Source organism: Lepidochelys kempii, chromosome 2, assembly GCF_965140265.1.
Source record: "Lepidochelys kempii isolate rLepKem1 chromosome 2, rLepKem1.hap2, whole genome shotgun sequence".
Taxonomy (NCBI): domain Eukaryota; kingdom Metazoa; phylum Chordata; order Testudines; family Cheloniidae; genus Lepidochelys; species Lepidochelys kempii.
In genome coordinates this window covers 13,945,103-14,017,191 of record NC_133257.1, presented here as the reverse complement: position 1 = coordinate 14,017,191, position 72,089 = coordinate 13,945,103, and positions in this window count along the sequence as shown.

The window sequence follows — 72,089 nt, the reverse complement described above, 5'->3', positions numbered from 1 at the left end:
TCACTGCTATTTTTCAATCAGTACAATGAATATAAATCAGTTCAGTAAATTTGGGGTTCTTTGGTGCTATCAATCTCTTTAAATGATCCAGGACAGATTTTCTCCCTGTCACACTGCAGAAAATTGACATCTCAATGGGACAACTCGAGCTAAAAGATAAGCATGTGCTTAGGCACTCTGCTGAATTAAAACCTCTAGGAATAATGGTCACATAACACCCAAGTGGACTCATTGTGTTTGTTGCTCATTTTTGTCTAAGCTGACCATCGCCAATGCATGCACGTACACACTGATATAAGTATCACATTTTCAGTAACTTTCAAGAAATGTGAGAATGAAAAATGTTCCCTAAAAGGCTATAAAAGAAATATTAGCGACGGCTTAAACCACAAGGGATAAACAAAATGATGTACTGTGACTGACATACATCATATATAACAATCAGGGCTTATGTTGGCTACTGAGTTAAATTTACAGTGAAAGTAATACAGTACATAATTTTATAGATACTGTTCAATCATGTAAAATGTTACAATTAATGTCACTGTAACAGGCACTGTACAAAGAACTCCTATAAATCAGTGGTCAAATTATTAACAGTTAATAATTCTGCTAAAATCAGTGGGTAAGATGAGGGATTGTTATACCTGTGCATGCTCTCCTGAATTCATTAGGGGCATTGCCTGAACACAGCTGTGAAAAATTTTGCCCGATATTGGCAAATTAACTTTCTTTGTTGTAATTGCTTGGGAAGCATTTCCTAAATTAGGAGAGGTGCAGGGATTTCCCTGTCCATGTAGTGCCTCCCATAATAGGGCACTGATCACGGGTTCCTATATAAGTAATAATAATGGCATATTACGGACCTGGTTCAGAGCCATTCCCTGGCTACAACTAACTGCTGTTTATGTTTTCCCTTTTTTGTGAGCTAGTTCATTTACATAAAACTATTTTAAACAGCAGCAACGAAATTATTTCTTAATGGTAAAGAATGAATGGAAATGACCCAGTTTACCTGAAATGTGATTTTCCCCAAGCAATAGCTGACACCAGCAAGTCTTGCTTCAGACTGGGGCTAAACAACAGCACTTTACACAAATGAAAGCAATTCAAAATTAATGGCTGCGAATGTAAAAGTGAAATAATGTAAGAAGTGGGAAGCCTCACTTTGACTTTTTTTTAAAATCAACGTTCAGAACCCGAGTTTTGCTGTATTCCTGGGGTAATTTAGATTTAGATAGTTCTACTTTTTCAGCATTCATTGATGGTACTTCTGATGGCCAAGATTCACAGCATTTCGTAATATGTGGCTGTTTCAACTTGTGTTTTAACTGAATTATCAGAACAAAGTAAGGGCCAGATTATGATACTATTACTGACTTATTCTTTAATAGTAGCTTATATTACAAACAGTCCCATTGAAGTCAATGAGGGGAAGCAACTCTGAAGTAAAGTGCTAATAATTGTGAGTAAGGATCTCGAACTCTCCCTGCTGAATTATAACAACACTGAGCACTTCAATTGTTCTTTACAAAGATTTAGCTACTACATTCCTGTGTAAACCATGGTCTGAATGAGTTCTCCCTTGCCATCTATTAATGAACAAAGGGAAAGACCATATAAGGTGAGTATATTTGCATAAACACACCTACTTTTCCTAGATGATCAGCAGAGAATGATTAAATTTGGCTATTTGGGGTTAAGATTCCCTTTAGTTTTGAACACAGGCGTCATGAAATGTTGTTATCCCTATTGTATGACTAAAAGGCAGCAGAATTATATTTAACATGCCCTAATTGAGGGGGGTCACCCTAACTTGAACCATGAGTGGGGTGCAGCAGAGGGAAAGGGGAGTGCTGTGATTAAGGGACATCCATCCATCGGACTCTCACACTGCAAGGTGGGACACTGTGGCAAAGGACTCCTACCCAAGATACTGTGGGTTGGTGTTCACTGGAACCAGTTTGCCTGTCTATAATTTTAATTATGAGAAATAGAAGCATTTCTGTATGTAATATGCTGACTTAGGGAGTGTGATCTTCTCTTCCTCTATCAAATATAGCAGATTGCTCCCTTCTCACTGCTAATGGAATTGCTCCTTTAGCTCAAATGGTAGCGGGTTGTGCTTTTGGTAGGTTAAAACACCCCTAATTTCTGTCCCTACTGACTACTGTGGGGGTTATATATACCTGTTCATGGTGTATTACATGTACACAGTAGATCACCTTATTTTGATAAGTGATGGAACATTGCTGCTTTGAGTGAGGCATTTCACACTCTGAAACCAATTCTGGTGCTAAACTGGGTACAAAAAAGAATAGAAACTGATGACATTTCTTTCTGTCATCACAAAAAATAAATATAGACATGGAGATCTTAAAATTAAGCATGATTCAGTTTCTCCTGGATGCTGTGAAAGAAAGTGTGGAAGATTAAATGAAATAATACTATACCCTCTAGAGAAGGCAGCTTTTACCCAGACAGGAAACAATGTGAAAATCTAGCCAGAGGATGACAACTAACTGGATATAAGATGTTACGGGTAAATTGAGTTTAGATGGTCTCGGAGATCCATTTCAATTGTGTATAAGTGCAGATAACACACCACTCAACTGGCAGGTCTGGGAGTCCCCAGGCTTTATAATGAATAGTATGGGATGTGAATTTCCACTAATGTGTGATATTAAGAAATGGCGAGACCACAGCATGATGGAGTCTCCTGGAGCTATCTCAACCTCAAGATAACCTTTGGCAAAACTCTGAATTGGTGGGAGACAAGAGCAAAGCATTTTTGTATATCAGTGGTGTTTCATACAGTGACTTAGTTACATCTGGAATACCTTATTTATTTGAACTTTTACCATGAAGAAATTACGGGGATGGGGAAGAGGGATGAAATGAGGGATGCTCTTAAATTGGCCACCTTTAGTTTTTCATTTTTATTTTTGAAAGGGAAAAGCTGTGTTGATGCCTCTTAATGTGCCCCAACCTCTAAAAATATTCTTACTCTGCAGAAATGATCCATAATTGTCTAGTTCACAAGAGTTCCAGCGATGTCTTGGATTGCTGCTGTAAAATACTGCAGCGTGTTTTAAAGCCAGTCTTCGGTTTCAATAACTCTTTTATCACAGCAAGGTTTGATGAGATAGCCAAAGATGAAAGAGTAAAAATCTGTCCAGGGCAGGTTTTGGGGGGTCTGAGGGTATTTTATGGAGTATGTATTTTCCATCATAATTATGGTGTAATTAATCTGTATATACTATAGCTTCCAAAACAAACACATTAAAAGGGACTTAAAGTTGAGTTGCAGATAAAAGATCCCACAAGGATTCTGTAGAATCCTTTATTTTTATTTATTAATGTTATTTTTACAAATAAAATAAAACATACTGAGATATTTATAGATAAGCCACCCAAACCACCATATCCTGCCCTGTAGTGCCATTCTGTCTTTACTCCTTTCATACCTAAGATGCCATTGTGAAAACCTTTCCTTATACTATTAAAAGATGACAGGATCAGACCCCTTCATTATGAGGTGTGTTTATTTTGGGATCAAGAACTTCTGCAGAGGAATTTAAGAAGTTCACTGACCATGGCTTCTCCCATCTTCCCATCATTCTTCTCTTCAAATAAGGGCTTTAAGAAGCCTTCAGTTCATGGAAACTGAAATCTCAAATTTTGAGAAGAGCCATCACTTGTCACAAATCCGTTCATGTACGACTTCACAGGTGTTTCTATGCTGCATGCCATGGTCTCCTCAGAAGTTCATGGGGATGGTGGGCATAAAGCTCTGATGCTACTGCTTTAGAATAGAGTTTATAGCTAATGTACCTCTCAGTAAATTACAATATAGCCAGAGAATGGTCCAAGACATGCAAATTTCAAGGAAGGCAGATTAGGATTAGAATCAGTATCCAAACTCGCCCTGTGTCTCTGGTTCCACAAGGGGCCTATTTCATTAAGCCAGTCTGGATGGAGATGAGGTCAGTAAAAATGGTGTCAAGTATCAGAAGGTACCGTGTTAGTCTGTATCCACAAAAACAACAAGGAGCCTGGTGGTACCTTAAAGACAAACAGATTTATTTGGACATAAACTTTTGTGGAAGACATGGTTTTTTACCCCCGAAAGCTTATGTCTAGCTGTAGCTCACGAACGCTCATGCTCAAATAAATTGGTTAGTCTCTAAGGTGCCACAAGTACTCCTTTTCTTTTAGTCTTTAAGGTGCCACTGGGCTCCTTGTTGTTTCAATAAAAATGGTGCAAGAAAAGCTCCTGAGATTTTTGGCACTCTCAGATCTGAACCTAAAGCCTATCCATTCTTCCCAGTCAAACAAAAGCTCCAGACTTCAGTGTAACTCAAATCTGGGTCTGAATGTTGCCTCCTTGATCCATTTGTAGCTTAATTAGATTATTTCCTATTTGCTTCTCTAGATGTGACCATGGCTATCATAGTGTAAGGCTTGTGTAATACATACATACCCAGTTAGTCTGGGTGTAATAAACTACTGACAGTTGAATCCTTTGCTTATTTTGATCATTAGGTTCCATGGGAGGCTTTTTCCCCAGACTCCTGTGTAAACCAAGTCAGCCACTTAAAAAAACAAAAGCAAAACGAACCTCCATTCAGGGACACAGTTACAACTCAACATAAGAGGTAAATGAGAAGCCAAGTTACTTTGATGCCTCTTTTCATCTTCTGGAATCTATTGCCCCTACTTTTATGTATCTTTCCATCTTCCCTGTGCCCCATCTCCAGCTGGGTGCTTTGTAACCTCTACAGCACTGCCATGCATAGCAGCATAAACTTGTGTTATGCTTCCCCTGTCTTCTCTCACGCCACCACATCTTGGAAAAAAAACCCTAGGCGGTAGGAAAAAAAAAGGAAAAACATGCCTTATTTTAGGCTTTTTGACAGACAAATCAAATTCTGAGTAAATGTTGAAAGCTCTGACAAAAATACTCAATTTGAGAAATTTTGCAGTGAAAGACATATTTAGAATCAGCTGACTAAGAGCACAAGGCATTTAGGTTTAGACTTTAATTGTCTGGAAACAGCCTTCTTTCAGATGCTTTTCTGTTTCTGTTCATCCCATTGTTGCTGAGTGACTTCTTGGGTTTCTCTCTTGATCTCCAGTCTCTCAGGGCAAAGATACTCAAAAAATGGTGCTTGAAGTTAGTCTTTTAAATAAGTGGTCTCTTTTTTGAATTGCTGAGCACTCATGAACTTGGGTAGGAGCTGCCGGGTGCTCAACACTTGGACTCAAATCTCAAAATAATGGATTAACTTCAGGCACCCAGTTTTAAAACTCTTGGCACTTGCTCACTAGAGAGCCTCCTTTAGCCTAATGTAATACAACACGAGCTCTTAGAATCTGAGGGCCTGATCCTGTGAGGGACAGAACTCCCTCAGCACCTTGTACAAATGGCTGCTTCGCTGTAAAAGTGGAGGTTGGTGGGACAGATCTCAAAACACACACACACTACAGTAAAGCATGGACTATAATGTATTCTGCCTCTGTGTCTGTTACAGAGTGAATGTATGTGTGTACAGAGGGGGGAGAGGATGAGATGGCTTTTTGGAGGGAGCAGGCGTTTACAAAAACTTTCATGTCTGTCGGCTTTTTTCTCCTTTTTCCTTCTTCTTTACATCTTCCCCAGCTCTTTCTGGAAAAAGTCAGGGGGCGGGGGGAAGAGCACACTTTGTTTTATGGATGAAGAAACTAAACTTTGTACCAGAAACTTCTATTGAAAACAATAAAAAACAGAACAAATTCAGATGGGGAAAGCTACCTTTTCTGACCAGCCCTCCTGCCTACCTTCTGTTATCTGTATTCTGCTTTCTCTACATTGGGGCCCAGTTATTTGTCTTTAATTTTTCTACAAATGAAGCATTAAGTTGTTTTATTTAGAAACTGTATCTACTGACACAATGCAATGGTGCCACACAGACTCTATCAGTGAGAGTGAGGAGAGACCAAAAGATAGATACAGGTAAGAGAAGAAATGGCGAGGATGAACATTTCCCCCTTCCATTCAGAGAACTGATAACTAAATAAAATGTGTCACTCTTCATATCTTACTCACCCTAAAGAGTGTCTGGCTTGACTAGTACAGAGACCTCCCTTTAACCTGAAACAGGAAGAAAAATCAGCATCTCAGTAATTCATTTTCAATTGCTTATTTATATCAATAAAAAGCTACTGTAAACACAATGCAAATTTCATTAGTTATACACCAGAATAGCTGAGGATGTCTTCATGAATATACAGAAAGGATCCCCCTGATACATACCATTTATGCTCTTTTGGTTTCATAAGGAGCATTGCAAGAAGCCTGATTGGATTCCTCTACATTAGTTTCAGTGGAGAAAATATCTTCATATTGGGATTTTTGTTTTGTTTTTAAAGCAAAATATGATGTGCAAGGATAAAGTCACTCTGGCTGCAATATGCAATGGAAATACATTATACCACACATCATGCTTCCAGATTTCCAGCCATATTTAACAAGCTCCGCACTGACAAACATGTAATAGTATGAGATGAAGAGCTGACAGGAAAGGAACTGTGGAACCAAATGGCTTGTGAATATTTTTTTCCACCGCTGTTGCTCTTGTTCTCAGAGATTAAATTTTTAATCTGAAGTCATCTCCTCTTATCTCTTTAGATAAATTTATTCTACAATAAAATCTTCATAAATTATGAAACAGAATATTCCTCTTCCTTGCAAGGCAATTGTACTAGACTGAAAAACAGAAAGAGAAGGTAAACTTTTGTTTAATGAAGAGTAACTAGTGATTTTTCTGGAAGAAATTTAGAAGACATTAATGACTTAATCACTCGATTCTGTGTGCACTGAGGGTAGGATAAATAAACTAATTAAAGGTTAACAGCCCAATTGTGCTGCTAATAGAGTCAATGGTAAAACTCCCATTGGCTTCAATGGGCACTGGGTATTTTCAGTGTTTTGCACATATCACAAAACCTGTTTAATACCAAATCAGTATCTTGATGACACCAAACATTAAATTCAGTGATGTGTTAATATAGGGCTCAATCATTTCATTCTTCATTCTCTGTTAGGACCTGAGCCAAAGTCCCACTGCAATATAGAGGAGTCTTTCCACTGACTTCCATAAGCTTTGGATCAGGCAGCTGGAGTCTATCAGCAAGGTTTGTGAATTGGGTAAGGCCAGGGAATGGAGTGTTCTATTCTTAAACAAGACTGCAGAAGGCAGCAGTGAGAACTTTCCAGGGTGGCCCGATGGGTCTGTTTTGATTCAAATGCCTCCTAGATTGATACAAGAACAGCCAGTCAAATATTTTTTCCATAGGTTTGCTTAAAATTGTTGGTGTTTTTGTGTGTTGTATTCAGACTTCCTGGGTGTGCACCCCTCTTGCTGCCAGACCCTGGGCCTTCTCTTCTTGCAAGGGGCAACCCCATACTTCTGCTGCTCTGAGATGGCTCCCTGGCTTCAACATCTCCGATTCTCAGGGTGGCTCTTTCAGCAGGTGCAAAGCAGCCTGAACTCTTCTTGGAGACATACTTTCTTGGGAGCTAGGCAGCTAGGAGATGTTTGCAGCGACCCAAGACAGCCTTTACAAAACAAGCTGGCATTTGTTAGTCAACTGGAATATCGTATTTAGGGATGCCACATTAGAGTGGTAAAGCAAAGCCTACATGCCTCTGCTGGCTTGCAGTACTGCCTGCCTCACCCAAATGTCCAGCATTCAGTAGCCCCTGCCTTTGTACAGCTGGCTCTTACAGAAGCCTGCTCCAGTCATGCTGTTTTCACATATCCGGCCCCCTTGGCTATCAGTCATTAAAAGTTAAGGGACTGGTCAGTGGTTTTCCATTGCAGCTCTACGGTTAGTCCATTCGTACATGGACAGTTCTTGATAAAACCATTCAGATCCCCCAACCCCTGTTGACACTCAGCCCCTGTCGCTTCACTGTTTACCCTCTGACCCAGGTAAGAATTTATCCCCTGTGGAGAACAATTAGAGCTGGACACATTTTTTGGACATTTGCTGAAAAATGTAGGTTTGGGTTGACCAAAACTATTTGTGAACTTGACTCTAATTCTCCAAAGAGTTTTGGACAGTTTTTTTTTAAAGTTAGAGTCACAAGGGGATTTAGATGCCATGCACAAAACAACTAGAGGAAGTGATGCCATGTCCCCTTTTTCTTCAGTAGCCCAGTGATTTCATCACTCACTGGGATGCAGGAGATCGAGGTTCAAAGCCCCTGGAGCAAGGACTTGAACTCAAATCTCCAAACGTGTGCCCTAACTGCTGGGTTGTTGGATATAAGGAGGTACCAGCACTTGCCCTCTGTTAACTTAGTTTTCATTTCCTTTGCTTTTATTTAAAAAGATGGTTTAAAATACCCAGAAATGAAACATTTCATTTTGAGTCAAACAAAAACGTTTGACCCTAAATTAATTTGTTGACATTTTCAATTTACTGAAAAAAATCAGTTCAGGTTGAACCAAATTGTTTGGTTTTGTTTTTGGAACTGACAGCAAACCCAATAATCCGTTATTCATCCAGGTCTCATAATAATACAAAAGTGAGTGGGGAAACTGAGTCACACAAGCTTTTCATAAAATACAGAAGTTTCCCATGTTCTCCACAAAACCATATTAAACAATAGCGTAGGGCATGTGTCCCTCTTCATACTCTCCCAAACTTCCTCTCCTTTTGAAAAAGGGGCTTTATTCTTTACTCCATCCTCTGGAGGCCAAATCTACAACAGCAGCAAACCTGATGTCACACATTTCCCATCTCACTTCAGTTTCTGCAGTGAGACAACATGACACTGAGCTGGTGATCATAAAGGCAGTGTCAGCAGAGCAGAGGTAAAAAATTACTCGAGCTCATAGCTATCATATGACGATGGTATAGAATCACAGAAAGTCACTTTCTTTCAACACTGAACAAGGAGCTTAATTAGAATAAGTAAATCAGAGGAGATACTGATTTTGAAATTTCATAGTCTCTCTCGCTCCGCTTCACTGTGGAACTTCTGCCTACAAGTCCCACCTGTCCCCCACACACTGCTTAGTTTCCAGCTCCACAGAGCCTCACAGTAGCCACTACAGAACAGTGAGCTGACAAATACACCTGGATGCGGAGTTTTAATTTTCCTACAAATGCAAGGAGCTGAGAATCTTCCACATCAGCTGGAATATCCTGTTAATGTTCAAATCCCCTCACAAGCAGCATCTCCACTATTACATAAGAGCACATTGTGGTGTAACTCACTACTGTTGCTTTGAATGGTACATTTTTCCGTATGCAAAGTGCCAGTACGAATGCCTTGTTAGGGATAATGGGAAATGTAACCATGGCACCTCCTGCTGGTTACCTCAGGAATTCACTCATCCCAGCCTCAGAGCACCTCCAGCTGGCCAGTGTCTTCCTACCAGTACCTATTTCCTAGTCTATCTCCACCACAGTACTTCAGGCCCCATATCCCTCACCAACCCACGGTGCCCTTTCTCTTGGGTACTGCCCAACAGCAGTCCCCTCACACTTGGGGTCCTCCCCTCCCTGGAGAACCCTAATCCCACCTCACCTCAGTGACCCACTGCCAGTCTTCATCTAGCCCCTTCCCTCAGGGGCAAACTGCAGTCCAAAGTGGCCACTCGTCATCTGCCAGGGGCTGGACATGTTGCATCTTCCTCACCTAGCTGCCTCCCCACAGCCCTAATATCTCTTCCAGCCCTGACAGCAAGGCCTCTGCCTGGGGGTTTGCCAGGCTGGAGCTCTCCCTGCTCCTCCTGCCCTTCCCCAGCACTGCTCTGTCCCAGGTACTCTTTCAGGCAGCCAGGTCCATCTCTCTCCCCAAGACTGGAGAGAGACTGACTATGCCTTCTGGTCTGCCCTCTTTTATACCAGCTTGGCCAGCTCTGATTGGCTGCCTCCTGCCTCTTCCTGATTGTCTCTCAGCCCCAGCCCTCTCCAAGGGCTGGCTTTTAATCCTTTCAGAGTTGGAGCGGGGTGACTGCTCCATTACAGGAAACATTTGAACCAAAGAAAGCAAAAATGAAGTCTTTGTCTTATCTATGCATCAGTGCTGCCTATCAAATTACCTCTTTGAACAGGCAAATTCCATAGAATATAAATTCTACAGAAATGTAAAGTTACATTACAGAACAAAACAATGTCATAAAAAGCACATAGCTACACACACTACATCCCCCATTGCCTTAAAGTGACCACTCCAGGATATTTATTTTGATTTTGACTCTCAGGTGATGAGCAGGTTGGTAGGATATATGGACATTCTAAACAACACATACCAAAACTTACTAGTTTGGGGCCAGCTCCAAGGAGTGTGAAATTTTGTAACCCTTGCAAACTACTTTGTGGGTTTGCTGTGTTCACGAAATGCAGGTTTACAAGCCTCTTTCCCCTATTAGTATTGGGATAGCACCTAGGAGCTTTTCTAGCTTATGCAAATCCTATCCTATGTGCAATGGTCACCGTGGATAAAAGGTTTCAGAGTAACAGCCATGTTAGTCTGTATTCGCAAAAAGAAAGGGAGTACTTGTGGCACCTTAGAGACTAACCAATTTATTTGAGCATAAGTTTTCGTGAGCTGAAGTGAGCTGTAGCTCACAAAAGCTTATGCTCAAATAAATTGGTTAGTCTCTAAGGTGCCACAAGTACTCCTTTTCATGAATAAAAGGAAACATTTGCCAACGGTTACCTCATGATGGTATCTAAGATACTCCAGTATATCACTTTATATTTAGAAAAGGAGAACTGTATTTCAGATGCAGTGTTGGTAGGGTCAGAGTTTTACCTGTAACTACGGTGTTAGGGACAGAAGAATGATAAACTAGACTGTCACAAATGGGTTGCATGTTATGGGGCCAGAGCCTGAGCTGGTATAAACCAATATCGCTTCAATGATGTCAATGATGCTACAGTGATTGACACTAGCTGAAGATCTGGCCTATAGAAATTACTTTTAAAAAATATTATTAGAATATTTCAGTTGGTTCCTCTCCCATCTGTACACACCCCTCCTTTGTGGAAAGTCAGCGTGATAACATTCTAGTCAGTCAAATTTCAAGTGTTCAGCTGGTTTAGAAATTAAGCAAAACACATTCACCCACCCCTGCTTGTGAGATTCTCCAGAGTCTTCCTGCCCGTTCCCCGCTTCAGCAGCTCATTCCAGATTACAAAGCAGCTGGATTGCTACCTTCTGTGACAGTGAATGTATTCTTGATCAGAAAGTAGCAATCATTGAATACATCTTGCACAATGACATCTGGGAGGGCATTGTTCTGCATTCTGCCCAATGAAGCATGTTGGAACACCTGTTTCCTATCTTGAAACTGTTTACAATTGCTGCCGGAGAAGTCAGTGCCGAAACAGCATCATTAAGCCAAGTTATCCTGCTCAGCCACCTGTTGAAAAAGAGAGAGGAATCTATTAAGGCAATCGCAGACCTCAGTTGTGCCCAGAATGACATTAAACACATGTGTCTATAGGCTTTTATGGATGACAATCTCTGTTAAAGTTAGGAAACACGACAGTATACACGAAAAGAAAAGGAGGACTTGTGGCACCTTAGAGACTAACCAATTTATTTGAGCATAAGCTTTTGTGAGCTACAGCTCACTTCATCAGATGCATGAAGTGAGCTGTAGCTTTGAGCATAAGCTTTCATGAGTTGTAGCTCACGAAAGCTTATGCTCAAATAAATTTGTTAGTCTCTAAGGTGCCACAAGTCCTCCTTTTCTTTTTGCGGATACAGACTAACATGGCTGCTACTCTGATACAGTACACACAGGATCTCTGTTATAAGAAAGAGGTTTCCTTGCTGAGAATAGCACTATAGCTATGGAAAAGGGAATGAAGCAAAAATGTCTTGGGAGTAGTGAAGTTGGTCATGGATGTTACTCAAAGTATTGGCTTGAGCCTGAGAGATGCTTTTTGCTATGTTGTCATCAGCATGTTGCTTATGCATTCAGCTGCTGTTGTACTAAGAGGAACTACTTGGGTGGTGCTGATGGGGAGGAGGAAGGTTCAGAGAGGGACAGTGAAAAGGGAGAGGAACAGGGCATCATTTGAGAGCAGACTGAGATGTGTATGAATCCGTTGCCAGGTGCTCTTAGGAAAGGGCAGGGGTATAAATATTTAAAGCTCCATCTAGCAGAATTGCTGCCTTTCAAGCCAGGCAGAACGTGCCTCAGTGTATTGGACAACAGCTTCCTGCATGTCAAAGTCTGGCTTCTTTAGATCCAGCTGATGCCTTGGTTTTCTCCTTCTCTGCCTCCATCTGCTACCGAATGTCCTGGAAGCACCTTTTGCAATTCCTCCTAAGAAAGTGCACCTCCTGAAGTGACAGTAAAATAACACACAGCTCAAGTAGCAAAACATGTTCAAAAGCTACACAGGTAGATGAGTGGGAGGAATCTGCCTCTGGGCCACCGATGGCTACTAGCTGGGAACTGAGTTCTGAGCATTAGAGGAAATGAGGCCAGGAGATGGGTAGGATTCGTATAATCTGAAAGGAGGAAATGCCATGCCAAGCAAATGTTTCATATTCCCTGTGTGACTGCACATGAGGGGGAAGCCCAGCCAATGGCAGCCTGGGTGTACAAGGAGTGGGAGGAGGAGGCAATACTATGGACCCAGTGAGATACCCTGCAGATCTGCAGGGGCTGCCATTTCTTTTGCGTCTTTGTCTTTGCTAGGAACCATGGCAACACTCTCAGCTCTTCCACTGTGTTGCTTTCCCAATGAAGGATATGAAGGGCTGGCAGCTTTCTAAAGGCCTGGAGGGTATGTGCTGCAATTTGGCTTGATTTCAGGGGAATAAGAGCTCAGTCACTTTGTCTTGGGGCTGCAGTTGTGCTAGGGGCTGTACATACACATGGTAAGAGACAGTGCCCGCCCGAAAAGCTTGCAGTCTAGATGAGAAATCAGACTGCAGCATGTGGAGTGTCTGTGATGGGGTTGTTACCTGGGGTTCTTCCAACCCAAAGCTCTTGGTAACTTTTACTCTGTGCGAGGTGGCATCAGGAAATAAATCAGGGGAGACACGGCCGTCCGACCGATAGATAGCTGGTACAAACAGGACAACACAAGAATGTTTTCACTTAAAGCTAAACTTTACTTAGTCTCAAGCACCGATACACATGTCCGCAACAGGTTAGTAAAACACCCCCAACCCTCGATAATTACCAAAGCTGAGTGTGGCTCTCGAGTGGCATAGCAGCAGCTCGTCTGCCGGCGGGAAACACAAGATGCATCCAGAGGGAGAGTCCAGTCCTGAAGAGTCCCCCTACCTCAAACTTTTTCCCCTTATTTATACATTAGTAATAGAATGACATGTCCCTTAAAGCAAACTTGGTAAATGAGCAGTTTCAATGATCAAACGAGAGGTTCCCTCTGATTATCGATTAACCAGGTGTGGGTTTTTCCAGCGTTTGCAGCCTTGAGGCCCCAATAGACATTCCTGGGGCACATCCTGCTCTTCTAAAATGTATGTATCAGCAACTTCGACACAATTCTTATCAGGAAGGACATGGGGTCAAGCTGCCCTCTCTGTGGCACCCAACCCCCCCTCCTGCCTTGGTTAAACTGAGACTGCTGAATGGCCAATTTACAGCCTGCTGACTTGGCTGCTTTTAGCAATAAGCCATAGTGGTTTCAGGCACTTTACTGGTTTGCCAAAGTCTCCCTGTACAGGGTCACATGGAATAGTCACTCTCCGTGGTGTGATGGTCACCTCAGCCACGCAGGATTTCTGCTTCCAGGCTGCCATAGGTATGAACATGGCCGAACACTGTTCTTGAAGAATTCCTCTAGCTCTAGTGTTGACATCAGACCCCTGATATGTGTGTATATAGCCAGAGACATTGATTTACCAAGACAGCAAATCAACTGAATGCCTTCCCTAGCGGGTGACTAAGGGAGTATGTGATACCTGGGTCTATAAATAGAGACCTGTGTACCTTTCAAATACTATGGTCTGCTTTTGCCAATAGACACCGCACATTATTTCTATTCTAATTGTAGTGGATATTCGTGATCTTGGATACCGCTCTCTGTTGGAATGTGCTAATGTTGTCCAGGGGACCACTTTAGAAAGAAAGAGATTAATTGTGTAGGGTTGCACAAGGGGTGTGCCTAGAAATTTGAGATAGAAATAAGAAATATTATGCTATCACTTGCTGTATTTATAAAACAACAAAATTAGGATGTCAGAAGCATCATAAAAAAACACAAGAAACCAACCCCACCCCTCCAAAATATTTTGGCTCTGAATTCTATAATCCAGTAGTTCTTCCACCAGAAGACTCCAATATTGCAGATGAAATAGCAGTAATAGATAAGACTTAACACTGATCGTGGCCCCATTTTCTACAAACACACCAAGAAAAAGTTTCTGCTCTGAAAAGTTTCCAGTTTAAATAGACCAAACAGACATGGGAAGGATTATTTCTGTTTTACAGGAGAGAAACAGAAGAGGTTACATCTCACTTGCTCAAGGTTACACAGGAAGCGTATGACAGAGTTGGGCCTAGAAACTAGATCTGTAGAATCTCCAGCCTGTGTCTTAACCCCAAGTCCATCCTTCTTCAACACTGATTAGGAAATACGAACCTCTAAAGATAGTTAATGGGCCATGTAAATGTGATATAGCTGCTACTGTTAATTTTGCTGTCTAGATTATTGTGGCAGAGGAGCCCATGAATAAAAGTACAGTAAAGGGAATGAAAGAGACAAAGAAACAATAAATAAAATAAAGATGGGAAGTGAAGAATAACAGGAAATAAAATAGAAGAATGGCAATAATACATAGAACCCCCTCCCTCAGTAGGTATGTACTAACCCAGCAACTTGATATAGTCTATCACTTTACACAAACAGTGCATGTGAGAAGTTTCTACAAATCATCAGGAAACAAGTAAATTTCATCTGGATAGCAGGATGAAGTTTCTATCATCAAGATCTATTGCAATGTGGAATGATCTTACAAGGGAGGTGGTGGAAAAGTTATTGCTTGAGACATTTCAAGAGGAGAGTGGACAACACACTAGGAAAACATTCTGTAGAGAGCAATGTTCCCTTGCCAGGTAGATAGACTGGCTGACCTACAAGGGCTCTCCTAATCTCTGTCCTCTGTGATTGTATTTACAGCTTTCCTGTCTTGTTTTTCCTCACACATATATTTGAAGGATATAAATATGTCACTATTTAATGGATATAGCAAAAATTCCACTGCCACTCAGTAGAAAACCAGTCATATATCAGAGTTGTGCTGTGACATATGCACTCAGCTGAGACACAAGAGGGGTAAAAAGTGTTTGCAAAATGGGGAAGGTACAAAAACTATGACAAAAAACGTTGGTGGGAGAAGAGGGAAGGTCAGAGCCTGACTGACAGTTTCAAAGGGGCTCAGGTTCCTTTTGGCCACCCCCCTAATCTATTTACCTCTTTGTGAATACCTGAAGAAGGGAGAGAGAATAAAATCAGTTCAGTGGGATCCCAAAGGAAAGGGAAAGGGCCAAATGGGAGCAGAGCAGTGGTGTAACCTAACCTCCACCCCACACTTCAGAATGTATATACCTTAATAACTACCATTTGGTACATCCCAAAGTCAGACCAGAGAACCCTGCTGTGCACAAGTGTCTCTGAAATTCAAAGTTCAATGTCATCCCTAAAAGGCTAGTTGGTAGCAGCCACCAGTGGTGGAAGGACTGAAGTCCAGCGGAGGTGATTAAATCTCTCCATCCTTTTTCAATACCAAATCTATGGACTAGACTCACAAAAGGCCTAGGTGCCTAATTGCCACTTTAGGCACCTAGATCACAGAATCAGGCCCCACTGGGATTCACAAAACCCCTGCTCAGCCTCCCGCAAACCCTGTTGGCACCGAAAACGGCCTGGCACCTAAGTGTGTGCCGTGGAAGTTCCCTAGGTGCCTATGGCTCTGCCTCTGAGCATGCGCAGCACAGCCCCAGGCAGCAGGTATCCAGCTGCCGAAGCTCCAGAGCAGTGCAGAAGCTGGGGGAAGATGGATGTTCCTCTGCCCAAGGCTATGTCTACACCACGGCTGGCAGTCGACCTGCGCTACGCAACTCCAGCTACATGAATAACATAGCTGGAGTCGACGTACCTTCGGTCGAGTTACCGCGTGGTCTACTCTCCCGTCAACTTACCTTACTCTTCTCGTCTGGGGTAGAGCACAGGGGTCGACTGGAGAGTGATCTGCTGTTGATTTGGCGGGTCTCCACTAGACTTGCTAAATCAACCCTGGTGGATTGATCTCAGAGCATCGATCCCGGCCGTAGTGTGGACATAGCCTAAGTTGCATGCGAAGCCCAATGTGTTAAGGGTGTGCAGACCTTGCCTCCTGGCTAAGGACTCTGTAGGCGAGTTCACAGAAAACAAGGGGGTTTGGGGCACTAATGGGACAGGTGGCAGATCTCACTTCAAATCCCTTCTCCCTCTCAGGTGTGGGGCAGACTTGAACCAAAGCTCTCCCACCTCCCAACCGCTGGCTAGAATGTATGAAGGAGGGCTGCTGCCATTGCCACCTCCTTGCAGAAATGGCTCAGGCACCGAATGCCAAGCAAGAGTTTACAGCTGAGAAGCCCAAGCAGAGGGAGGCGCCTTATTGCAGTCCAGACTTAGGCGCCTATCTTGGAGATAAGGGTGCGGCTTAGTCCGCACACTGCTCCCTGGCACCTCCCACTGGGTGGCTAAAGCGAGGAGCCACCTAGAATTCCAGCTTTTGTGAATCCCATTCTAAGGCCCCTATCTCTCCCTATTCACTGTGTGGGGAGCCAGGGAACTCAACTCAGGCCTTGTGAATCCCAGTGGGTTTCTAGGTGCCTAGAAGGTAGGCATGGGGATGCTTGTCTAAATTCCTTTGTGAATCTAGCTCTTGTGATTTAAATATATCTTATGTATTTATGCACGTAGTTGAGTGTTATGTATCAACTAGAGCTGCAGAAATTATTTGCAAAAATCCATTCATGTTCTGCATGGGAATTCAGTCTGAGCCTGATTTTGCCTCTTTCTGGCCATAAACATCCCCAAATATAGGTGTTTGGTCACCTACAAGCAATGTATGACCAGCTGTGTTCCCATATGCATTTATAACACAGTGCTACAGGGTTTAAGGGGTTTGAACTTGGATCTAAAAGCATGACCCACTACTGCTTTAGTTTAGTAACTCACAGCCCTTAACTCAAAGTCTGACTCATAAGCCTCAGTACCTGTGAACTAGCCACATGAGTTTTCCCTAGTCACCAGTTTAAGAATCATCAAACCAGGCAGCAAAAACAATGCCATATGATTGAGGTGCCAATCTTGCACTGTGGGTAATAAAGCAAATAATGGAAGTGAACAGTTTGACAGCAACCCACATGTGGAAAAAATATTTGTCCCATCTACTTAGTAAATCATTGTCATAGAATCATAGAATCATAACAGAATCATAGGACTGGAAGGGACCTCGAGAGATCATCTAGTCCAGTCCCCTGCACTCGTGGCAGGACTAAGTATTATCTGGACCATCCCTGACAAGTGTTTGTCTAACCTGCTCTTAAAATCTGCAATGATGGAGATTCCACAACCTCCCTAGGCAATTTATTCCAGTACTTAACCACCCTGACAGTTAGGAAGTTTTGTCTAATGTCCAACCTAAGCTGCCCTTGCTGCAATTTAAGCCCATTGTCCTATCTTCAGAAGTTAAGGAGAACAATTTTTCTCCCTCCTCCTTGTACCAACCTTTTATGTACTTTTTATGTAAATCTTAGACCTGGTCAAAAATGTAAAATCTCAAATTTAAACAAATGGGATTAAAATGTCACAATTTGTTCCCCTGTTTCCTTCACTAACTCTGATACTCTCGATATGAGTGGCAGAAAAGGAGGATTTCAGGAATGTTAAACGAGCATGTTCTATTGCAGAGAGCATTGTGTAGCTTGTGAGCAAGCTATTGCACTGATGCGGGCTCAGTACTTCATCTGTCTGCTACACAGTACAGATTCAGGGTCTATGTGTATGCATCGCCCAGCACAAGGAGGTCCTGACACTGGTTGGGACCCTTCGGTGCTATTGTAATGTCAGTAATAATCTGCATACTTATACTGTACTGCTCACCATGTTATGTGAAAGCCCAGGTCTGTCTCTGAAATATTTTCCAGATTGCTGCATAAGTGAATTTAATAAATTGCTTTCTGTGCAGTTGATTTTCTAAATCTGACCTTGTTTCTTTTATTTCGGGGTTGGACTAAATTTGGGGAGGGAGGGAACAGGTCAGAATTCTGTATCCTAGCCTATAAAGACATGCAAATACGCCACATTAAACACACCAAACCACAAATCATTGTGACTCTGGCAATACTGCAGAAGTTGTCTAATTATTTTGGCCTGGCTTATTAAGCACATTTGAAAATTGGCTGAATTGCTTGATTTGGTAAAAAATTACATGCTACATTTAATCAGCCCTCCTTTAAGGAACAAATGTCATTAAACACCACTTAATTAGCTGTTCCTACATTCCCACTGTGTGAAAAATTGTATCCTTGATGACTACAAAACATTTTTAAGGTCAAATGTGGTGAATAAAAATATCATTGAATGCCCTCTGGTAATAGACTACATAAAAGCGCAGCTCATTTCCATTAATTGAAAAGATTAGTTCTGTATCACAGTTAATCAGAATTTGATGGCTGCACTGTAAAGATTGAGCAGACCCAGTGTGGCTAAGTTTACAATTTTTTTTAGTTGTTTATAAGCATGCTGATTTGTTATGGTGCATAGAAATAAAAATGTCCTCTTGTGCTATTAACTTAGAATGCTGCCATATATTACACTGGTGGGGAGGAGGGGGGGGTTGAGAGACAGGCTTGGAGGAGGAGGGACAGACCCTGGAAAGAGGGAATTTGATAAACTCGCCGAAATCAATAAAATAATCCTCCCTCTTCTTCAATTTTTTTTTTTTTTTGCTCATGTGGTTACCCCCTTCTGCTGTCCACACACTGAATGACATCAGAGATCCATCCTTCCCCCTCCCATCACTGTTTCCCCACTATCTCCCCTCATTCCACCTCATGTAATCTATGTGTCTGGTATTCTCGCCTGATTATTTTACATAGATCTCTGGCACCTGTTTTATTCCTGTTCAAAAAGTACATCACGAGCCAGATTTTTGGCAAGCTGCAGCGTAACAGTCCATTAATCTCCATCACTGGCTCCATCCTCTCATGCCATGGTGGGCAACCTGCAGTCCACGGGCCCATCAGGGTAATCCACTGGTGGGCCCCAAGACCGTTTGTTTACACTGATCGTCCACAGGCACGGCTGCCTGCAGATCCCAGTGGCTGCGGTTCGCTGTTCCCAGCACTGCTGTAACGCATAAATCAAAGAGGAAAGAAGGGATAGCTCATTAGAATCTGATAACGCATCCAGATGTTATTTTTAGGTAGGAAGCTAAGGCAGGTGCTGTAGCCTGTGACAAAACTATCATTGTGCTCTAGGCAAGCTGTAAGATGGATGCCAGGCTAGCTCCTGGCAGAGAATCTCAACATAGATCATAGCGGCTTTGCAAGGAAACAATTTTCCTTGGCTCATCTGGCTGAACTGATACTACCTGGGGACCACAGCGATACCAGATCTAACCTTGGTGTGGACATAGACATTCGTGCACACACAGCAAGCCAATTTCTGATCTTCGACACATCCCCAGAACTCCCGTTGAAATCAGTGAGTTCATTATAGATACCTTGGTGCAGAATTTGTCCTGAAAGGCCTGATATTCAGTTGCTATGTTCCTGTGCTTGCAGCAAAGATGCAGCTGGAGATGGTGGTGGTGGTGGTGGGATGGTGGGGAAGATGGTTTAGCACTCCATATATTTGGGGGACCATGCAGGGGCCTACCTGGACAGTGGTATACAACAGAGCAGTCATAGGGCTGTTCTAACGTACACTGTGCTTCTCCTGCCTCCAGGGAATTAGAGAATATCCATAGTTCACCTGCTCCAAGCCATCACTGTGGTGGAGGCTGGAAGCAGGGCTGGGGTACCAGCTCTCACAGAAGTTGGAGAGGCTGTCTGCCCAAGAGGGATTCTCATGGGACTGTTTCTACTTACTTTACAGCCCTTAACAGATAAATCTATCAAGACTGTTCCTGTTTTTAGATTCCTCTTGAAGCCAGGCTCAGTTTGACTAGTAATGGCAAGAACAGCAGATGCAGACCTGCAGACATCTCTCCACTCCTACAATGATCAATACCCGCCACAGCATATCTTTCAAGATCCATGGGCCCTACCCATGCCTATCACAACATGTGGTGTACCTCATTTAGTGCACCAAATGCCTCAACACCAACTATGTGGGTGAAACCAGACAAGCGCAATGCTCTTGAATGAACTTACCCAGAAAAATAATAAAGGACAAAAACATATTGCCCACATGTGAACACTTTTCACAAAACGATCACTCAATATCTGACTGCTCCATCCTTATTCTCAAAGCACAACACCTTTGTCATAAAAATAAAGGGAAGGGTAAAATCCCTTTAAAAATCCCTCCTGGCCAGAGGAAAAGTCCTCTTACCTGTAAAGGGTTAAGAAGCTAAAGGTAACCTCACTGGCACCTGACCAAAATGACCAAAGAGGAGACAAGATACTTTCAAAAGCTGGGAGGAGGGAGAAAAACAAAGGGTCTGTGTCTGTCTCTGTGATGCTTTTGATGGAGATAGAACAGGAATGGAGTCTTAGAACTTAGTAAGTAATCTAGCTAGGTATGTGTTAGATTATGATTTCTTTAAATGGCTGAGAAAATAGCTGTGCTGAATAGAATGAATATTCCTGTCTGTGTGTCTTTTTTGTAACTTAAGGTTTTGCCTAGAGGGATTCTCTATGTTTCTAATCTAATTACCTTGTAAGGTATTTAACATCCTGATTTTACAGAGGTGATTCTTTTTTTTTACTTCTATTAAAAGTCTTCTTGTAAGGATACTGAATGCTTTTTCATTGTTCTAAGATCCAAGGGTTTGGGTCTGTGGTCACCTATGCAAATTGGTGAGGATTTTTACCAAACCTTCTCCGGGAAGTGGGGTGCAAGGGGTGGGAGGATTTTGGGGGGAAAGACGTGTCCAAACTCCGTTTTTTCAGGAACCCAGATAAAGTTTGGTGGTGGCACTGGAAATCCAAGGGCAAAGGGTAACATAATTTGTACCTTGAGGAAGTTTTAACCTCAGCTGGTAAAAGTAAGCTTAGGAGGTTTTCATGCAGGTCCCCACATCTGTACCCTAGAGTTCAGAGTGGGGAAGGAACCTTGACAACCTTCAAAAGAGGAGCCTGGGAGCTTAAATTTATACCTTTGCTAGACACTAAAAATTCTGGTCTTAATAAAGACACTGGATTTATGGCTTATTACAAGAATCTGGTTTCAGAGTAACAGCCGTGTTAGTCTGTATTCGCAAAAAGAAAAGGAGTACTTGTGGCACCTTAGAGACTAACCAATTTATTTGAGCATCTTTTAAACTTTCCACAGCATGCATCCGATGAAGTGAGCTGTAGCTCACGAAAGCTTATCCTCAAATAAATTGGTTAGTCTCTAAGGTGCCACAAGTCCTCCTTTTCTTTTCACAAGAATCTGTAACCTATCACCCCCCTTTTTCTGTCCTAAGACTGCAGAAGCATTAACAGGCCACTTCATATAGAACGGTCACTTAGAATATGTGTTAACTACTTGTACTAAATAACTTGTTCCACCTTGTATTTAGCTGTGACACTCTGGGTGCTTGCCTATACTTATCTTCCGTGATTCTATGACTCCATGATTCCATGATTAGGGCATGTTTACGCATACAGCACTGTATTGGCACAGCTGCCCGCTGAAGGGTGTCTGGTGAAGACTCTATGCAGACAGGAGTGAACTCTCCCATCCCCATAGTGCTGTCCACACTGGCACTTATGTTGGTGTAACTTATGTTGCTTGGAGGGTGGTTAATTCACACCCCTGAGCGACATACCTTCTGCTGATATAAGCGGTAATGTAGACATAGCCTTAAATTGCTGCAGCTGCATGGCTCTTGAGCATCAGTGAAGACACTACCTTCGTTGATGGGAGGGCTTCTCCCATAGGCATAGATAATCCACCTCCCCAAGAGGCAGTAGCTATGTCAATGGGAGAATTTTCCCATTGACCTAGTGCTGTCTACACTGGGGGTCATGTCTATTTAACTGTGTTGTTCTGCAGTGTGGATTTTTCACATCCCTCAGCAATGTAGTTATACCAACCTAATTTCCTAGTGTAGACCAGGCCTGAGTACCTTTCCCAGACCTAAAGAAGAGCTCTGTGTAGCTCGAAAGCTTAGTCTTTTTCACCAACAGAAGTTGGTCCAATAAAAGATATTATCTCACCGACTTTGTCTCTCTAATATCCTGGGATCAACAACGTACAACAACACTGCAAACAATTATTTTGGATGCTTGGGTTCAGCAATACCAGCTCCTTGAAATCTCACATCTGTGGTATCATTTTTTACACATAATCAAAATAGAACACTATAAAAATCAAATTTGCTTTTAAATATTTATGTTTTTTTTAACCTCCTGCATTTTCTTCAGGTTGGACTACATAACTTGGTATAACTCTGTTGCAGTCACTTTCACTTTCTTGTTCTCGTACACTAGCACCAGGGTGTTTTGTTTGGGTTCCAAACAAATCCAAACAGTCCAAAGCAGACTGTGAAGAGTTACAAAGTGATCTCACAAAACTGGGTGACTGGGTAGGTGAAATGCAAGGTTGATAAATGCACATTGGAGAACATAATCCTAACTATACATATAAAATGATGGGATCTAAGTTAGCTGTTGTCACTCAAGAAAGAGATCTTGGAGTCATTGTGGATAGTTCTCTGAAATTATCCACTCAATACGCAGTGGCAGTCAAAATTGTTAACAGAATGTTGGGAGTCATTAGGAAAGGGATAGATTATAGGACTGAAAATGTTATATTGCCTCTATATAAATCCTTGGTACACCCATATCTTGAATAAAGCGTAAAGATCTGGTTGCCCCATCTCAAAAAATATATATTGGAATTGGAAAAGGTACAGAAAAGGGCAACAAAAATGATTAGGGGAATGGAACAGCTTCCATATGAGGACCGGGACTTTTCAGCTTGGAAAAGAGATGACTAAGGGGGGATATGACAGAGGTCTATAAAATCATGATCAGGGTGGAGAAAGCAAATAAGGAAGTGTTATTTACTCCTTCTCATAACAGAAGAATTAGGGGTCACCAAATGAAATTAATAGGTAGCAGGTTTAAAACAAACACCAGGAAGTATTTCTTTACATAATGCACAGTCAACCTGTGGAACTCTTTGCCAGAGGATGTTGTGAATGTCAAGACTATAACAGGGTTCAAAAAAGAACTAGAAAAGTTCATGGAAGCTAGGTCCATCAATGGCTATTAGCCAGGATGGGCCGGGATGCAAAATAATGCTCTGAAATATCCTGGGCCTCTGCTTGCCAGAAGCTGGGAATGGGCGAGAGGGGATGTACCACTTGAAAATTACTGGTCTGTTCATTCCCTCTGAAGCACCTGGCATTGACCACTGTTGGAAGACAGGATACTGCACTAGATGGAGCATTCTTGGTCTGACCCAGTATGGCCATTCTTATGTTATGTTCCCAGAGCTGCAGAGAAAAGTTAAAGTCTAAAAATTAATTTAATGAAATAATAAAGCTTTGCTGTTCACATTGTACATTGTGACCTCATGAGAGGTGTTTTTTTTTTTTTTTTTTGGTAATGCATATAGAGTACTATTCACTATCAAAGTACTGAAGAAGCATCATTGTGTTTTGTATGGTGCATAACAAAGTTAAAATATTGTACAAATGCTAACTATTATATGAAAAAAATAAAACCTAACTTGTGGGTCTTAACCATGTGGCAGCATTCCATTAATGGAGATCTTCTAGACTCTTCTAATCTTCCTTTCAACAATCTCATCTCAAAAGAAGTTCTCATTAGTAAACGTATTTCTTTAACTTAAATTAAATGGGAGTATTTTGAAGACCCTGTCCTTACCCGTCACTTTAATCTGAAGACCTTGTATTTTTTTTCAGTCTCCATCAGGAGATCACGTAATGAAATGGAGTTTAGCTTAAAAGAAACGGATTTTTTTCCTACTTGGATATTTCTTTTAAAAAAAATAAAAGGGGTGTTTATCCTAATTTGCTTGCACTGCTGCTTTTCTGACTATTTCTCCTGGGAAATTCACAGAAGGGTTTCCCCATACTTTGCTGGATGCAAGCATAGAGTTTAGGCTTAGAGTGATGAAGTCTCTGTGGCTTCCTTAGATTAAAAATGGTCTATTTAATTAATTTATCCAAATAGTTTTATTAGCACTAGAGATATGGGCAATTATGAAGGCTACCTAGTTAGGTTAAAATAGGAGCCTTAGGAGACTTTCACCACCTTTTTTGGTTGTTTGGGAAAATTTGGTTAAAGACTCTCCTACCTCCCTAAAAATGAGAACACGCCACAAGAAGGGTGAAATAGGTTACAGGGTTTTGCTTCAAGAAGGTTTGATACCCATGGTTACTGGAAGAGTCCAATGGCCTGGTGGGAATCTTACAGGTTTGGACAGTTCATGTAAACTTCCAAATGCTCACTGGATACTTGTCCCATTGGGTAACCTGAAAATAGGCACCAAGGTTCCGAGTTGCCTAAATTTTCACAATCGTATTTCTAAGTAGGTGCTATTACATTGAAATAAAAGACTTAAATTCACTGATGATTCTGACAAATGGGACATGCTGACCATGGAAGCTGAGATGGTATTTCTCATAAGTAATTTTTTTTAAAGAATGACGGTTCATAGGTAATGTCCCAAAGTATATACAATCAGCTCTGTGAAATGAGCTGCTGGCCACACTTCAGTTTCTAGGGGAGAAGAACTAGATATTATTATTTACTTGTATTGCAGTAGTGGTTAGAAGCCTCAGTCATAGACCAGGACCCTGTTGTCCTAGGTGCTGTACAAACACATAACAAAAAGATGACTGGCACCCTTGACTGGCGCTCAGCCTCAGCAGAGAGGCCAAAGACTGAATGGACATGAAGAATGAATTACCCCAAGTAGTCATCCCTCCAGGTCATGGTGAAGGCATGTTGATGTACTGTGAGGAAAGCTTACACTGGTATTATTCATGCTGTTCCTGTTCTATGGTTAAATACTTGCACTCTTCACTTTTCAGAGATGTCAATCCAGCACCTTCCACTAGAGCTAAATTAGAATTAAAAATAAAACAGGCCAGAACTTGTTATTGAATTAATTTTCACACACAATTTAAAGAAAAAAAATCCTTGATGTTTGTATCTCTTTACATATTTGACATACAGATAGATAGATTTGACACACAGAACTCTGCCAATGTGATTTGATTTAGTGGATGAAAAGTCCAGGCATTTGGTCAAGTAACTGAAATTAAAGGCCAGCCCCTTGATCAGCACCTAGGTGAGATTCTCCAATCTGACCCAGATGTGGCTGGTATGCGACCAGAGGAGAGCAGACAGGCTTTTTTTGGCACCAGTTCTAGCTCATTCTCACATCATAAGAGACAGTACCTGTCTTATAAGCTAATTTTTAAACCAGATTCAACAAGTTCATGCAATAATTATGGCCACCTTTTTACACAGACTATGTGTGGACATAATTTGTAGGGACCAAGGTTTGGGGTGACTTTTAGATAAATGAACATACCAACAGCAGGTCTCCAGATTGCCTGCCTCAGATGTGATTCATCCCTAGGAAAGGGCAAAGTGTTTCCACTGCTGTCTACACTCAAGGAGGCCAGGCACAGTCATCATTCCCTTTGGTAGCTCCATAGTAGCTTCATCAGAGGGGCCTGCTAAGGGGATGCATCGAGGGGGGCATTCACATTCACCCCTATGCAAATGGCCCATCTGCCACTCAAAACAGCACTTGAGTGGTACGTTGGCCTTGTGCAGGCCCTCTGCATGAGATGTATTTAAATACAAGTCAACAAATTACCCTGCTGCCTTAATCGAGCAGCCTTCCTGGTGGCCTGTGGGGTATGTGTCTGCATGCCTGGGCATCAGGCAGCATGTAGCTTCTTTAGTCTAGCCTGGCACTTAAGGCCCTGTATCCTGCTTTATCTAGCCCATTAACAAGAATGTTTAATGGAACTGTACAGCTTAGAAGACAGTGCTTTATCACTTGAGCCTCAAAGGCATTTGTTATGGAAAAATATAAGCAAAATGTGATCTTTGGATCACTCTGGGGTCTAATGGGCATTATGAAACCCCGTGAAACATATTTGCCTTGTGATAAGCAAACTAACACTCCTTTTCAATATTATTACTGGGTTACTTCCCGAGAGCAATTATTTCTTACTAATTCTGTACAACGGACAGATTTTTCAGTGGCAAGCATAGCTGATTTATCTTTATTTTATGTTAAGGATTGCAGTAGGTTTGAAGACTGGTTTATTTTGGCTGCATTAATATGGGCAGCATCACTTGGTCTCATGATTAAGTATTCATTACTGGCTATAAATTACTCTTTCTTTGCTCTGGATAATAACAGATTTTTTTCACCCCGCTATATGTGAATTATGAAAGATAGTTATTTCTTTAATCTCCAGCATATCTTGCTATGAAAGGGTTTATGCGTTTAATTCTCCTGGTTCAGGGAAGAAGTGATCTTTTTAAGACAAACTAGGATGAATGAATAACTGCTGTCAGAAATCTCTTTTTTAACATACCTTTATAAGAAAAAAATCAAATCAGAGATCTATATTTTGCCTTATTGTCTTAAAAGTAAAATTCAAATGGATGTACAAATATATTTGAAAGAGACAATGAAAACAATAATATATATATAAATTCAGTATCTTCTGAAAAGAGCAGATAGACGTTACCCTTTCACATTGTTTTTGTAAGGATAGCCTTCATGTTAAGGCATTAGACTAGGCTGCAGAAGACCCTGGGTTCAGTTCCTGGTTGCCAGTGTGATGTTGGGCAAGTCATATATTCTCTGTGCCTCAATTTTCCATAATTAAAATTGAGATAATAATACTTCCATACCTCACAGGGATGTCATCAGTTTGAATTCATTAACATTTGTGAGGTGTTTAGTTATTGCCTAGATGAGTGGTTGGATAGATATTGTCAACAAATTCAGGATGACATTTTGGCAATGTTTTTTTTTTATTATAGCAGATTAAATGTTCAGGTTTTTTTGTGCTATGACTTGATGTATATCCAGAAATGTGTCCTGATGCTGCTTGCTGGCTTGTGCCCCATGATAGTGTCCATTCTTTTTCTTACCTGAAAAATGAATTTGTCCATTTTAGAATCACACATGTTCACCCCTGGGCAGAATCCCTCAGTGACAAGGCATCACTCACAGTCTTTTCCCCAGGACTCTAATGTCTGGGAAAATGAGGGGCCTTTGCCAGAACAGCCCTGATGTTCAAAAAACATGTAGGTTTTACCTATGAACATGGTTTACCTATGTTCCTCCAGTTTGATGCTACCTTTGAATCACAGGCTCACACCAGCCAATAATTTTCAAAATAAAATAATATATAAGAGATTGTTACAGAATACATAAGAACAGCTATACTGCATCAGACCAATGGTCCACCTAGCTAAGTATCCTGTTTTCTGACGGTGGCCAATGCCAGTGGCTTCAGAGGGAATGAACAGAACGTAACAACCACTGTGAATTCACTACTTTAGCTGCACACCAAGGACTTTCCCTCGAACATGGAGGTTAATTGATACAGCTAGTCTTAACATGACATGCCCATTCCAGAATTCAAAGAAGACCATTATGCAAATACTGTAGGTAACATACTGTTCTATTAAAATTCCAGATGTCAGCTTTGCTAAAGGAAGCCATCGACACGTCACGATTTTGTTAAGAACATTTTTCTTGCAGATCCATTTAAGATGCAACATTACATTGCCCTTTGTGACAGGTAATGCAATATTACATTAAGTATAAAATAAATCAAAACTAGATGTACTTGCTTGGATTACTAGGATCCCTAATGGCATTTCAGGGGAAAATATGCCAAAATCTATGGCTACCTAATGTCTCTGGTTACTCCAGCATTGCATCTCTGCTGTCCTCTTCTATCCAGGGTAAATGAGTAAAACTTTAAGAAATGTAAAGTTTGTGTGTGTTGGGTAGCTCACAAAGAGTTTCCCCTCCCCACTTGCTCATCCCATGAGAAGGCCGGTCACAATTTCACTTCCTGTGCTAGGGTGAAATGGAACCCCGAGTGGGTCAAGGCCAATGCACCACTTCCCTGTACCGACCTGCCGAATGGGACCAGCCTGTAGCATGTGAGGATGCTCAGAGACATTCTACCTCCCTGAGGTAGTACAGAGCTCTCCCTGAGGCAACACAGTCCCATATCAAACCAGACACAAGCTGGTGACTCTCACCTGTGATTCAGCCAAGAAAGGTTTTAGTATACATTCTGCTGGCTTAAAACCTTATCAACTACTTTCTGTCCAAAACGGATTTTCTCTCTCAGTGAAAAGGAGAGCACGAGTTAGATAAATATAGCTGTCTTTAAGCCAATGATAACCTGACAAAATGAATTTGCTAATAGATAACCAGTATGCTTGGTTTGCTACTTGCCGTTGGGTGGATACCTGTAATTAGTAGGAAGATATCTGTTTTGGGACTAATGTATACCCCTAGGAAATAAGAAAAATGCCATTAAAAATGATGGATCTCTTTTAGGATTGGTGCAAGTGGTTTGAACTGTAATACTTAAACTTGATGATTTATACTAGCAGAATACTGAAGCTGCATAAAATGAACCCCATTTTGAACCTGCTGTTTTGTTAGCAACTGAAATGATAAATATGAAAGTCTTTATGATCGACTAGTTTATTATGGTCTCTTCTCAGAGTTTTGGAAGTACTCTTGTTTTTCCATCAACTTTATTAGTAATAATTAATTAATTAATTAATATTTTATTATTATTATTATTTGCAGTGTGGTAACAGAGAATATTCTGCTTCTTTGTTGATCCATTAGCTCTTGAAAAGTAATAGATGAAGGAGAAGAAATAATAGATGGGGAATAAGTTATGGACATTCAAAATATATGGAACATAAGACCAGGTGTGTACGTTGGCATAGCCCCATTTAAGCCAATTGAATTACATCTGTTTACATCCACTGAGGATCTGGCTCTCCCGATTTAGCTTTGGGTGTGCCTGGATGTACTTAAATGTGGGGATGTAATCTGAAATTGAGGCAAGTCAAATACTTACATTACTAGCTGCACAGTAGGATCCAATATTTGTGTTTGTGCAAAATGTGCCCTAACACCTTGTGACGTGACAGGGCAGAGCGGCCCCATACTGGTACCGCAGGGGTTAACCCCTCCTTCCTGGCAGAGGAAGCCCCGCCCCGGAAGCCCTGCTGGGCATGCTCCAACTGGAGGCTAGGTATAAAAGCCTGCAAAGCTGCTCAGTCTGAGCTGACCACCGGAGAAGGACGCGCGCCTCCAGCTCCCGAGGAGGGACAGCCAACGATCCAGGGGCCAGCCAAGCCGAGAAGCACCCTGCGTCCCAGACGGAGGTCTCGACAGGAGGGAATGGACTGGAGGACACCCCTCCCCTTCCCTCCCCTCCCCCCCAGAGAGGAGAACATGACGTTGAGGGTAGGAAGTGACCCAGGGGAACTTTAGAGACAAGCAGGGTTAAAACCGCACTGACACTCGGCGTGTTGTGGGGAGAATCCCGCCGAGCTAAGCGCAAGGGGAAACCCTGCCGATAGGCGAGCCCTGGGTCAGGACTCGGTGGAGAGGGCGGGCCCGGTTCCCCTACCAATCCAGCCACTAGGTTGCACTTCCCTGCCTGAGGGGGGCAAGGCTATGGACTCTGGCCGTTGGGCTACACTGCCCTCAATGGGTGAGTTATATAGACTCTGGCCATTGGGCCACACTACTCTGATATGTGGGGCGAGTTGTATGGACTCTGGTCGCTGGGCCACACTGCCCTGATACTCGGGGCGAGTTGTATGGACTCTGGCCGCTGGGCCACACTGCTCTGATATGCGGGGTGAGTTATATGGACTCTGACCATTAGGCCACACTGCCCTGATACTCGGGGCGAGCTGTATGGATTCTGGCTGCTGGGCCACACTGCCCTGATACTCAGGGAGAGTTATATGGACTTGGCTGGTGGGTCACGCTGCCCTGATACTTGGGGTGCGACACATGGACTCTGATCATTAGGGCCCTCTACCCCGACCAAGGGGCAAGCATGGGGAAACCGGCCACTGGGCCACATCGGGACGCCCTTAAAGGGACAGGCATGGGAACTTTAGAGTGGTAAAGCCCCGACATCCCATCCACCTATTTATGCAAAAATTGCAAGTGGCCATTTTCTGCATGTGCATGTGAAGTTCCTAGTCACAGAGAGTTGTGAGTACAAATTGTTCAGCTGAGTTTGTACATTGGAATGATAAAAAGAAATTGGTTATCTTAGTATTGTAACTAAAAACTCTTATGGCACCAGAAGACACTCTAGCCGCTTTCATATGTTGAATGGATTCAACAATTATCCTGTTGTGACCATTGAAAAAAGCTTCATATACAACAAGCAGGATCAGGTAGATATCTTGAACCATTGCAGGAAACTTTCTGAAGGGTACAAATGGTGAAGCTGATTCTAATCTCATACTGGTTTTACTTTGGTACACCTCCATTGACTTTAAAGGAAGTGCATCTGATTTACAACAAGTAAAGATGTTCTGGATCAGGCACAATAATGATGAGGAACAGAAGAATTATTTTAGATAACCCAAGGGAATGCAATGTATAATGGAATAACAGCTCTAATGTAGGGCCAGTTCTGATACCCTGACTTACACTGACTAGTACCTTACGCCTTGAGCGTTCACATTGAATAAGGAACTACTATTCAATGTGAGTGAGAACATCGGAATCTGACCCAGAGGTGACAGAGCCCTTTTGAACTGTCTTGTCTGGTCTCCTGCATCTAGGAATGTAGGAAGGACTCTATACTACTATTTCCATAATTGCATTTAACTTCTCTTTGAATGTTTCTTGTGACTGTACCTTATAACTGTCTCCTTAGATAACCTGTTCCAGAGGCTGCCTTGCAACTCTTTTACTTAGAGCATGGAAAACTTTGAGAAGCACTATAATTAGACAAAAATCTCAGTCTTTAAGGGGTGTAAATCAGTGGAGCCACCCCAATTCCCATCAGCTGAAGGTCTGGTTCTATTAGTTTACATTCATGAGGGTGACCACGTGGAGAGCTTTTCTGCCATTTTGCATCCCTCCGATGTATTGCTCCAATCCATTGTCAAAGGATCATTCCCATGATAATGTATTGCTGTGCTTATGCCATTAAAGTGACTTTGCCTGCGGACACATTAAGCAATTCATCTTTAGACAGATGAACTGTAACAGCAATGACCTCCACACCTGTGGTATGAAGAAGAATATGGAGAAGAATGAGAGATGGATAGAAGGGGAGGGCAATGGACGAATCTATGCAGCTATCAAGCTGGATATGGAATAAAGGAAGAAGTTACAACAAGATGCATGGGAAGTGACTTTAAAAGGAAAGTTAGATTAGGAGTATCATAGGATGTCATAAAAAGAGCATACAGGCACTTTTCCCTAGTGAGGTGAGTTTAGGTGAGGCTAATAGCTCGAGGTTCTGTGGAAAACTCCTGAGTATATTAAAGTGGTAGACGTGAGATGTGTTCCGCATGGCTGAAGAAATGTTTGATATGAGCGCTCTATTGAGACTAAGCTAATGCACTCAGCTGTTACCCCAGGAGACTGGGGTTCACATCTGGCTCAGATGAACTCAGTTTGGCACTGCTGGCTATTTTTCTCTGGTGAGTTTGTCTGCATCATGAAACTGCCGTGCAGCACAACCGTTCAAGGCAATTAACAGTCTCTGTTCACCAGAGGTCTGGGACGGAAGCAGCAAAGGAACGGCTTGGTGCAGGATTTAAGTGCATTGGTGGAGATGATTGGGAGATGCTTGTGTTACCCGGGGTTCTTTCAACACAAAGCTCTTGGTAACTTTTACTCCATGCGAGTTGGCGTCAGGAAATAAATCAGGGGAGACACGGCCATCTGACCGATAGATGGCTGGCACAAACAGGACAACACAAGAGTGCTTTCACTTAAAGCTAAACTTTACTTAGTCTCAAGCACTTACACACGTCTGCAACAGGTTAGTAAAACACACCCAACCCTCGATAATTACCAAAGCTGAGTGTGGCTCTCGAGTGGCATAGCAGCAGCTCGTCTGCCGGTGGGGAACACAAGATGCATCCAGAGGAAGAGTCCAGTCCTGAAGAGTCCCCCTACCTCAAACTTTTTCCCCTTATTTATACATTAGTAATAGAATAACATGTCCCTTAAAGCAAACTTGGTAAGTAAGCAGTTTCAATGGTCAAACGAGAGGTTTCCTCTGATTATCGATTAACCAGGTGTGGGTTTTTCCAGCGTTTGCAGCCTTGAGGCCCCAATAGACATTCCTGGGGCACATCCTGCTCTTCTAAAATGCATGTATCAGCAACTTCGACACAATTCTTATCAGGAAGGATGCGGGGTCAAGCTGCCCTCTCTGTGGCACCCAACCCCCCCTCCCGCCTTGGTTAAACTGAGACTGCTGAATGGCCAATTTACAGCCTGCTGACTTGGCTGCTTGTAGCTTTAAGGCGTAGTGGTTTCAGGCACTTTACTGGTTTGCCAAAGTCTCCCCGTACACTTGCAAATGCACTGCTCTAGTGGTTCTTCTTTCAAGCAAGTGTCATCAATGTTCTACTTTGAGAACTGACAGTTCTCTCTCACCATTTAAGGAAGAGAGAAAAGGAGAGCTTCCCTTAAAGTGTTAATGTTTAGCAGTGGTCTGAGGAAAGAAAGCGTTCAGGTGGCCTGTTATTTTTCCATTAACACTTCCTTCTAAAGGTTGGGGAGTCAGATGGATGAGAACAAAGCACTAAGCCTATCAGTAATATGTTTAGCCTTGACTTACCTGGATGTATTTTATGAATGTCTTTTTCCTTTCCTTTCGGATAAGAACCTTAAGTGACCTATATTCTGTAGATCAGACCTGTTAGCCCAGAGACCAAGACCCACACATTGTGTGATGCCCCTTATAGAAACAAACTACAGACCTACTTCACACTAAGTTTTTGGCCACTGCTGCATAATATTACTCAATTTTAAAATAAGACAACCCTGAGCTAGTTGGTTTTTTGTTGTTTTTTTTTTGTCTGCTTAACTGAAGCAGGAGACACAGGGCCGAATTTTCATCTCGCACCAGTGTAAATCAAAAGTAAATCCAGTGAAGTTGGTAGAGTTATGCCACTGTCAAATGAATGCAAGTTCAAAATCAGGGCCTAGTGTTCAGCATGTCTCAGTCAAACATACATATGTGCTCACTTCCTCATTTTGGTTCCACTTCCTCTTTTCTGCCAGAGAAGAGTAGTTTGGGAGAAGCTATTTTTCACCACCTGTTTATTAACGAGGAAGGCACTCATTATAACTGTTGTAAACTACCTGAATGGTGTGAACTTCAGGGAAACAGCTAGTGCTTGAAAGCCTTTCATCCAAACAGACTTCAGTATTTTGCTGAGTTCATACACTGAGCAAGCTGCTGTACAAGAAGAGGTTAAAAACAACCAATCCAGAACCATTTCACTGAGACAGGAAAAGTGCACCAGGAGGTAATATATAAGAATGTGATATAATGGTTGGTAGTTGAAGGTCATTCAGGTTCTCCTGTTTATCCCTGTCCAGACTATATATAAAATCTGGATACAACAATGTGCCCTTTAATGTAATATTCTGGATAACTAGCCTGTGTAACTCACTGGTACAGCAAAGTATTGGGCCAAGGAGTTTAGTAGATTTTAAGAAAGGGATTAGACCTTAATGTAAACAAGAATAGCAACAGCTATTATAATAGCTAGAATACAATTATGATGGCTATCCATCCTCATTTTCACAGTATAGTGTGATCAGCTAAGGTCAGGAAGAATTGTGCCCTAGTGTACTATACTACATAATTAGATTCATTATGGTTGTTTTACACCTTTCTCTGAAGCATCTGGCATTGGCCACTGTCAGAGTCTGGGGATTACATTAGATGGTCCATTGATCTGTTTCTATGTGACAATTCCTACAAATCAATGCAGCGCATCTGCACAAGCCAATAGTGTGAGGTGTAAACAAAACAGGATTAAATCTAGAGAATCAGGCTTTCAGCATCAGACTTCTCTCCTCGTGTGACATGGCGAGGTAACATCAATAATAATTAACAATAAATTAATAGCACTTATCACAGCATCTCTGAATTCTTTGAGATGAATACATAAATTAATTCTCATAACACCTCTTTGAGTCAGGTGTGCTTTTACACAGATATCTTCAGATTTTCCTCAAACTCTAAAACCAAAATACTTTGGTTAAAAACTGGGAGTAGCTTTCTCTTCATGCCACATTTCCCCTCTAAGGGCTAGGATCACCTGTTGGACTACATCTCCCATAATGTACCACAGTCAGGTACACTGCATTATGGGAGATGCATTCCAGTGGGGGATCCCTCCCATGAAGGAGAATGAGGACAGGAGGAGCATAGCACAAATCCCATTTTTGGCTGAAGTCTTCTGTTTTCCGGCTGAAATTTTCTGGTGGAAAAATAAATTTCTCCATGGAAAGCAGACACTTTTTGCAAAACACTTCATTGCGTAGAAAACACAATTTTCTGCCAAATAGCAGTTTTCACCAGCTCTAGAATTAAGTGCTTTTAAAAATGTGACCTTAAGTGTCACAATGGGAGCTGCTGAGTGCTTTAAACTTTGGCCCTAAATGTCCCACTAAACTTTGCAGAGTTCTCAAACTGTGGGTCGAGACCCCAAAGTGGGTCACGACCAGTGGTGAGCTGGAGCTGGTTCCACCGGTTTGCTGGAGCCGGTTGTTAAATTTAGAAGCCCTTTTAGAACCGGTTGTCCTGCGAGGAACAACTCGCTCTAAAAGGGCTTCCCAATTTAACAACCGCCCAAAAGTGGCACAGACCCAGAGCACCCACGGAGTCAGCGACTAAGGCGCCACTTTTGATGTGATCAGTGGGGGAGCAGTCGCTCTCCCCCTAGCTTCGCTACCCCACCCCTAGGAGCCAGAGGGACCTGCCGGATGCTTCCAGGGAGCCGCCCCAGGTAAGCACAGCCAGGACTCCCCACCTCGCCCCCCGGCAGGTCCCTCTGGCTCTTAGGGGTGGGGCAGGGTGGGCACTACGGTGGCCCACGAGACCCTCCTGCCTGGATCCGGGGGCAGTCAGGGGACAGGGGAAGGGGGTGGATGGGGCAGGGGTCTGGGGTCGGGCCACGACCCCCTTGTGGGGTGAGGAGGGAACTGGTTGTTAAGGTTTTGGCAGCACATAACGGGTCACGAACCCATTTTAATGGGGTCACCAGGGCTGGCATTAGATTTGCTGGGGCCCGGGGCCAGGGCCAAAGCCAAAGCCTTCACACCACCATCCAGGGCCAAAACCCAAGTCCCACCACCCAGGGTCAAAGCCAAAGCCTGAGGGCTTCAGCCCTGGGTGGCAGGGCATAGGTTACAGGCCCCTCTCCTGGGGCAGAAGCCCTTGGGCTTCAGTTTTGGCCCCATCAGGCTTTGGAATTGGCCACCCCCCTCCCAGGGCAGTGGGGCTTGGGTGGGCTCAGGCTTCAGTCCCCCCTCCTGGGGTTGTGTAGTAATTTTGTTGTCAGAAGGGGGTCACAGTGCAATGAAGTTTGAGAACTCCTGCGCTAAAGGTTATATGCAAGTAAGTGATGGGGCTGGAGGGTAGAACAGAGGAGTCTTCTTAACTCATCGTCACGTCCTCGAACCTCTAGGAAGGTAAAGGAACTGAGGCAGTTGGTTGTTCATGTTCCATAAAGTAGTGACAGAGCAGATTCCACAGCACACCAGGATACATATGGAGAGGAAAAGGCCAGGGAACGTCTATATTTAAATCTTCACACTCTGAGCTTGTTTTAGTCTATGCCATATAGGAAACTTCAGAAAACCCCAATGAATGGGTAGCAGGACAAGTTACAGAGCCTATAAAAATTTCTTTTCTTTTTTATTTCTATGGCCAGTGAAGAGACAGATTCTAGAAAGTTCTTTGTTGTTGTTGGGTTTGGTGGGGTTTTTTTGGTTTTGGTTTAGTTTTTTTGTTTTTTTAATAAACTTCTGTTTCTGGTTCATCCATGGTGGGATTTTTAAAAATATTTTTATATTTTATTCTTCTACTGGACTGTTTTGATTATCCTTCCACATGACCCGTATATGATTTTTCCCCAGTCTTCCGATGAAATGGTTGTCATTATAGTCATTAAAGACACCACAATTTTAGCCAATGTGTTATTGTAAAGTGCACGTCACAGCGCTGAGCATGAGCTAAAGCAGAATTACACCATGGCCCAGACTTCAGGAAAGCACATAAGAATGTGTTGAAATGTTTCCCTATTCAGTACAATACTTAAACATGAGCTTAAGTGTCCTCTTAAATAAAGATATTTTCCTAGACACATATCTCAAAAGAGCTAAATTGTTTATTTACACAGGAGGAACTCTCAGTGATTTCAGGAATATACACTTCTCAATAAATAATACGCACATAGCTAACAAAGCAAAAGAATTCTGCGCCAGTTAGGCATGTACCTACCTGCATAAGAGAGACTTCTGCAAGTCTAAATGCTTGGATACTTCTTTGTGTATAACTCCATTGCATCAAATACTTGTCTGTGTTCTTGCATATGGCAATTTTGTATATTCCTATATAAAACAATACTGGACCAAGTACCTATGTTTTCCCCTGTATATAATTCCACACTTTGAACGTGCATACTTAAGTATTTTATCTGTACAGATGACTATATAAGCAATCTTATATAGAGATCTAAATGACAATTTATGCAAATAATTCAATTCTATATACCACCCTCATCACCACAGTGTTTGAGCGCTTTCCAAAAGTGCATTAAGCAGCATGACTAACATCTGTCACATGTGAGATGTTTCGTTGCAGTGTCTTTGCCAAGTTTTAATTGGGGTTATTGCATTCTGCCCACTAAATTCAACTTGCAGTTTGAATATGGTGTTTTTCCACATTATGCCCTACGTTGTTGTGTAATGATGCTGTGCCCTGTTACCTGGCATACCTGGCACCTTCCACTGGCATTATAGCAGTGGGTGAAACGATTCTTGAACTAAAGCACTCTGGGATCCTTGCAAAGCAAAGGGGCTCTAGAAATGTAAGTTGATACTTAAGCAAATCATTTGTTATATATTGCATGGTGCAGCATATTCCGGCCTCATCCTTCCTCAGCATTCCCTGCTCTTCCTTGCAGTTCTTTTTATCCACAACAGCCCGGCTATTGTCTTTTTCAGATGTGGCTCATTAATTCTTCTGTACAAATGCATGCACACTCAGCTCTCCAGTGCTAATGACCAGAGAGAAATAATGGCTAATGCCCATCAAGAAAGATGCCTGTTGTTTTAGCTGTTTCTTGATTTATTGACGTCTCCGTTCACATTTCTGCATGTCTACTTTTTATAGAGTGGGAAAAACAATTCTCCTTAGAATCCCAAGTATTTTGGCAGTTGGCCTAAGAATATAATCAATTTCTGGACTGCATAAAAAGGATGGAAAGACTTCCTAATATTTCTAAGTAACTCCATCATCAAAACCCTGAGGGCATGTCTCCACAGCGTTTTGGAGAACCCTCCGCACCTGGGTGGACAGACTAGGGCTAGCATGGCCTGTGCAAGTGCCCTAAGAACAGCAGTATAGCTTGCACTTTGAAACTGTAGCTTGAGCTCTGAAGTATAGGAATGGGGATGGGCTTCAGAGCCCAAGCCCCATAGAATCTCAGGGTTGGAAGGGACCTCAGGAGGTCATTTAGTCCAACCCCCTGCTCAAAGCAGGGCCAATCCCCAATTTTTGCCCCAGATCCCTAAATGGCCCACTTCAAGGACTGAACTCACAACCCTGGGTTTAACAGGCCAATGCTCAAACCACTGCGCTATCCCTCCCCCATCTGTAAGCGGTATTGAGAGTGTTAGTGTGAGCTAGACGCTCTCTCCAGAATGCTGTATAGACTTTCCCTGAGAGCGAAAGGCAATTGGTCCCTGGGCAAATAAAACACTGCAAGAAAAGTGTAAAAGGCCTAGAACGGAACTCATTAAGAGTAAAAGAGCCCATGGCACATTTCACAAGTGTTAGTGGTGGCAGCCTCACTTCCCTGGCGAGAGTCCAGTTTCTCATGCAGTTTCACATGGATACACAATTCTTCCTCATGCCCTTTTCTAAACAGCTAGGGAGTGTTGTTTTTAAACAGATGCCATGTTCCACCCCAGAGGTAGCTGCAGATAAGTCTGGCGTGAAAAGATTTTATCCTGTATATAGTTTGCAAAGAACTATAAGATCCTTTGGGTGGAACTCACTGAATGGATGTTAATTTAGTGTGTGTGTGTGTGTTTGTGTGTGTGTGTGGAAATGCCTGGCTCTTGTGAAGGGATCAAGCAAAGATGCTCTCCCCCCCCCATGTTGGGTGCCCTGCACTCCAAGTCACATTTGACGTCCCTGTGCTCACAAGATGGCAGGGACTGCTTTCTCGGTGCAATCCTGTGGCACACAGTGATGGGTGTGTGTGTGGAAAATCAGGAAGAAAGCAAGCCTTGGCCTGCAGCACCTTGCACTGGATCAGAGTGGGGTCTGATCAATCACAGAGGTGCTGATTGCACTGTCTTCAGTACCTAATCATGGCCCCTGCAGGGCGCAATGTGCAGCTGCAGCTATGTGAGAAGGAGGAGAGGGATGTACTCCAGGTGCACAGTGTCTACCTGAATGACCTGGGATGCAGGAGGACTCTCAGCCTGATGCTACCTCTGAAGCACCCTGACAGCGCTTCACCTCTTCCCATTCCCTTTAGGGTGTGTGAGACCCCAGGGATGCAGGGAGATATCAGTCCCTGTGCTCCTTAAGCCTTTGTGGGAAGTGGGGGACATGCTCCTTGCAGGGCTTTCCACCCCCATGCGCTTGTGCAAGGACCAGACACACTCTGGTCCTGAACGAAGATGCACCCTGCTCAGTCATCATGCACACCAGGCTGCCCGGGATAGCTCAACCCCTCCCTGACCTCCCCCCAAGGCCAGATTCTGGGGGCAACGTTGGCCCATCAGTTCTGTGACTAAATGACACAAGTTTCCATCACAGCTCAGCACAGACGGTCCAAACCTGAGAAGGGAATGCAAGTCTTATATGAAATCAATCTGAACATAAAACTGCAGACAGAGCAGAGGAAGCTGTTTTCCACTCAGACAGGAACATTTGTTTAAAGTGACCTCCTCTGGGATAGCTTTGCTCTAGGATAGTGAGCAAGTGAAAAGCTACTAGACTCTGCTGGAGGTCACCACTGACTAATGAGGGGCAAGGACCTTAGTGTCACAACTTGCATTTTTCCTTGCAAAACCATAGGGTCAGATCCTCAGCTGGTGCGAATCTGCATTGATGTCAGTGGAGCTACACCAATTTACATCAGCTGCCGATCTGGCTCCATATATCTTCACATGCATTCTCACAAGTGGGTTGATCATTGTAGCTCTAGATCTAGCTGGTATCTTTGAGCCATGGTACAACAACCATGCAATATCTCTGGTGAATTCCTTCCTCTTAAAGTCCAGCAACCACAATCAATTTTTTTGCTTCAAATAGCCAGCACTTTGGTGTAACTATTCAAAGGCACCCCCAGCTGGGATTTTAATGGTCTGATCACTGACTGCTTTTCTGTCTTCAAAACTATTCTTAGGTTGTAATTTTGAAGGTTATAGTGAATGTGCGATGCTTCATTTTCACTCTCTCATCATCACTCAAGGGTATCTATGTATTTTTTTTAACCATTTGATACCTTAGCACAGTGCTGCTGTGATGAGAGCTAAAGACATGCCTTAGATAGACAGAGGACCTGGGTCTACAGGTGGAGTCCGTGGATTGATCACAGGTACCTTGGCTGTATCCTAAAATAAACCAAATAGACGCTTTTGTTGGGACATAAGCATGGTCATTGTCTTCAGCGTGGGCTGTAAGCACCTAGCAAACCGGTAGCACTGTGTAATAATATAGTAATAATAAGTAATATTCTGGCACATATGTTGCATAGGAGAAGGCAGTGACACTATCTGGCCTCCTAGAAGCTTAACATGAGTTCAGCTTTCTCCCCTGCTCACAGGTGCCCAAGGGAAGGACAGTAAATTAGCTGCTTGGGTGAAAGAGAATATATGCTACCACTTGTTGCATGGGGGATCTAATCCTGGTTGAGGCTTTTGAAGCCAGCAAGGAGATTTAGTCACACCACTGAAACTCTCATTCAGCACCTCTTTATCCCACTGCTCTTTTAGAAAGTTGAGTTTGATTATCTTCATTTACCCATGAGGAAACTGTAGGGAAAGTAACGTGCAAAGTCCACAGGAAGTCAGCGATAGCTGGGCATAGAACTCAGACCTCCTGACTCGAAGAGCCCCAGTGGATCATGCCACTATCCTAGCTAAAGGTGAAATTTCATTTTGGCAGCCTGTCTATTGCAGGTATTACCCCATTGCCATGGTCTCGGAGCACCTCACAATCACTAATGTGTTTATTCTCACAACACCTCTATCAGGCAGAGAAGCTCTATTATCCCCTTTGTATGAAGTGAACTGAAACACAGAGAAACTAAGTGATTTCCCCAAGGTCATATAGGAAATATAGGAAACCTGGTGGCAGATTAGGGAATTAAAGACAAGTCTCCAAGTCTCTGGCTAACACCCTAACTACTGGGTCATCTATCTTAGAGAAAGGGCAATAAATAGAATTGCATCCATCTTCAGTCCACTGGTGCTGAAATGTTATTTTTAGATTTTGGATTGTACACATGCCACGGAAGTAAATCACAAGAAAGGGGAAGAAGATTGAGGGGGAAAGGTTGCTGATCCTCTGTCCATGTCACATTAATTGCCAGTTGCACTTGGGCTCCTAGTATACATTCACCTGGCAGATGATACCTTGGAAGCCAAACTTGCCATAGTATAAAATTGCAGAGGGCTTTTGTTTTGTTTTGTTTTTGAGACCTCTTTGTGCCCTGGTATCCCAAGTAAAGAGAAAAATTTTCAGCCTGAACCTTGATTTTTTCCCACTGTTTTTTGAGTTAAAGTTGGTTACATACCTGCTGAACCCTCAATTTGTTCTCATCTATCGGGAACCTGATGGGTGGGGAAAGAATACAAAGGCAGCTGTCAAGGTCTCTTCTGCAGGGGATATTACTTCTGACAAGAATACAAAATACGGTAACAGGAGCAGAAAAGGAAATGAAAAGAATCCTACTTAGGACTTAAACCAGTCTAATACCCTGGATGTGACGCCCAGTGGTTTGAGCATTGGCCTGCTAAACCCAGGGTTGTGAGTTCAATCCTTGAGGGGGGCATTTAGGGATCTGGGGCAAAAATTGGGGATTGGTCGGTCCTGCTTTCAGCAGGGGGTTGGACTAGATGATCTCCTGAGGTCCCTTCCAACCCTGATATTCTATGATTCTATATACTCTCTTTCACCCAAGCAGCTAATTTACTGTCCTTCCCTTGGACACCTGTGAGCAGGGGAGAAAGCTGAACTAATGTTAACCCACTAGGGGGCCAGATAGTGCCACTGTCTTCTCCTATGTGATCAGGACTTTGCATTTCCCTTGTTACAGCAGGTAATGTTACCAATACTTACAGCAGAGCACAGAGTTGGATCCCTTGATCCAAAGAGTCTCAGACTTTGGGAAAGTTTAGATCAAGGTGTATGGTTCTGCCCACTATTCAGCAGCTATGCAATATGCCTCTAGATCTTGGTACAAACATTCCCAAAGTCAGTGGTTGTCTCCATCCCAGGATGGACCACAGCCATCTGTGCAGTGACAAGGAGCTTCATTCTGAGAACCTGTTCTTCTTGGCAGACAAATTCCTCTCCCCAAATTTAGTTTCTGGGACTGGCTTCACTGAGTGCAGACTGCTCCAGGACATGACTCTCTTGCAGTCTGCGTTGCATGGAAAAGCTCCCAGAGGGCAGACTATTCAGAGAAGCAGACAACTTGCCGGAGGCAATGTGGATTTGGGTTTTCACACAGGTTACTTGAATCTACATGTTGATGTGTGAGTTTGATTCAGCATACTTCACTTCATCAAGGGCCTAGCCCCCACTGACATGACTAGGCCCCAGAGAACTCTTTTGGTTCAACCGATGCTGATAAAAACATACCATAGTAATCTTCAGCAATGGCCTGTCACAACAGTGATACTTCTGTGTCTGAGGCTATTGCTTTGTGTCTTAGGTCCTTCTTTGGCCCCCATGCCTACAGCACCTCATAATCTGTAATGTAATCCAAATCACAGCATTCTTGTGGGAATTGAGGCCCAGATCCTGAAAGGTATATAGACTCCTAATTTCCATGGGAGTCAATGCAAGTTGGGAACCTAAATACCTTTGTGGATCCAGGCCTAGTTGACTTGCCTGGGGTTATACAGGAAATCTGTAACAGAGCGGGGAATTGAACCAGGGTCTCCAAAGTCATAGGTACACATACACACATGGGGAATTTTCATCCCACCATTCACCCAGCCCTAATGTAAGCATCTTGGGACTGATTCTCATCATGCCATTCCTTCTTTGGTGGCAGAGACCAGAGGAGGTAGGGAACCAAAGGTAGCTTTAAGCCAGCACTATTTATTCCCTCTTCTTGGGCAGTCGAGGGTCCTGCTCAGCCCCGGTATAAGTTACATCAGCATCAAGGTTGCTCTAACTTATTCTGTTCTCTATGTGTCGTCCCCCCACCCCCCATTGAATCTGGAAAGCAAAGAATAGCTGCTGTGCAGTGCACGCTAGTCATACCCGTCTACATACTCTTTACCTTGGGGGCTGGCAGTGTGGAGCCAGCGTAAAACCCCCTACCAGCTCTACAACTGTCATGAAGACACACAAGTATTCTCAGTAGGCTGTTTTTGCTCAATTTAAGGCCCCTTTACGCTGCCAGAGGGGCATAAAGGTGCCTGCGTGTAACTGAGAATCAGGCCCACTATTTTCTACCCATCTGAATTACATCAATGCAAAGCAAACCATCTGAATTACATCAATGACGGAACAGGTAATTATTTAACAGATAGTTAGGTCCAAGAAGAACACATTACACCATATTAGCGATGAAGCAGGTAACGCAGATTTAGCCATTTTTATTTACATAGAAAGCTGCTCTGTGAACCTTTCACAAAACCATATTTCTTCGTGCAGTTTCAAGTTTGTGAAGTTGGGCCTATTAATTATAGGCTGAGCACAAGTCGTCTGCGCATTCCTGTTTCGTTAAAATCAGACATAATGAGCCTTCAGAAAAACCGGTGCTCAGGAACTTGATTGTATATTTATACATTTTTGCTTGTTTGCACTTCACTGTTCTATTTAGGCACTGTGTGGTGGGCCTTTGCAATATGATTTTGGCTTTCTCTCATACTGCTTGCGGAGGTGTTTTGGATATACCGGTGTACGAAAGAAGAAGTTATTTAAATTGTAGTTCTATTCAAGCAAATTCAAGTTAGAAAAAAGACAGACGTTTTTAACAGGGAGGGTGTTTACCCCCAGAACAAACTACCGAGGGCAGTGGTGGAGTCTGCATCTCTCGATGTCTTCAAACCAAGACGGCAAGCCTTTCTAAAAGATCTGCTCCTGTTCAAACAGGAATTACAGCAAGGTTCTATGAGCTGTGCATTGCAGGAGGTCAGGCTAGATGATCACAGTGGTCCCTTCGGGCCTTACAATCTCTGAATCTATTTAGTCAAACACAAGTGATTGGGTAATGGGGTGAAATTCTTTGGCCTGTGTTATGCAGGGGGTCAGACTGTATGATCGAATAGTCCTTTCCACTCTTAAAATCTATGAACCCTTGGCTTCTGAGAAAGAGTCTTTAGTAAGTCTTTAGTCCACACAGGGCTAGATTTTTCAAGTGCTCAGCACCCATAATTGGGGCCAGGTTTTAAAAGATCTGCTCTCCCAACACTGTGAGCATTTTTTAAAAAATCTGGGCATTTACTTTCTACATCAAATGAAGTACAAAGTTCTCCTGAAAATCTGGCTCCAATTATGGACACTAAATTCTTTTGGAGGTCTGCCACCCAAGGACTTCTGACGATACAAAATAAGTCCGTGCAGAAACTGAAAAAAGGACGCATAGCCAGGGAACACAAAATAGGATTTAGGATAGGAACATGGAAGGTGCTTAGATACTACAATGATGAGCTGCCTAAAAAGAGGATTCTAAAAAGAATAGATGGTCTGTGCCATGCAAAATGAAATATCTGTTTGTAGCATAAAGGAAGTGAGCCCAATGCAAAACCTCACTCTATGCAGAGAACAAGAGAAGCAGGAGAGGAAGAGAAGATCTTGGATATAATATTACTAATGTGTGAGGAAGAACAAACCACCAGTAGTGAGAGAATTATCTTGCATTTCCTTCACTAGCCTTGTTATGGATCATTATTTGGTAAGCTGATGAAGACAAAATACCCAGTAGGCTGCAGCAGGTGGCCCTAAACTAGCAAGACAGCACTGCATGATGGTGACAAATCATCTGGACAACACTAAGGACACCAAATTATGTTCATTCATTGTCTATGCCAATGAGCCCTCTGGGGAAGTGTGCATAGGGATGGAGAAAGTTGGCTGAGACTTGAGGAGTAGGCAGGGGAGGACATAGATTGGGTGAAAACATTTCTATATCTTGTTCTTGCTCGACCAAATAGCATCTCAGAAGAGGGGCGGGGAGTCAAAAATTGAGAGGATGAATAGTTGCAAAGGTGACATTGGAGAGAGAGAATAGGCAAAAAGATTGAGATATTGAAGCAGAAGGACAGAGAAAATGAAGAAAACATACGTGAAAAAACAGGAGAGAGATCAATGAAAGAAGGAAGACTGGTAAATACAGGCTATGAAGAGAAAGTGGAGAAAAGTGCCTGAAAAGAAAAATGTAAATGTACAGTAAGAGAGGGAGGGAGGTGTGAGAGAGGGTTGGAGAGAGACATGCATGTAGGTACAACCATGAATTGATAACTGCATGACACCAGCTGTGAGGTTGCATGAGACCTACAGACATAAACAGGGGGACAGACATCAAGGTGCAAGGGGAGAAGGAGACATTCCTCCTGCTCCCATCCCAGAGAAAGAGTTGGAGAATACAATAAGATGCGGTGAGTGACTGAGAGTCAGCAATACAGCCAGGCTTAGTAAACATGTTTATATCATTTGACATTAATAACAGAAAACTGCCTATAAAAGTGATAAAGAAAATATGTGTTATCCTGTAGAATGCCAGCTTTATGCTATCTAGTGTCCCAGCTGGTGTATTTTTATCTAATCCAGGGCTGGTCACAGTGAGTTCTGCTTCATATTTCTAATATACATTACACTGCCGGGAAATAAAGCAGACACCGGTTAAATTCATTGCTGCAGATGGCACAAGTTTCAGTATCATGTTTTATATTACTATAAAACCAGAAGAACTAGCTATTGTATATACAAAAAACAATACAAAACAAACAGCCCTCAAACCTCTACAGCATAGGATGGTTCAGGGGGTTGGTTACCGATGATGAAGTCTTTTAACCTCTAGGTTAGCTAGTTTCAAATACAGCCTTGATGTGTAATGACCAAAAGCCATTACCCTCTGAAAGCTGGTTGGTGGCCTCTGTGTATTAAATTGGTGGTCTCAACCCACATTCTCGTGGGTAAGCATCACCATCGCAAGAAGAACCGTTGTCATAACTGAACTGTCATGTGAACATGCCAGCTGAATGCTTCAGGAATGAAAGTCCTGGAGACTTATGAATGGTTTGGTAAATGAGATCTGGGCAACAGATAGCAGCATGCAGACATCTCATAGCTCCAGATACTTTAAAGACTCCCATCACAAATGTAGCTGGAATAATGGAATACATGTACAGTGGCTATTTGTTCCCTGGGTCAGAAATCATAACAGCATTGTTTATTAGAATGTGCAAAAGTTTCCGAAGAAAAGTGATAGAAGCTCTACAGCTCAACCATTTACAACAGGGCTGGAAGGTCCACTCTGGGGTGCAATCTGATGTTAGCATGGGCTAAAAGACCTAATGGATCCTTTCCATCTTTAATGTATGTGATCTGCACAGGCAGAATGTGACGATCTGCATCTCTTTAAATGGGTGAATAAACTGAAATGTAACACACTTGAGACGTGTTATTATTTATCCAGTGCAATAGGAAGGGCACTTACATTCTTCACATTCTTGTCCTGAAGAGCTTTTATTGTTAATAAGCCATAGCATTGGCAGAGATCCGTGCAGTGCTGTAGGTAGGTAAAGGATGGATTAAAAGATCAAGCCCAGGGAAGGGGTAGAAGTTGCTTTTGGTGTGTTTTGTTTCATTTTTGAGTTTGGTTGAGAGACTCCTGGGAGAAGCCCTGGGGCCACTGTTCTGACCGAGGCGTGGAATGGAAAAAGAGACCTGGAGGGGTGGGAAGATGGCAGATTGATGCCTAGTGCTGTGTGGGACACTGTCTCTGTGAGATGTTCATACTCTGACAGGGTAAAGTGACCTGGTGGGAGGGCTGAGCCATGAGAAGACCATCAGATCAAGTGTTGGCAGGAGGCACTAGGTGATGAGTGAGCTGGTATGCGAGGCCCAGCCTTGAGGGGGTCTCGCCTGTGGTGAGGGCACTCTTCTACCGATGGGATTTACACACCTCTGCAAATCAGGCCCTTTAGTTCTGTGTCTTAGTTTTTCCATCTGCAAAACATACGTACAATTTATTTCCCTAGGATGTTCTAAGTATTACCTTGTGTTTACAAAGTTCTTTGACACCCTCTGGGTGAACCGTATTCAGCGGCTGCCTCACTTTCTTTATTAGCTGCGATTGTGATTAGCAAATGAGAGAATTACAGCAGCAAATTCTAGTTCCTTCTTTTAGCAGTTGAGACAGACAAAACTACAAAGAAAGATCTCTATTTTCTTTCCTGGGCAGCAGAGAGAAAGTGTGAGGCACATCTACTATAATTTTCAATTTGAGGAAGGTGGTGACCTGAATCTGGCTAATATAATGAGAAATTTGATTCATACTGAATCTCGAAAAGGAACATGACTTACAAATTTAAACAAAAGGAAAAATAAGAAGCTGTGTGTGTCTTCAGAAGCTGAGGGAGTCCACTGACCAGCATATGGCCAAGAGTCAAAAACCTTTCAGGGAGACATGAGAATGTGGACATTTAAAAGAATCAATAGCAGGCAGAGTGATGTGCTGAACTGCAGACGGTGTAGACAGAGAGAGACTCTTATGACAGGAGGAACTGATGGCAGTTGCAGATGAGGTGGGTAGATGGAATGACTGGAGCACATCCTAAAATAATTCTGTAGATATGAGGTCACAGGTAGGGACATTAGTTCGTTTCTCACTACACACTTCGTAATTTTCCACCAACCCAGTCATGTCCACTCTAGCTTTTCTCCTTCCCAGGCTAATGCTGCTGTTGTATGTGGTATATATAATTAGTTCTAAACCCTAGAGGATGGCTGCTGTAATACCTCAGATCACCATTTCTGGGATTTCATATAGCACTCCCAGGAATGCCAGGACTTGACACAAGGACGTTCAGATCCAAAATCTACAGTGCTGCTACTTAAGTGAGAGAATAATCTTTATAAAGTAGCAGTTAGCAACAGCCTTGTGATCACCAGCTCCTAGCAACAAAAGCTGCAACCCCTTACTACCACTAAACCCACTTTCTACACCTTCAGGCTGAGATTTCCAAACCTAAGAGCTTTAGCCACACTGCTCCCAACAATTTTAATGGGAGTTGTGCAGTTGAAGACTATAATAGGCTCTGGAAAAAAACCGCAACACTCCCCCAGGGTTGCCACCTCTCAGGTACAAAAAGCCAGGACATCTGGTATGGTCCTGAACCCATGAAGCTGGACAGCTAACAGTGTGCACTCTTAGATATTTCCCAAGAAAGCTGCTACAAGGGATTATAGGCCTCAAACAAGGCCCACAATTAGTGCTCACCTGAGCCACTGGAGAAAGGGACTAGTGAAGTGCTAGCTCACAAAGAGCCCCACCCATGATGCTCCTCATTGTGGGAGATCTCCAGCCCCACTGATTGGCTGGGACGTGTTACCTGAGCCAGAAAGAGGCTCAGGAAGTTTTCTGAGTAACTAGGTGAATCCCTGACTGGCTGCTACTGTGGACCCTGCCTACTTAAAGGACTCTTGATTCCTGCCTCCCAACCTGTTCCTGCCCTCCTCATCCCCGATTCCCATCTGTTCCTGGTCCCTGCTTCTACCCTCTATCCCTAAGCTGGCTTCGACCTTTGGCTCTAACCTTTGGCTTGGCACATGACTCTGATCCCACCTCTGAGTCCAGGCTCCTGAATCTAACCAGGAGACCTGCCACCCACACCTCAGTCCCTACAGCTACCTCAGAAAAGGGTACATCTTGTGAAAACCTGGACAGTTGGCAACCCTGGTCAGCAGAGGGCAATGCCACTACAACTTGACAAACTCATGGAATGTACTGATGAAATAAATGTCTGACCTAGCACCTCTTCCCAGCGATGCCACATGTATCACAGCATATGTGTGTGTATATATATATATATATATATATATATAAGAGCTTGGATTAAAGCCCAGAATCAGGAAACCCTGTCCAAAACCACAGAGAGATGAAAGAACCTAGGTGCCTTTCATTCAGATGAAGAAGAGGCTGTTAATCTTTCTGCTTAAAGAAAGGTAAAAGCCTATCTGTAAATATTCTTTGAAGCTTATCTGAAAAAAAAAAGCTGGAGAACGTTTGAACTGATTTGAAAAACAGAGGCAGAAGAGGCATTGCAGAGAGTCCTTGTAGTTGCATTTCTCCTTTCTGTGTGATCCAATCTTGTTCAGAATGTTACTCATCTGACCTACAAACCTCTGTGAAAAAAGAATGTAAATAGTAAGAAACACACAGCAGTGAGGGGGGGAGGAAAAGTCAAACACTTCTCAGAAGGCTCTCTTTAGGAAATCAAGCGATACTTTACATTCTACTTCCCATCATCGGTCTGGTTGGCAAGTGAGAGAGCTCGGAATAAAAGCTTTCTCCAGATTGTTAAATTGCTTTGATTGTTTGTTTAAAAGCCAAACTGGATTTCTAAGAGCTATTTTGTCTTGCACTGTAGACACTCCTCTACATTCAGTGTTTTACAATAGAAGAGAAATACAGTCATCAGTGCTCCACAGAGAGTCACATGGCAAGAATACCATCGTTTCCATGTGACAATCAATGTAAAGGAAGGGGGAAAGGCAAGTTATGGAGTGAGTGGTGGAGCAAGCTTGTGAAAGGGAAGAACCCCACTCACTACATGTCAAAGGAGGGCTTTTAGAAATGAGAAGCCATTGTTGCTATCATCAATGGTGCTAGACATCTCCGGCACTGTAGAAGCTTAGTTCAATGGCATGAATGCAATTCAGTGAAACTTTGTTGATCTGACAAGTTATATAAACGTTGCTAGAATATAAAAGAGACAAAACCAATGGGAATTTGTCAGAGATCGATACAATCTCTGCAGGTCAGGCCTCCAGGGTGAAACTCTAGCCCCAGTAGAGCCAACAACAAAGACAAAAGACTCCCCTTGAGGTCTATGATGCCAGGACTTCACCCCTGCAGTTTGGGGCTTTATCCCAGAACCTTTGTTGTTTAAATCTGAGTACACTGAAAGAAAATATAGGTACCCGTATTTGCCCAAAAAATGAAATGTTAACTTTATGGCTGGCTAATAAGATCCAGTAATCCTATAATTATGGAGGTATTGCTATTGATGCCATGGTGGCACTGTGCGTCTGTACATAACGTAGAGCTAAAATGCCTTTATTTCACACATATGTGATTGAATTTCATTTCTTCGCTTGGCATAATAACACAATTATATATTTACATATGTATATATATTTAATGTAGATCTATCTATCTATCTATATAGATATCTAGAGAGAGAGAAAAAGCTATAGATTTTTTTGGTTGGTAGAATAACGTGCAATAGAAGGACACAGACACACACACGTTTTGCATTTTCCATATTGCTAAATGTGACCTAGTGGATACAGTGCTAGAGTGGGACTTGGGAGGTTTGGGTTCTATTCCTGCCTCTGCTATCAGCCTGCTGTGTGATCTTAGGTGAGGCTCTGGGCCTCAGTTTCCCCATCTATAAAATGGTGATAATGATACTGCCATCCTTTGTAAAGTGCTTTGAGATCTACTGATGAAAAACACTTATAAAAGCTATGTATTATTATTGAGGGTGGAGGGTTGTGGCTAGATGGAAGAAGGGTCCTGGATAGGTCCCTGTACAGGAATGGGTAGTGAGAGGTTAAGGATTGCTAACCTAGATACTATCCTGATCAGGGACAGGGGTTAATTAGGAAACAGTGTTGGAGAAAAGAGTTGACCTTATTCCTAATAAATATCCTTATTGCACCATCAGCTGTCCCTTTCCTCTTCCCACAGCACCAGCCTCACATACCCATTTATCCTGTTCTCACACAAGAGTCTTCCATGCCACCCCTTAAGTTCGGAATGCCCTCCTCAAAGTAATCTATGGTGCCACTGCGGTCTCCTCTTTCAAACCCCTCCTCACACACACTTTTACTGCAATGCCTCTAGCACACTGCCCGGTAATGAGGTTGGTGGTCAGCCAGGACTTGTACTACTAATATTTTTATTTATCTTTAAAAAAAATAAATAAATCAGCATCTTACAGATTGTGCACCTGGCTGGACTGTACAAAACATGTTCATATCACAGTTACTATTGTCTCTCCCACGCCTATATCTTTCTGTTACAACCACTTGTTTTGTGCGGTCTTTAAACTCAGGCCCCTATTGATGCAAACAATTTCTTTTGAGCTCGTTTGATAGCTCATGTGCGAAGTGAAGCACATGCAGAATTGGGGCCAAGGTCTTAGGGAGAAGGACTCTCTCTTACTATGTGCTTGTTCAGCACATTGCACAATGGATTCCCCATCCGTTGGGAATTCTAGGCGCTATCGCAATACAAATAATTAGGGGTGGGAGAAAGAGCAGTGCTACTTTTTCAAGATCCACCCACAGAATAAGCCTCACCCACTTGAGATGGCCAACTGAGATGACTCAGTGCCTTGTGCAGATGTCAAAAATATGATTGTGCATGGTCTTTCCGTTAAACTTCCCCTCATTTGGGTTCAGATTCACCAGTGGGGTCTTTTAGGCTTCTTGGTAGGTCGCAAATACCTTTTCGGGGCTCCTTAATCTCAGCTCCTACATTGAAGAGGAAAACACCAATGGTAGTTTCTCACAAGCCTACAAAAGGAGCTCTCACTCAGAGTAGATTGTGCAGACCTTGATAATATGATTGTCCTTCTCCTTTCTAATGTAGTGGCTTGTTATCTTGGCTAACACAGTAGGAACTGAACCAGGGACCTTAAGAGCTAAACGCACAACATGTTAGCACTTGAGATAAACCTGGCTACAGGGGGCTGTAACACACTTATAATCTCTGTGAACTGGGCACAGAGGGGACCTGTAACACACTTACTAGTTGGTTCCACTTACATGCAGTGAGATAGTTAACAATATTGATTTAACAGTATTATCAAAGTCAACAAAAATTCCATCTTCCATTCTTGACCCTAGGAGATCTAAATGTCAGCTTGGTTAGTGAGTAAACTGGGCATCCCAGTGAGTTTGGAAAACGTTTGCTCCCATGTTTGCTCCCATCTAGAACAATTTCCGAGTATGCTTCCTTAAACTGAAATAAAACTGAAATTGGAGTTTTCTATGTAAAAGTGCAACCAATCATTTGTGTAATGACACTGAAGAGATATTGACATGCTTCCTGGACTCTTTTGTTGCTTTATAGTACTTTGAAAGGTTTAAAGGGAAATTGATGGCGACAGACATTTTTTTAAATGTCACGTCACTCTAAAAATGGATTTTCATCCTTTAATAGACTCACTCTGATATCTTAAATGTTACAGAGCTGCTCAATGACAGTATTTAATTTTCTATTCAGAATTTTCTAAACCCTAAGTGTGTAGTTGTCCTCCAGAAAGATAATGTTCTGACAATGCATTTCACAAATAAATTAGCTAGGATTAAATGGGAAGCAAGTGGTTGGAGTACATTGTTCGTAATTGAAGGAACCTTTCACAAGAATTGTTTCTTTAAAGAAAAAATGACCATGATTCTGCTGCCAGCTTTCTGAATAATGCTAAAACCCAAACTACTATACTGATAAATATTCCATTAGGACCCAATCATAGTCTTATTGACATAAACAGCAAAGCTCCTTGTCAAGGTTCCTTCCCCACTCTGAACTCTGGGGTACAGATGTAGGGACCTGCATGAAAACCCCCTAAGCTTATTTTTACCAGCTTAGGTTAAAACTTCCCCAAGGTACAAACTATTTTACCTTTTGCCCTTGGACTTTATTGCTGCCACCACCAAGCGTCTAACAAATATATAACAGGGAAAGAGCCCACTTGGAAACGTCTTTCCCTCCAAAATCCTCCCCAAACCTTACACCCCCTTTCCTGGGGAAGGCTTGATAAAAGTCCTCACCAATTTGCATAGGTGAACACAGACCCAAACCCTTGGATCTTAAGAACAATGAAAAATCAATCAAGGTTCTTAAAAGAAGAATTTTAATTGAAGAAAAAAGTAAAAGAATCACCTCTGTAAAATCAGGATGGTAAATACCTTACATGGTAATCAGATTCAAAACATAGAGAATCCCTCTAGGCAAAACCTTAAGTTACAAAAAGACCCAAAACCAGGAATATACATTCCATTCAGCACAGCTTATTTTATCAGCCATTTAAACAAAACAGAATCTAACACATATCTAGCTAGATTACTTACTAAATTCTAAAACTCCATTCCTGTTCTATTCCTGGCAAAACAACACACAGACAGAGAGAGCCTTTGTTTCTCCCCCCCTCCAGCTTTGAAAGTATCTTGTCTCCTCATTGGTCATTTTGGTCAGGTGCCAGCGAGATTATCCTAGCTTCTTAACCCTTTACAGGTGAAAGGGTTTTTCCTCTGGCCAGGAGGGATTTTAAAGGTATTTACCCTTCCCTTTATATTTATGACATTCCCATTAACTTCAGTGAGACAAAAATGAAAGAACTAACATAATGAATTACTATTGCATAGATTCCAAAAGTAGAAATGGACATTCTCTCTTTAAAAATAAAATTCTATGATTGTGTGTGCACTTCAGAGGTGGTGAAAGGTTTGGTGTTTCCCACCGAAACAAGAAAACTGGAAGACATTCATTCAGGTTGAAGAAAACATTTCAAATGTTGATTCAAAACAAAATGGTTTGTTTCATGTTTCTGAAATTTGGGTGCCCTGTTTGAGAATCTCTGCCACAACTCTGCATTTCTTGGATTCCAGAGTTGTTTGTGTTTTAACCCTAACATTCTTGAAAAGTACTATGTACTGAAACCACCTATAAGAGTCTTGTTTCACCTTAACATAGGGGCATTTTTTTTAGTGCAATACACACACATTGTGCTTTACAAAACACTGACTAAAGTATGATCCTGGTCCTGAGGAACCTGCAAATAGAGCTGAGTGAAAATCAGAATTTCCATCCAGTGGGAAATTCTGCTATTTCAACACAGAAAGAATGAAATCTTTGGAAAAATTTTGATTTGGAAATGTTGAAACAAAACATTTCATTGTTATTGATCAAATTCTGTTGTTTTGACATGCCTGAATTGAAACATTTTTTTTCAATATGTTAAAAGTTAAATCTAATTGAAACATTTTGACTCAGTTTGACATTAATTTAATCTGTCTTGCATGCCATGGTTACTTTTGGGAGTGGACTTAGTGTGCTTCATATGTGCCTAGTCTTCCCAAAGGCTGAACTACACCTCTCAAAATGCACTGCAGCCACGTGATTCCCATCATTCACCACACAGCTCAGGAAGAGGGGAGTCCATGGTTCATCATGGAAGATGTAGTCTGGAGAGGGAACCATGCCCATAGGAAAGAATGGGGGCATGAGGCACCTGAACTACTTCTGCCATAAGGCACTGAAGCACCATAGGCAGATTTAGTTTAATGTCCAACTGACTCAAATCTAAATGTTTTGTTTCATTTTGACAAACTGAAATGTTTTGATTTGGCTTGAACCAAATGGAAACAAAATCTCTCATTGTGAATTTCCCAATGCAAAATTGATTTAAAAAAATCAGTAAAATCTATTTTTTCCAAGGAAAAAAATAATTTTGCAGAAACTTCATTTTTTGTCAAAAAATCATTTTGATGGGAAATTCCTAACTATCTCTACTTGAAGTGTCACTCAAACAGATAGGGCAACCGTTCCAATGGGGGGTGTGTGCATGTGTATGGCGGGGGCGGGGGAGGATGTAGGTGGTTTCTTTGATGAATCAGGTAAAATAACTTTTTCTAATATCTTCTTTGGAATGGTTGCTGAACTTAGTATAATTACCCAATAGTATCTCAGCCGGGGCTAATATTTGACCTTTATTCCTAACAGGAATGAATCGGGTTAGAATAACATTTCCCTGCAGTTACATTTGCTGCAATAACCAACATAATTTTTCATGGTTTTTTTTAAGGAAGTAAAACCAAAGCCTGGGGCTCTGGATTCTTTCTTATCTCTTGTGCTATCACTTCTTGGTACTTTCTTGTTATTAATGACGCAGGCCTCTCTTTTGTTAACACATTTTTAATATCAAAGGATGAAGAGGGGATAAGCCTTTTAAACTGAACAAGATTAAATGACATGAAACCTGAAGAATCATAATTGGATTTAACATGAATGCAAATGCTTATCCTAATGGTTCACATTTCAAAGCCGGTATAAAAAAGCACCACCATGACTCTGTGGGATTCTCACTTATGTGCTGTCCTGGTGGCTTTCGATGTCAGATTTTCCAGCTGTGCAAATGTATTTAGCAGTTAACAAACACAAGATAGATAGAAGAGGAAAAACTCTTTACATTTAGCATTCAATTACATTTGAGACTGAAGAATTTCTGTCAACTGAGCCTTACAGAGTCTTCAGACTTACCAGTTTAATCCTACGGTTGGCAAATGAACTTATGCAGTTGATTTCTATAGCACAATTTGAAGTTGAAAACAGTTGTACCTGTGGGTATGTCTGTAATGCAATAACAGCCCTATGGTACCGCGTCTCAGAGCCCAGGACAACTGTCTTGGACTCATGGGGCTAAAAATAACAGTGCAAGTGTTCAGGCTCAGACAGGAGCCCTATTGCTGAGACCCTTAGGTTTCAGAGCCTGGGCTCCAGCCTGAGCTTGGATGCCTACACGATATTTTTAGCCCCTCAGCCTGAGCCCTGTGAGCCCAAGTCAGTTGACTAGGTCTCTGAGACTCGGTGCCACATGGTTTTTATTGTAGTGTAGACATGCCCTGCAAAACAGTAGTATTTATGTGGTGCTGGTTATTAGGGTCTTTCCTTCCAGCAGTTTATGTTAATTACAGTAGCGTCTCAACAGGTGGTTTTGGCTGAATGCAGGTGTCCAAAATTGTCTTCACCTATGTAATACCCTCCATCCCCTTTATACTTCATCCTTGTGGTCTCATGCTGTATACTGTCATACCTGGACAACAAGCTTCAGTGAGGTGTCCAGAACTGAGTACTGCCCTCCTCACACTCCTTTGGAAAGTGATAGCAAAACAAGCACGGCCTTATGAACAAGCAAATATCCTACTGACCTTCTTCAGTGCTGTTACACATTGGCCGAAGAATTTCTAATGCTGAGCCTCTCAGTAAGTCCAGGTCCTTCTTCTCTGCAATGTAATTAATTCAATCCATTTCAACATACCTCTCTTGTGGTATTATTTCTTTCCTAATATACCTCTTTAGCCCAAATTCATCCCTGGGGTAACTGCATTCACATCATGGCCCATTAAATTTCATATTCTATTTTGGAGCCCATTCATCTAATCTGTCAGGATTATCCTCTGAAAGAACCACATCCCTCAGTGTCTTAATTATCCTGCCTGTTTTAATGTTCTCTGCATTTTCAAAGAACTTACATGTAATAGTCTTGACTAAATACTTAATAAAACCATGAAAGAGTCTCAGGGGCCGTACTGAGCCATGCTTAACTTTGACCCTCTATTTTCTACTTACCAGACAGTTCTTTGTCCATCTTAATTATTATTTAACTCCTATATAGAATGAACACACAATCTATCATATGGAGAAAGTGATGTGAGAACGACAAGTTTTGGCAGTCACAGCATCAGAGTAGCATTCACTAGTAGAGCTGGTTGAAAAAGGTCACTATAATTCAGGAATAATTGTGAAAGAAATGGATTTTTTGAACTTTATTTAAAAATCATTAAAAAATGGAAAATGGAAAATTTACACCAAACTTCTTGAAAATTTTCAAAATATTTTGATAATTTAATTTCATTTTGGTGAGAAACTCATTTCCCTTCTCCCCCATTCTCTCTTACAACTGTAATTTTGTTATGTCTGGGGGGAAGGGAGGGGAATGAAAGAGATGATAGTTTCCCACCAAAACAAATTGAAAAAATTCAAAACAAATCTAAAAATGTCAACATTCCTTAAATTGCAAGTTTTCACTAAAAAAAATTGACCATTTTAATTTTCATTTTGGTTGAAAAGGAATTTTCAGTGTGGAAAACATTTGGCCATTTTTTGCCCTTGCTACTGATCCTACTGTGTGCTTCATTACATGACAGGTTTCAGAGTAACAGCCGTGTTAGTCTGTATTCGCAAAAAGAAAAGGAGTACTTGTGGCACCTTAGAGACTAACCAATTTATTTGAGCATAAGCTTTCGTGAGCTACAGCTCACTTCATCGGATGCATACCGTGGAAACTGTATGGTTTGCATCCGATGAAGTGAGCTGTAGCTCACGAAAGCTTATGCTCAAATAAATTGGTTAGTCTCTAAGGTGCCACAAGAACTCCTTTGCTTCATTACATGAAGCATCACATTCACATTAGAGATGGCCCTTTTTTCTCTTTCTCAGCAGTATTTGCATTAATCAGATTAATCAGGAGGGAAGTGTGAGCAGGGGTGAGGTGCATAAAATCTCCGAGCTGGAACAGTTGTTGGGTGCTACTGCTGACCTACCTACTGGAAGGAAAGCTGCAACCCCCCTGAAACTCCTGCTTCTCATGCTGCATCACCTGAGATCACTTGACCTAGTGAGTCCTCTCCTCAGCATCCATGGAAGAGTGGGGTGTGAGAGAGCAGTGCTTCTCCATGCTAGGGAGTGGGCCCTTTCCTTGCCTCGTGATGTTAAGATCAGTGTGCTGGGGGTTTTCCATGGCATCTAGAGGCTTTCTGGGGATTTGGGGGAGAGTCTAAGGGTACACAGGGTGCACCACTACCAATGGCCCTAGCTAGTGCTCTTAGGCTATGTTGACTCTAACAGCAGCATGTAAAGTATAGGTAGTACACAGGTAGCTACATGCCGCAGTGAAAGGCTCTTGCAGGGGAGACGAAGCCAGGAGGCAGTGAGGAAAGGCTCCAGCGGATCTTTGCGGCCGGAGCCTTTCCCCTCTGCCTCAGCCTTTCTCCGTTTCCAGAGCCTTTCACTGCGGCGGGGAAAGGCTCGGGCAGTGGGGTGGCAAGGTGACACCACGCTGCTAAAAATCGCAGATTAGATGTGGTGGGTGTGTAGAGAGCCCATGTAGGGTACATACCTGGGAGTTCAGGTGCATAGGGCACTCCACCCTAATCACCTAACCACCATCTACACGACTATTTATGCCCAGGATAGCTGGGTGTGCAGTGTCGGTACACTACACGCGACCATAAGTGTAGATGTACCATTAGTTGCCTGCTTTTACTAGCACCTATCACTGTTTTGGTGGGCAGTTTCTGGGAGTTTACCATTTTTAGGTGGTTCAAAGCTCTGTTTTTAAGCTTTGGGAAATTCCGCATTGATATCTGCAAGAGGTGTTTGACACTAAATTCTATTGTATTATTTGTATGTATAGAGGCTTGTAGGGGCTTTGTGCTGGGGGGAGAAGCTGAGCCCTGATTAGGAGGCGGGGCTTCTCTGACTCGGGGTCCTATAAAGGTAGGCAGCCAGTCAGGCAGTGGCACAGACAGCTGTAGTGGTACAGGAGTCAGCAAACAGAGCTGTAAACAAGGAAGTTTGAGTGGGAGCTTGAAAGGGGTGCTTGTTTGGAGTTTGTTTTTGCCGTGGGTGGTGGTGTTTTGGGTGTAGTTTGTGTTTCCCAGATTAACAGGATATAGGTGGGAAGGCCATGACAGATACAGAGTCAGCAGTAGGAGTGACCCATGTAGTGGAAGACACAATGAAGATAACTGGATGTGGAAGTTGCGGTTTGTACATGATCCTGGAGGGGGTACCTGGTAAGAGTTGTGTCTGCATGAAATGCCGTCTGATAGAGCTGATGGAGGAAAAGATCCGAGGATTGGAGGTGCAGGTGGAAAGTCTGGTTGAGTTTAGAAGGGGGTTTGAGCAGATTATGGAGCAAAGACATGAGGCAGCTGAAGGGAAAAGCTCAGACTTGCAGATGGAAGCAGGACCAAAGAACTCTGAGGGGATACTGCTGGGTGAGGAAAGTGGACAGTGGAAGCATGTGACTAAGAGAAACAGGCAGAGGAAAAGATGAGCTAGTGAAGGAGAAATAGAGCTCAAGAATAGGTTTGCAGAGTTGGAAAATGAAGAAGGGGCTCAGCAGGTGGTCACTGAAGGTGGAAGGGCAAGGAAGAAGAGAAGAGCGGCTAGCTCTTTAGGAAAAGGGGAAGAGTCAATGGAGACTACACCAAATATGAGCCCCAGGAGGATACAGGATGGGTTAAAGAGGATTACAGGGGAGAATAGGAATGGAAAGAACTTACAGCCAGAGGGAACAGGGGATAGACCGGAGAATCGCACCATCACCAGGAAAAGGCAGGTCTACATGATCAGGGACTCCTTACTGAGAAGAATAGACAGGCCTGTAACCAGAGCTGATCCAGAGAATAGAAGGGTGTGCTATCTTCCAAGTGCTAAGATACGGGATGTAGACCTGAGGTTAAAAAGAATGCTAAAGGGAGCGGGAAAGAATCCACTGATTGTCCTTCACGTGGGAACAAATGATACGGGTAGATTCTCACTGGAACGTATCAAGGGAGACTATGCCAGGCTGGGGAAGACGCTTAAGGAAATCGAGGCTTAGGTGATTTTCAGTGGGATTCTGCCTGTTCCTAGAGAAGTGCAACAAAGGTGTGACAAGATTATGACTATCAACAGATGGCTCAGGTTGTGGTGCGATAAGGAGGGCTTTGGGATGTATGCCTACTGGGAGGTATTCATGGACAGAGGACTGTTCTCTCGGGATAGACTCCATCTGAGTAGGGAGGGAAATAGACTTCTAGGATGGAGGCTGGCACAACTGATTAAAAGAGCTTTAAACTAGGAATTTGGGGGAGATGGTTGGGAGATGTCCAGGTAATCTCCACGCCAGATTTTATCACTGAGAGGGAAGAAAATGAAGTAAGAAAGGATACAGCCGTGGGTAGGAGAATGGACATAAGGAGGAAGGGCAGTGTGGATACCAGTCTAACAGGTCATACTGGCTGTAGAATGTCTGTGCCTAATAGGGTACAGAATGTGAGCGAGGCCAAACAGCAAAAATTAAGATGTTTGTTCACCAATGCGAGGAGCCTAGGTAACAAAATGGAGGAACTAGAGCTACTGGTGCAGGAAGTGAAACCAGATATTCTAGGGAGAACGGAAACGTGGTGGAATAGTCGTCATGACTGGAGTACGGGTACTGAAGGGTGTGTGCTGTTTAGGAAAGACAGAAGTAAAGGTGGTGGAGTAGCACTGTATATCAATGATGAGGTAGAATGTAAAGAAATAAGAAGTGATGGAATAGATAAGACAGAGTCCGTCTCGGCAAAAATCACACTGGGGAAGAAAGCTACTAGAGCCTCCCCTGGGATAGTGCTTGGGGTGAGCTATAGACTGCTGGGATCTAATTTGGTTATGGACAGAGCCCTCTTTAATGTTTTTAATGAAATAAATACTAATGGAAACTGCGTGATCATGGGAGACTTTAACTTCCCAGATATAGACTGGAGGACAAGTGCAAGTAATAATAATAGGGCTCAGATTTTCCTGAATGCGATAGCTGATGGATGCCTTCATCAAGTAGCTGCTGAACTGACTAGAGGGGATGCCATTTTAGATTTGGTTTTGGTGAGTAGTGAGGACCTCATAGAAGAAATGGTTGTAGGGGACAACCTTGGTTTAAGTGATCATGAGCCAATTCAGTTCAAACTGAATGGAAGGATAAACAAAAATAAATCTGCGACTAGGGTTTTTGACTTCAAAAGGGCTGACTTTCAAAAATTAAGGAAATTAGTTAGGGAAGTGGATTGGACTGAAGAACGTATGGATCTAAAAACAGAGGAGGCCTGGGATTACTTCAAGTCAAAGTTGCAGAAGCTATGGGAAGCTTGCATCCCAAGAAAGGGGAAAAAAATATAGACAGAAGTTGTAGACCAAGCTGGATGATCAAGCATCTCAGAGAGGTGATTAAAAATAAGCAGAAAGCATACAGGGAGTGGAAGATAGGAGGGATCAGCAAGGAAAGCTACCTTATTGAGGTCAGAACATGTAGGGATAAAGTGAGACAGGCTAAAAGTCAAGTAGAGTTGGACCTTGCAAAAGGAATTAAAACCAATAGTAAAAGGTTCTATAGTCATATAAATAAGAAGAAAACTAAGAAACAAGAAGTGGGACTGCTAAACACTGAGGATGGAGTGGAGGTTAAGGATAATCTAGGCATGGCCCAATATCTAATCAAATACTTTGCCTCAGTCTTTAATAAGGCTAATGAGGGTCTTAGGGATAATGGTAGCATGACAAATGAGAATGAGGATATAGAAGCAGATATTACCACATCTGAGGCAGAAGCCAAACTCAAACAGTTTAATGAGACTAAACTGGGGGGCCCAGATAATCTTCATCCAAGAATACTAAAGGAATTGGCACACAAAATTGCAAGCCCATTAGCAAGAATTTTTAATGAATCTGTAAGCTCAGGGGTTGTACCGTATGACTGGAGAATTGCTAACATAGTTCCTATTTTTAAGAAAGGGGAAAAAAAGTGATCCTGGTATCTATAGGCCTGTTAGTTTGACATCCGTAGTATGCAAGGTCTTGGAAAAAATTTTGAAGGAGAAAATAGTTAAGGACATTGAGGTCAATGGTAAATGGGACAAAATACAACATGGTTTTACAAAGGGTAGATCGTGGCAAACCAACCTGACCTCCTTCTTTGAGAAAGTAACAATTTTTTTTAGACAAAGGAAACTCAGTGGATCTAATTTACCTAGATTTCAGTAAGGTGTTTGATGGTGCCACGTGGGGAATTATTAGTTAAATTGAAAAAGATGGGGATCAATATGAAAATTGAAAGGTGAATAAGGAATTGGTTAAAAGGGAGACTACAGCGGGGCATAGTGAAAGGTGAACTATCAGGCTGGAGGGAGATTACCAGTGGAGTTCCTCAGGGATTGGTTTGGGGAACAATCTTATTTAATCTTTTTATTACTGACCTCGGCACAAAAAGTGGGAGTGTGCTAATAACGTTTGCGGATGATACAAAGCTGCGAGGTATTGCCAATTTAGAGAAGGACAAGGATACCCTACAGGAGGATCTGGATGACCTTGTAAACTGGAGTAATAGTGAGAAGTGTAAGGTCATGCATTTAGGGATTAATAACAAGAATTTTAGTTATAAGCTGGGGATGCATCAATTAGAAGTAACGGAGGAGGAGAAGGACGTTGGAGTGTTGGCTGACCACAGGATGACTGAGCCGCCAATGTGATATGACCGTGAAAAAAGCTAATGCGGTCTTGGGATGCACCAGGCGAGGTATTTCCAGTCAAGATAAGGAGGTATTAGTACCGTTATACAAGGCACTGGTGAGACCTCATCTGGAATATTGTGTGCAGTTCTGGTCTCCCATGTTTAAAAAGGATGAATTCAAACTGGAACAGGTACAGAGAAGGGCTATTAGGATGATCCGAGGAATGGAAAACTTGTCTTATGAAAGGAGACTCAGGGAGCTTGCCTTGTTTAGCCTAGCCAAAAGAAGATTGAGGGGAGATATGATTGCTCTCTATAAATATATCCGAGCGATAAATACTGGAGAGGGAGAGGAATTATTTAAGCTCAATACCAATGTGGATACAAGAACAAATGGATATAAACTGGCCATTGGGAAGTTTAGACTTGAATTAGAGATTTCTAACCATTAGAGGAGTAGTTCTGAAATAGCCTTCCAAGGGAAGCAGTGCGGGCAAAAGACCTATCTGGCTTCAAGGTTAAACTTGATAAGTTTATGGAGGAGATGGTATGATGGGATAACATGATTTTGGCAATTAATTGATCTTTAACTATTCATGGTAAAGAGGCCCAATGGCCTGTGATGGGATGTTAGATGGGGTGCGATCTGAGTTACTACAGAACATTCTTTCCTGGGTATCTGGCTGATGAATCTTGCCCACATGCTCAGGGTTCAGCTGATTGCCATATTTGGGGTTGGGAAGGAATTTTCCCCCAGGGCAGATTGGAAGAGGCCCTGGGGGTTTTTCACCTTCCTCTGTAGCATGGGGCACGAGTCACTTGCTGGAGGATTCTCTGCACCTTGAAGTCTTTAAACCATGATTTAAGGACTTCAGTAGCTCAGACATAGGTGAGAGGTTTATTGCAGGAGTGAGTGGGTGAGATTCTGTGGCCTGCATTGTGCAGGAGTTCAGACTAGATGATCATAATGGTCCCTTCTGACCTTAATATCTATGAGCCTATGAGTGAGGATGGGCTCACTTACTTACCAGATCAGCGGTCATGGGTCATCAGTGTGGTTAGATGTTCAGTTGCTTGTGTGTGGTTTTTTTTGTGTTCTCCCTGTGTGCTGCCCCAACTCTGTGCAGACAGCCAGCACATCAGACCTTGAGCGAACCACCCAATGACCACAAGATCCGTTAAGGTATGAAGGCACCAGGCCAGGTTTATTGTCGACAAAGCACAGTAATAGCACCTGGCAGACTCTATGAGGATACTAAGACATGTATGCCCGTGACAATGGATGCAGCTCAGTGAATGGCGGGACTTTCCATTTCCCCCTTGGCTGGACAAAGATACTTTCTCTGAGATACATCTTTATACCCCAAGACAAACAAGTTACATACTGTCCTTCTGACATAGTTAGTTACTGTCCCCTGACATGGCTAGTTCCAGCCATCACCTTGTACATGTTGGTTTGATCAAAGCATATCTGTTATGTACTGTTATCCTGACCTTATCTTTTAGGAGGGGTCAGTGTGTTCCTGTTATCCTTGGGAATTTTTTGTACCGTCCTCGATATTGGGATGTTCTGGTATCACTTGATATTGGGATGTGTTTGCGTGAGTACTTTGTGACTAGCACTTCTTAGAAATGTGTATTTCTGCAATATCAGCCCTGTTCTTGCCAGATTCTGTGAGCAGGCTCTGCCTCTTTCTCACAGTTTCTTTGCTTTAGATCAGTAAAGCTTTGACTACTACTTTAGCCCAGAGCTCAAGGCTCTGATACAAGGGCTTATGTCTCAGGCTCTCTTCCTACTACATCCACATTTGAAAATTTGGGTCTTTGGGCCAGATCCTCAGCTACATTGACTTGCACCAACTGAAGCTCTGACTCCTTGACACCAACCAACCAAATTTTAATATAAAGCAAGGCTTTTCCTCCTCATCTCTGTGTACATCTCAGCACACTCAATGGGGGACTGACTGGAGCAGGACCTGCGATTTAATTTCTTGCCCTTTCTGGAACCTATAGATGCTAACATAGACTCAGAGGAATCTGGCTTTGTGGAAGCTCACAATTCAGATGCCTATTTAGCAGTAATTGATGAACATTGATGAATATCCCCTTGACACAACATAACTGAGTGGGTGGTGGGGGAGGGTTTGCTCATATTTATTACCATTGGTCATTTAAGAAAACCAGCTGCCAAGCGATTGGGTATCTATCTGAACTGAGGTCCCGGGGTCCCATCCTGGTTTGCTTGGCACATCAGGCACAGAGAGAATGAGTCTGATTTTTGAAACATTCAAATTAAAACCAGTCCTAAGCAAAACAAGAGCATTGCTATGCACTGGCTTTCGGAGAGAGAGCTGCAGCGAGGTTGCAGCACTATTCCACTCTAGCTCCTTTACGGAGAGAATCCTGATGAGCCCACATAATATTTATTTTGAGGAGGTGCAAATAATAAAGGCAGACTCCTCCTCCCACATCCTTTCTGCAGCAGGAGCTAGGAAGGGGTTGGGTGATTTCTGTGCCTAAAACTACCACTGCTGCAGTACTTTCTGCCTTTGTTTCTGTGCCATATAATATATATATTCCCTAACTGCTGCTATGGCTGTCAGGTCCCCTATTCAAACTGTGCTGAAAGGAGATCAGTTGTGTGCTAATCTGACATGATTCTATCCATTTCCTGTGTCCCCCAGAGAACTACACCGCCTCCCCCGCCTTCCCCAGAATTGACTCGGGGTGCCAGAGAAATCACAGCAGAAAATCAGGTGTATGGAGGGGGCAGGGGAATCTTGAAAGCCCTATTTTTTCCAAACAGACTTCTAGCACTTTGTGGTTTCAGCAGGGATGTGGGAAGTACCCCTAGCATAGCCTTTCTTGTGGCATTTCAGTCGGCATAAACCAGGGAACACAGAGGCACATGAAGGGAGGTGGGGGGGGGGGGGGAAGTTCTTTCCAAGCTTAGCTGAACTTCAGAAAAGGTTTGGTGAGAAGAACTGGTGACTCCCATGTCAGCTGCTATGTCAATTATCCATTCCTCATTAAAATACTGCCATTCTCTCACTGCACAATATTTTTTTCACTGGCAGTTTCAAAGGATAACTAGAGGTATAATTTAGCTACAGTCTCCCTTGTACAATCAATGATCAGTGTCATAGTACATCAGAAAGAGGCTGCATCTAATTATGGGCCTGATGATACAACTTGTCTGAGTAAGGAGTATAATTATTTACATTGCAGATCTAACTGAGATCAGGACCCTAAGAGATGTGCAGCTGATGCACATAGGAAGAGAAAGTTCTTGCCCCCATGACCTCACAACCAGAGCACTGGGTGAGCTCTACAAAATTTGAGAAATGGACAAGACAAAGAATGGAAAAGGAGTAAAGTGAGTTGTCCAAGGTCACACACCAGGTCAGTGGCCGTGCCCAGGTGTGCTGAGTCCCACCCCATACTCTGGACAAGATGCTACACTGCATAAGTAAAGTTTGTATGACTTGATCTTGAGGGCCATGCTGTGTTCCCATTTAAGTCAGTGGGAGCAGGATGGGCGGGGGGAAAAGCAGAGTATGGATCTGATTTTGTGTGGTGTCTCTATCTAATGTAGTTATATATCTATAGTATATATATTTTTATGTCATACCTACCGCTCTGACATCTTGATGTCAATGGGAGCTGAGGGTGCTCATTACCTCTTAGGATTAGGGCCTGTGGAGTGTTGAATACAAATGGATATTGAGTCCACTGCTTGCAGTGAAGTGAACAGGCGTTTTGCCATTGGTTTCGTAAGAGCAAGTCTTGGTGATTATATTTGCAGTAAACTTCTCTTACAGGTGATTAACAGGTGCAAAAAACAAAGGCAAGAGAAGGTGAAAAAAGAGTACAATTAAAAATTCTACATTGGGGAAAAAATTAGCAGGATGTTTAAATTTCCCTAGTTTGAATCTATATCGGGGATATGATCTTGGACTCATGGCACTTTGTTTAATTAAGAAATCTCACTATGACTGAATATGAGAAAATCTCAATCTAAGAGAAATGACATCCACTCAAGCCTAGGGATAGGATCCAAGCAGCTCAGGAACACAGTTCTGAAAAAGAACAAGGAAATTTGGGATCTGGTTCTTGGTTTATTGAGCAGCAGTGTGATATTTACCTAAATGCTTTCCTCTCAAGGGGAACGAGAAGCTAAAAATCTAATGATCATTTATTCCACTGGGAAATTTGGAAGAGTGCTGGCACTAAATCCATTGGAGATTTATATGCAGATAATCTTTCAACAAGTTAAAAAAAACCACCTAAAATTCATTTGGATTATCACCAGATCAGGAGCTGTCTTGCCAGCAGCTCTGTGATTGCCTCGCTCAGTCCCCAAACATTGTACCTCCAAGCCCTGTTACTGCTAATCATTTGATATAAATTTCAGAAATGGCACATGCAATATACAAACAGGATGTAATGGTGGTTGGTTGTGTATCCCTGGATGCACTGTTTCAAAATGAAATGGAAAATGGATTAGAAGCATAGTTTGCTCCTAAATAGAGCTGGTGAAAGAAAATGATTGTTATATCCATTGAAGCAGCACTTAGATTCATACAAGAAGCATCCATATGTTAAAAAGTTGACAGCATTAGAGCGGTGTGGTAGTTTATGTAGCCTTGGGTGTTATCAATATGTTATGGAAGAGGGATGACAATAGGTAACTGTTGATCAGACTTTTATTGGTGTAGGTAGAGGAAAAAGAAGTATGGTTATTGACCTTCAATGATGTATTTGCTAGCTTTTCAGCCCCCGAGGAAAATGTTATTGAAGTTGATCAGTGCAACCTTAACTAACTTTAAATAACTTTTTATTCTATAGAACTTATTTTTTTTTGTTTTACAATCGTGTCTAAAGGCCCCAACTGAAATCAGAGACCCTGTTGTGCTAGGGTCTGTACAAACATATAGTGAGAGACAGTCCCAGCCATGAAGAGCTTGCAGTCTAAATAGTAAAACGAATTTGCAAATATTTTCATAAATAAAAGTGATCCAGGACATATTGAGTGACATTGAGTGACTTCAGAGCAAAAGTCTTGTTGGTTTTTTTATTTTGTTTTTTTGTTTTTTTTGTCAAATGGCTTTTGAAAACATCATTCCTTATGTTATTTATGAGTATTGAAAACACTGCTGGGCATTTGAGAAAGTGTTTGAAAATCCTGAAAGTTTCATGTAATTTAGTATGAAATTTTTTTTAGAAATTATTTTAGTTATTTTCTTTTTTTCAGTAATCAGAGCTGGGGTTAGAAACAATACTTTGTATTTCAGTAGGTGAATCAGAGAGGGCATGCAAAATATACAAAACAGTAAATGATATAGAGATCAGACACTGTATTTATCCTTCATCATAGTATGAAAACAAGGGGAAATTCAATAAAACTAAAAGCGAGCAAATTTAAAATTGATACAAAGAAATATTTTTCTGACTCTATGCACAGTTTGTCTGTAGGACTCATTGCAACAAGATACAGTAGAACCTCAGAGTTATGAACACCTTGGGAATGGAGTTTGTTCGTAACTCTGAAATGTTTGTAACTCTGAACAAAATGTTATAGTTGTTCTTTCAAAAGTTTACAACTGAACATTGACCTAATAAAGCTTTGAAACTTTACTACGCAGAAGAAAAATGCTGCTTTCCCTTTCTTTTAGTAGTTTACATTTAACACAGTAATGTACTGTGTTTGCTTTTTTTTTTCTTTTTTGTCTCTTCTGCTGCCTAATTGTGTACTTCCGGTTCTAGATGAGGTGTGTGGTTGACTAGTCAGTTCGTAACTCTGGTGTTCGTAACTGTGGCATTCTACTGTATCAACACCTTGAAGGGTTCGGTCTGCAGTCCTCCTGTATTAATATCAAACTCCGCACGGTTATGTATGAAGATTGGATGTCCACACTGACATTGTTAGATCCATCAGTTTCCTTCAATACTGTTGATCCTGAGGTATTGTTAACTTGCTGGCAGACAACAACAGACGAGGGAGGTGGGTCTATTCTTACCTTGCTGAGGATTTGGAGAGAGCAGAGTTGGGCAATTGCTCTTCACCAGACTTTCTGTGGCCTTGCTCTGACCTTCTGGGCTTACTACAAGATCCTAACTCATTACCAAGGTTTCTGGGGAGACTGGAATGATAAGGACTGATATTTGTATGAGATGAGGGTGTTGTATGGACTTATATTATGGTTGGCTATTTTTTTTGGCATGGGGGCGAGAGGCAGCTGCAGGCTTTAATTTTGATTTGATTTTTGATTTTTGGCAAAGATGCCAGATCCCTGGACAGGTTTTTTTTTTTCAATATAGCAATGTATTTATGATACACTGAGAGTAGGAATACATAAGGAACAACAACTGGCATCTACAAAGAAACCCTGGGACCAGGTGGCTCATTATAACTCAGTGACCTTTCAGTGTGAGGGAACTCCACCCCTCTTTAGTTATTTCAAACCTCTGCAGCTGAGTTACAACAAACATGAGAACCTTAGCCAGAGTCAGATTCTGCAACCTTTACTCATGGGAATAATCCTCTCTCAGGTGGGTTGTCCCTTGCGTTCCAATGGAATTTACCACGTGGATAAAGTTTGCTCAGGTGGAAGAAGGTTGGTGGATGGGCCCCTTGGTTAGTGAACTAGCTGTAGTAATTGAGCACTATGTTACAGATGCTCAGTGCCTGTAGCGGCCCTCCTCATAATCCGCCCTCATTTAATTTGCTGATGTCTTCTCTGAAACACTGTCCTTTCTCAAGAAGGTCTCTCTCCATCTTGGAGTCATGCAGATGGCTGCCTGATAATTAGCAGTAACCATCATTCTCACTACATCATCAAGGAAAGCTCTTGACTGCAAACTTTCATGACTTATCAGACTACAGATCAAATAAAAAAACAGGCAAATTGATGGGCATCTCGGATTTCGAGGTGAGGAGTAAATGAGCACAAAGGCTATCGGTGGGAGCCGCAAAGGTATTTAGGCACATATAAATGCTATTTGTGATCCACAAAACTCCCACTCGGCTGCCACCTACCCTTGTTGGAGCCTCAAGTAGCTCAACATCTAAGTTTTTGCAGCAAAAGTGCCCTAGGCACCTACATTTCTGCTTCTGGGCAAGCACACTGCTGCCTCACTCTAGGTGTCTGGGCCCCTATCTCCCACGTAAGCCCCAGAGCAAGTCATGAACCAGGGGAAGATAAGTGTTTAGCTACCTAACTTGCATGCAGGGCCCAATATGGTAGGTGTGCTCAGAGTCTCCTTTCTAGATTGGGTCCTGCAGCTGAGTTCCAATAAAACAGCCAGCGGATTGGAGTAGGTGATGAGAAAGTGGGTCTCCCTTGTAATCTCTAGCACAGTGGCTAGGGTAACTCATCCAGGATGTGAAGCATCCCTAGTTCAAGTACCCACTCTACCTAATGATATGGCAATGGAATATTCTGAAATGGGTTTACCTCAATCTCTCCAAGTGAAATTTTTCCACTTTAATGAAATAATTAAATATTAATTGGGACAGAGAGAATGAGAATGACTCTATTTTTATCAGTGATAATAGAAATTTACAGATAGACAAAGTAAGAAAAATGCTGCTTGAGAACTAAAGTTTGAGTTAGAGAAACTTTGTATATTTTGACATGTGAAGTTGACAATTTGTGTTTTAACTGTTATAAAGCTTTAACTTTTTGAATCTTAACATTTATTGTAATAATTATTATCTATCACCCATTGCCTGCCCCCCATAATTTCTCACGACTGTGAAAATTTAAATAAACTTTACAAAGTGCTTAAAATTAATAATTTTGCACAACTGTGAAAACGTCAATCAATAATAACTGAAAAATATGCTTAAAGTAACCATCAATATTATCGCTCAAAATCATCAAAAAATAAAAATTGAATTTTGCCAAGTATATGTATTCTGTACTAGCTGTATGATCTTTAAGAGCAGTCCTATTGCAATAGTTTGATCTGGAGGATCAAGAGGCATGGACAGGGGCTGATATCACTAAGTAACTGTTGCACTCATCAGGCTAAACACAACTGAAAAGAGTCCATCAAAGACATCTGAGCCTCGAAGCACTCCTGAATTTTGGAACTCATTGACAGGGGATGGGCAGACCCCCCACCCCCAGTCATGCGGGTAAGCATCATCCTGCCATCTCTCTATACAGTAGATCCTGCTCCTATTGAGGTTGGGGGGAGGAATAGCTCAGTGGTTTGAGCTTTGGCCTGCTAAACCCAGGGTTGTGAGTTCAATCCTTGAGGGGGCCATTTAGGGATATGGGGCAAAAATTGGGGATTGGTCCTGCTTTGAGCAGGGGGTTGGACTAGATGACCTCCTGAGGTCCCTTCCAACCCTGATAATCTATGATTCTATGAAAGTCAAGATTCCCATTTGTTTCAGTGGACTGGAAGCAGGCCACTTATGCTTTAGAATCAACCTCCATTACTTCCATCTTATCTAGAATAAGTTACAAGGCACTTCAGCCAGGCATTGGGGAAACAAGCACCATGCTATCCTGTCCCAATGGAAAAGAGAGACCAAGCCGAGTGTCAGCTGCATTCTGATGGCTACACAGCACAAGCTGCCTTGCTATCTTCCCCTCGGTATGGAAGCGATTACTTTGACACGGATTTTGACTTGGGACACAGCTGACAACTGAGAAACAGCGGTCAAGTGAACAATGGATCTCAGTAAGTACTCAGCCTAAGGTCTGGTCTACACAACAGAACTATATCGGTATAACTAATTCACTCAGGAGTTTGGAAAAATCCACCCCACCGAGCAATGTAGTTATACAGACGTAACTCCCTGTGTAGACAGCGCTGTGTCGGCGGGAGAGCTTCTTCTGCGGACATAGCTATTGCCTCTCAGGGAGGTAGATTAACTACGCTGATGGGAAAGCTCTCTCCTGTCATCTTAGTGTGTCTTCATTAAAGCACTACAGCAGTGCAGCTGCGCCAATGCAGCATTTTAAGTGTAGACGTGCCCTAATAAGTAACTCATCCAGGTTGTGAAGCATCCCTAGTTCAAGTCCCCACGCTACCTGATGAGATGGCGATGGAATGGATGGATGTAATTAGTGGGCAGCAGTGAGTAAAGTGGGTTTCTAGCCTGCCATGTGACTGGGTAGGGAGAAAGTTACCAAATTTCTCTCCAAATGTTATCTGGCAAACTAGAGTGAGCAAGCAAGTACTCAAAGGTGCTTTGGCTACTGGGATACTTTACGACATTGGACCAACTGCTGCCGGCCTTATGCAAGCAATATAGACCTTTTCTGGTCGGTTTGCCTCAGGAAGGACGTAGGGTGTGTGCACTCCAGTGCAATCAGGAATGTGACTGCCGCGCATGTAAGCAAACCCAAGCTAGCTTTGATCTAAATAGCTTGAATAAGCGTAGCAGTGAAGCAGTGAAGCACCCCTTCACATACCCAGGGTCCCCGTGTGGGCTTGTGCAGCCTGTGCTGTTGTGTCTTCACTGCTATTGTTATTCAAAGTAGCCAGATCAAAGCTTGGGCTACCTCTGCCTCTGCTGCAGAGACACCCCTGACTGCAGTGGAGACATACCTGTAAGAATTAGGCAAAAACTACTTGGTGTATATATAAGGCACTTTTTAATCCAAGGATCTCAAAACACAGTACAGATATTAAGGCTTACCAATCCCTATTATTACAACCATTTTATGGATGAATAAACTGAAGACCAGAGAGCGTAAGGAGCTTGTCCAAAGTCCCATAAAAATACAGTGTTAGATATGGGAACAGAACCCAGGAGTCCTGACGGCCAATATTCCTATGCTAAATTCTGGACCATACTCTTGATGAATCAATTACATACACTCTTGTAAGGAAATACAGTGTTTTCCATTATGGTAAGTTTGCAAATTCTGAAGAATTCAGGTCACATACTGATTGCAGAAAAAATGTTTCACAGAACTGTGTAGTTTTGATGCAATAATTTTTATGCTGCAATTTCCCTGTGTTTCTTCACTGCTTCCCTGACAAACAAGTAGAATAACATAACGTGTAAATTATGCAGAACCTATTAGAGGAACTGAACTCCCCAA